The following is a 71,622-nucleotide window of genomic DNA, read 5'->3' as shown; positions in this document are numbered from 1 at the left end:
CTTTCAGGAGAACAATAGGAGCAGGGCTCAGCCAGGTGACAAGGCACAGGTTGTTTGTTATAACTGTGGTGAGGCAGGCCATACACGTCCAGTTTGCCCCATTAGAAAGCACAAAGCCACCAGTCTCAGTTATGTCCCTAGACCTGAGTTTATTCTTCCCCCTGAAGAACACTGCATTTCCCCGCTAGCCATTGTGCAACTAAATGGTAAGCCCCACACAGCCCTGTTAGACACTGGTTGTTCCCAGTCCCTTGTTCGGTCTCAGCTGGTTCCTAGGGAGTTGTGGGTAGAGGGAGAAACAATCCTAGTCATCTGTGTCCATGGACATGAAGAACCGGCCCCCACAGCTGAGGTTTACATTGAGGTTAAAGGACAGGTTTACCTCATGAAGGTTGGTATTGCCCCAGAACTGCCCTACCCTATCCTGCTAGGGACAGATCTTCCAGTTGTGTATGACCTCATCAACGAGGGCAGGGAAAGGTTTTGTGGTGCAGTTACACGTTCTAAAGCAAAGCAGGTTATAGTTACTCCAGTCCCTGAAGCGCAGCCACCAGTGGTTTCAGCTACACAGCAGTCAGAGCCACCCATCACATCTGAGGCAGTGCCAGTAACAGCACCTCTAACTAGCACATCAGACACGCTAACAGACACATTACAACAAATGCCATTTCATGGGGAAGAAGTTGTAGCAGGGCCCACAGTCACACAGGAGCATAGATTGGAGAGGCGCAGACAGCAAGTGAGGAAACTTATGCTACAGCCAACAGAGCAGACAGAGCAAGAACTTCCTGCTCCAGAGCTACAGGTAGATGTATTGCCCTTTGACCTCGTTAAGCAGCAGCACGAAGACTCCACTCTTATGCACTGTTTTAAGGAGGCAGAGAAGGACCCCTCAATCACTTCCCTCACTGAACATTTTCTGATAGAAAATAACCTTCTTTATAGACAAAGTGACTATGGTAGACAGCTAGTCCTCCCCAAGTCCTGTAGAGAGGAAGTTTTGAGGATAAGTCATACAATCCCTTGGGCAGGTCACCTAGGCTTTATGACAACTTTCATGCGCATTTCCAAAAGGTTTTACTGGCCAGGGATGTACTGCCAAGTCAAGGAATACTGTAAAACTTGTCCAGAATGCCAGTTGACAGCAGGGAAAGCTACTGCCCCAGTACCTCTTGTTCTACTCCCTGTCATAGGTACTCCATTTGAGCGCATAGGAGTAGATATAGTGGGCCCAGTGGAGAGGAGCCAAGCAGGGAACAAGTTTATCCTGGTCATTAGTGACTATGCCACCAGATACCCCAAGGCTTTCCCTTTGAGAGAGGTGACAGCTAAGCAAGTAGCCTCAGCCTTGCTAAAATTTTTCTCCCAGGTAGGGATCCCCAGGGAGGTGTTGACAGATCAGGGTCCCAACTTTATGAGTCGCACACTCTCACAGGCCTATCAGTTGTTAGGGATTAAGAGAGTGAGGACTACCCCCTACCACCCTCAGACAGATGGCTTGGTTGAGCGTTTCAATCAGACTCTGAAAGGAATGCTCAGGAAGTTTGTGTCAGAGACTGGAAAGGACTGGGACAAATGGCTGCCATTTCTGTTGTTTGCTTACCGTGAGGTCCCCCAGGCCTCGACGGGGTTTTCACCTTTTGAGCTGCTTTACTCCCACCAGGTCAGAGGTCCCTTGGATGTGCTACGTGAAACCTGGGAGGGGCCTGGGAAATCACAGGACATGAACATTGTCTCCTATGTCCTGAAAATGCGGGACCAGCTCATGAAGTCCACAGCAATCGCAAGAGAGAACCTTCTCCAGGCACAGGTAAAGCAGAAGGAATGGTACAACCGGTCAGCCAGACAGCGGAGTTTTGAACCTGGTGAGGAAGTCTTGTTGCTGTTGCCTACATCAGCGCACAAACTGTTGGCAAAGTGACAGGGCCCCTACCAGGTCAAACAGAAAATGGGTCCTGTGACAGATCCAGATCCACATGCCTGACCGAAAACAACCGTTGCAGACTTTTCACATCAACATGCTCGAGAAATGGCACCCTCGTCCCACCCTTCCACTACCACCAATTCACTCTCTGTTCATCAAGGCTGTGAGGGAGGAAGAGGAGCCAGTGGAGCAGTACCTACCAGGACCAGAGGGGGAGTCACAGATGGATCTGAAACCTGGAAGAGGAGAAGAGGAAGGAGCTCCTTCAAATCTTGCCCCTGCACCTGTTCGGGGAAACTCCTGGCTGTACGGATGTCACCCATCACCACATCACCTTAAAGGATCCCAAGCCCCTTCGCCAGCCTGTCTACAGGGTCCCAGAACGCCTATTGCCAGTGTTAAAGAGGGAGCTGGAGGTGATGAGGGAACTGGGGGTTATTGAGCCGTCCTCCAGTGAGTGGAGCAGCCCAGTCATCTTGGTCCCCAAGAAGGATGGAACCCTGAGGTTTTGTTTGGACTTCAGGAAAGTGAACGGTATCAGTAAACTGGACTTGTATCCCATGCCAAGAATCGACGATCTGGTGGAGAGGATTGGGGGTTCAAGCTACATCAGCACTCTTGACCTGTGCAAGGGCTACTGGCAGGTCCCCCTCACCCCAGAGAGTAGAGAAATCACAGCTTTCAGAACTCCTTTTGGACATTTCCAGTTCACGGTCCTCCCCTTTGGTCTTCATGGTGCCCCTGCTACTTTTCAGCGGTTGATGGATAAGGTCCTGGCAGGCACAGAGTCTTTTGCAGCAGCTTACCTTGATGATGTTGTGCTGTACAGCAGCTCATGGGAAGAACATCGGAGCCATCTACAGATGGTGTTGGGCAAAATCAAAGAGGCAGGCCTGATCATCCATCCTGACAAGTGCTCTCTGGCCAAGCAAGAGACCCGGTATTTGGGTTTTGTGCTGGGGAAGGGGGTAATCCGACCGCAAGTGGAGAAGGTGGAAGCCGTCAAGTTGGCTGAGAGGCCTAGTACCAAGTCTCAGGTAAAGTCTTTCATGGGCCTGGTTGGCTGGTACAGTCGGTTCATCCCCCGCTTCTCAACCATCTCAGCTCCCCTCACAAACCTCACCAGGAAGAATCTCCTCAAGCATGAAGGCAGATACTCTGTGGTGGAGAAAGAGTTTCTTGCCATCAAATGGGCACTCGACTCCCTGAAGTATTACTTGTTAGGGAGGAAGTTCACCCTGGAGACAGACCATGGTGCACTAGTCTGGCTGAAGTACATGAAGGACACCAACTCCAGAATCACCAGGTGGTTCCTTGCAATGCAGCCGTTTGACTTTGTGGTCCACTACAGGAAAGGAATGGAGAATTGCACGGCAGACTTCCTCTCCAGGACTCCACGAGGGTCGTCTTCAGAAGGGGGGGGAAATGTCACGGTGTAGCCGTGCCCTATGGTGTAAGATGCACACTCGCATACACACACAATGCATGGCCACTTCCATTAATGATTAGATCATGCCGGCTTGGAGGTGTCTGTGTTGTGGTGTTGGAGTAGTATGGCTGTTTCTGTTTGTTAATGTCGGGAGACCCGCCAACCAAGAGTTAATGTTTTAGTATTTTTCCATCGTGGGTCAGTGTTAGAAAGAAAGTGTTTTAAAGAAAAAGACACAGACTAGTTTTGTACTGAATGTCTTTTTATTTATTGTTAAGTGTTTGGTAAAGACAACCAATTATTTGTCACCTGTTCTCTGCTCTCACGCTCCTCTGTTTAGACCCGGAACTGCCGAACCTGTACTGGAGGGTACCAGGTGTTTATGAAGGGGGGGTTCCCGGGGAAGGCACCAAGTATGGTAGAGTTGGAGGGGTGTTGAGTGGTAGTTCGGTGAGCAATGTTATTTTAATTGTCATTGTTGATCACAACATTGTTTAGATGTATTATAATGTTTTATAATATAATTTGGAGTTGTGTGGATATGTTGTTGACCAGGTGTTAACCTCCCAGGGGATAATTGATTATTAATTACTAATCAACATTCTCTTAGTAGGACCCATGCGGATATAAGGGAGGAGGCTGGAGTTCCGGGGGGGGGGGTTTTCTGGTTCAGTTGCTGCCGTAGTGGAAAGAGACCAGCCAGTGTGGAGAGCTGCAAGGGCCCAGGAGTAAAAGGAACATTGCCTAGTGCAGGGCTGAGTTTTTCTTTGTTTGCCTGTTTTGCTTTTAGTTATTTTTTTCCTATTTAGTTTTCCTTTAGTTATTTTGTTTTATTTTGGCCGGGCCTGCACTGTACCTATTGCTGCACGGAATTGGTGTCCACTGTGTAAATAAAAGCACCTAGACTGCATATCTGGATTTGTCTCGGTTTTTGGGCCTCAACCACCCGGCCAACCTCACACCATCCATCCATCCATTATCATAACCCGCTTATCCTGAACAGGGTTGCAGGGAGGCTGGAGCCTATCCCAGCATACATTGGACGAAAGGCAGGGATACACCCTGGACAGGTCGCCAGTCCATCACAGGGCACATGCAACATTCACTCACACACTCATACCTATGGGCAATTTAGACTCTCCAATCAGCCTAACCTGCATGTCTTTGGACTGTGGGAGGAAACCGGAGTACCCGGAGGAAACCCACGCAAACACTGGGAGAACATGCAAACTCCGCACAGAGAGGCCCTAGCCGACGGGGATTCGAACCCAGGACCTCCTTGCTGTGAGGCGGCAGTGCTACCCACACAAAGAAAATCAAGTAAAAAATTTAATAAAATCAAGTACTGCCATCAGACAAACAGACTGACAAAAATCTTGTTGGGGAAGCAAGGATTAAGTATAATATGTTTATTTTTTTAATCCAGCGGTTCCAACAAATAATATCCTTGTTAAGATGTTCAAACTCAACACAAGTGGTATTGCGTGCGACAACCCCTCACTTAACCTATGGAGGACGCTTTGTGACATATTAATAAATAAATCCTTAATTAAATCCATTTTATTTATTTATTTATTTATTTACCATTTTATTTATTTATTTATTTATTTATTTAATGATTTATTGACACCTTTATTTATTTATGTATTTATTTAAAGATATATTTATTTAAGGATTTCATGCTCCAACATGCAAATAAGGGGGTGGGTTTCAGTTGGGCTAGCTGTTCTGATTGGACTGCAGTGGCCCTATGCTGGGATTGGATTGTCTACAAGTTCTTTACAAGTGTGACTATACTACCGGTTAGCTAGGTACCAAAATGGAGTTTTTATTGGAGCTAAGAAATGAAATGTTAAGACTGGCAGATACCATTGATAGTGGTTATGTACCACTCAATAATATTATAGAAACAGTGGAAGACTTTGTAGACAGCGTTGTAGAAATTGCAGCACTGACTGATTCTGATGTGGACGAGGTTGTGTGGAGCAACCTGCAGACGATTCTGCATCGTGCTGCATTAGAAAATCAGCAAGGGAGAAGTGTAGGACGACCCTCTTATGAGATTCCTCTTGAGGTGTTGGAAACGTACATCCTGAGTGGCATAGCTGCCAACTCTCACGCTTTCGGCGTGAGACACACGCATTTGCATGTGCGTGTGAAAACAGGCAAATGCGTGTCTCTCACTCCGAAAGCGTGAGAGTTGGCAGCTATGGAGTGGCATTAAACCAGCAGATGTTGCTTGCCTCTTTGGTGTGTCTACACAAGCTCGATTTTAGGATTAATGTAGCTAGCTACATTAAATAAATAAATAAATAAAATGGTAAATAAATAAATAAATAAATAAATAAATAAAATGGATTTAATTAAGGATTTATTTATTAATATGTCACAAAGCGTCCTCCATATTAACCTACCATACATATGTAAAAAACGTTTCCGTGTTTTCGTACCCTCTGTCCACACCATACTCATCCTGTCAGTTCGTTCATTCATTGTTATTTGTTTCACCTGCGTGTTCTTCCTGATCATTTCCCACGTCTGACTGACATTTCCTCTTGTTACCTGTCTTATGAAAACCCCTCTGTTTGTATGTTTAGTCGCCAGATTGTTACATGTCTCGACCATACCTTCCAGCGTTATTTTCTGATTGATTTCGGTTACGACCTGTTTCGTCCCCGACTTCCGCAGTTTGCTTTTCCCGTCTGTCTTATTTGGAACCGTAGTTTATCAACTGTTTTTGTCTGCTTTGCCTGTCTGTTATCGACCCTTCGCCTGTGACCGCAACCCCATTTTGGATTCTCCTTACTGTTCCTGTTTGCTGCTGTATTGACCCATTGCTTGGACACTTGACCACAAACTGCCTGATCCCTGCTGTTTGCTGGCTATTGTCCCACGCTTGTCTGACTCGCCTTTTTAATAATAAAGGCTTGGACTTCTCAATAAAGAACTTTCGCTTGCTGGATTTCTGTGACTGGGTTCGGTTGTTCTAGGAATCTGATACAGACAGAATGATTCATAAAAATCATACATTCTTTATTGAATACACTACATCTAATTTACAAAACGGAAGACATTCGATGAGACATTAAACTGCAAATGCCAGAAAAGAGAGAGGGTGAGAAACAGATAAGCCAGACCTTGCCAGAATATTACCCCAGGAAGCAGCCCCAAAATAAAAAGCAAAATCCTTCTCCTCCAAATATCTAAATTCTAACACAAGCCTGTTCCTGCCATCTTAAATACTTTAGCCATGCTACACAAGAATGCTTGCCCCTGAGTGGGTAATGCCGAGTTAAGGTGTAGAAGGAACTAGCTTATGGCCAGAACTAGCCCATCTAAGAGGACAATGTGCTTATTAATTCATTTTACCTTATATTGTTGAAAGCAGGGCTCAAAACGTGCTAGGATGTAATCCTGCTTAGCTATTGAATACCTCTAAAAAAGTTTTTTTTACTTCTGCTTCCAACAACAGAAGGCATATTTGTAGACACATAATTGTTAAAGCTGGGCAGTCAATCTCCATCTACACATTCCATATAATAAAACCAATTTGCACCATATTGCACCACAGTTATTGTTGGACGATTTTAAATGAACATTCCATTTCGTTTGCCAACAATGCATTGTCAATACATGTGGATGCGACGTAGATCTAACAATGCCAGCTTGCTGATTTGTATTTGATGCTGCAGCCATTTCTATTCGTGTCACACTACCTTTTCAAATTGTTAGCTAACTTTGGTGGCGAACAGAAAAAAGTTTGAATATGTTGAAAACGTTTGAGATCTTGTACGCACCCCTGATCACATTCTGACAAGATACTTGTCAAGTAGTAATATCCTTATTCTATGATCGGAACAAGTTCACATAACAATCTCTTGGCAGTAATTTTTACTACTCTAAGGGGGAGGAACCAGGGAGGAACTGGCCTACCACAAAACAGTGCTAACTTTAAGTTATGCATTCGTCACTGATGTACAGCTACTGCAGCCAATGTAGTTAGAGCTTCCTAAGATGTACCTAGAAAAGCCTGTAGAGTTCTGTAAAAAGGTCTTGAGACCAAGATTGACTTTAAGAGTCATGGCAAGAGCAAAGGTTAGAAGGAACTGCCCAAACAAGTGGTGTGGGCGTTATATCATTAATTCTGAAATCTACAGAAGTATCTTATCTGCTTCAATGAAATGCCTCCAAACTCACCAGACAGTGCTTCATCCCACAGCAAGGCTAATTAAAGGGGACAGTCAGCACTTAAGCTCACATTCATTGCTTCTCATCAAATCCAATGTGCTGGACTACAGGGCCAAAATAACAGAAATTGTACCAACTGTCCGAATACACATGTACAGTACTGTATCACTCAGACATGTGCTGCCTTATAGGTTAAACACCCACTTGTGTAGACTGGACTACCATTTGAATCAAAAGCCATCCCTGCTGCAAAATCCTGCTATGCCAACTCGAAGCTGAACTGGTCAAGCTAGTCATGAAGTTGGTCTACCTGGGTATGACCTGATCAGACAAGCTACAAGGTTCACCAACTGATACCCAGCTCGACCAGCTTCATGACTAGCTTGACCAACCATGATGTTTCTTTTACATCTCTGACTGTTTTTTTTGTTGTGTTTTTTATTTTATTTTTAGCCTCATAACAGCTTCCTTGACTGTCATGTTGGCAAATGCCAGTAACAGACTCCGAAGGCTATCATAAGCCTAGAGGAAGTGATTGAATACACCTGACTATTCAGAAGCAGCTGAGAAGTCATCCATCCAATTACTTTTGGTCCCCTAAAAAAAAAGGGGGGGGGGGGCTATGTATAAAAAGGGATGTGAGTCCTACAGGCATCACCCGACATGGGTGTAAGTACCCTCAAATTTAAGGGGACAGTCTGCACTTTAACCAGATAACAGTTGTTTCAAAGCATAGCTTGACCTTGTCAAACCATGTTTGCATTCACGTCAACTACAAAATACAAAGACACTAATTTCAATACTCATTTCAAAATGTAAAAATGAAAATAATTAATTACAGAATGCATGGATAGTGTGTGATATTCTCAGAGCATTTCTGCAATGTTGCAGCTTCACTGCATGCGCGTCCTGTTTGAAGAGAAATCTGTGAAGTGCATTGAATCAGCCCACACCAAGACACCTGCAAACGCACTCTGTGTGCAGAGACCCAGACTCTGTGCTGATATCCTGAGGCTCTCTGCTCACTCTGCAGTTTTCACTTTGCCTTGTATGAATAACGATTTTTGTATAGCCCTGTCTGATACCATCCGCAGTGACAGGAGGCCAAAAATAGCCACTGTTCTGCAGTGAAAGTATTTCTAGGTACTGTCCTGGGAACCCGAGATCTCTCGTTGAGGTCTCATTATACGCTGCTCAAGGTTGTCTGCTACAGTTTTCTTACATATTGTGCGCAACATTACTGGTTTAAGCTACGGTAAATGGTAACTAGCCCTATCGCGATAGACTAAGGCTGTCCTTCAGATGGGAGGAGTGTGCAATTTCACAACATCAGGTACAATGTTTTCATTTGCATGTTACGTAAAGCCATTAAAATGCATTTTGTAATGAATGCTTCTCATAGTCTTGACATCTAATTTGGCTGCCATACCCAGAAACATTTGCAGTCGGTGACTCTTGTCTTTTGACCGTTTCAATTCATGTACATTTTGCTATCCTCATCAAAGAGCCTATGTGTCCAAGCCTCATTGCAGTGCTATGTCTGGTTGGCTTACTGGTTCAGAATGTTGCTGCTGCAGCTTACCACACCAACAGTTTGCAGAGAAAGGTGCAAAAAATGAACAAAAATCCAGTGAGCAGCAGCTCTGCAGACAGAAACGCCTTGTTAATGAGACGTCAGAGGAGAATTGCCAGACTGGTCAAAGCTAACAGGAAGGTGACAGTAACTCAAATAACCACCAATTACAACAGTGGTATGCAGAAGAGCACACACATTATAATAAAGTGGATTGGCAAAGTGCTTGGTGACTGTATTACCAAATCCTTTACTAAGCTGTTTGTAAAGTTATAATTTTACCATCTTCAATTACGATAGGACTGATAAAAACTACCCCATTATCAAACATTTTCTTACAAAACAAATGTTTACCGCCATTTAAAACATTTGAATTTAACCATATCTGTTGTAAAATGCCTCCCCTTTCTTCTGGGGGATGAAGCTGATAGTATAGCCAACTTTCTATAGCCTCCCTCAGGAAATGGGACACATTCAAAAAAATATCTTCCACCCCTTGAAAGTGAGAGGGCTGAAGTTGGAATGAAAATCTATTCTAATCTCATCTATTCAAATATCGGATGCATATTTTTAAATAGTTCACTCAAAAAACCAGTCTGTGTTAAAATATAACTTTGGTAGAAGGGATGCTTTTAATGAAAGCTTTATGATTGAATAATTTCAGGCCACCAAACTCATAATCATTGTATACATACTGTATGTTCGCTTTATCTTGTCTGGTTTATTTTATACTTTTAAACTTTTTGTTCAGACAATTTGAAAAGGGATTCAGCAGGAGTTGGTTAGGACATTAATGAATGTGTAAACTGAGATATCACAAGATAATTTATCATTAATTTAATTTATTATCTTACGATATGAAGTCAAAGGCATTCTTTTCCATGGTTGCAGTACTCACACCTCCCACAAAAACTAAACCAGAGAGATAAATAATTGAAAAAGTAACAATAATAAAACAAACTGAAAACAAATAAACAGAAAGCCCTTTCCCACGCCCTAGTTAGTACTTAATTATTGTCTAATCCGACATTTTATTATTTTATTTAAATTCAGTATGATATGCCAAGTGACTTAATGTTGACTTATAGGGAATCATTAGCAACTTGGATACCCACATTTCTTTCTCCTTTTCTCACTTTTCCTCTTCTTTCCTTCCTTCTTCTCCACCCTTCTATCAAAGTCATGAATATAATGGAAGTGATGAAGCAAATCGCAAGTGCTGACCACAATTCTATAATACTATTACAATACTATACTATAGTAATGATGATATCAACAATACTAATTGTTATCATATAAACAATCAAAATAAAAGGGAAACATTTGAAAGTATAACAAAAAACTTGTCCAAAAGGTCTCCGCATATAGTCCAGTCCAATTATAGCAAAGTGCTTCAAGTGTTTCAGCACCAGTCGGTGTGTGTGTGTGTGTGTGTGTTACTTACTGCAGCAGAGAGTACTCACATCCACGTTGTCACTTTGGGGTCTTTATAGAGCTGGTAATTTATGTATCTGTCTGCTGTCAGATTGACCTTGTGGTTTAATGCTCCATTTTGTTTCATTATTGTATAGAGGACGTCTCCTAACCAAAACCTCAGGTGGACTTGACAACTGACATTTGTTATGCTAATAATGGGGGCGACATGGCTCAGGCAGTAAGAGCAGTTAGCTGGCAGTCGGAGGGTTGCCGGTTCGATCCCCCACCCGGGCTGTGTCGAAGTGTCCCTGAGCAAGACACCCAACCCCCAAATGCTCCTGACGAGCTGGTCGGCGCTTTGCATGGCAGGCAATTGCCGTCGGTGTGTGTGAGTGTGTGTATGAATGGGTGAATGAGAAGCATCAATTGTACAGCGCTTCGGATAGAGGCGCTATATAAATGCCAACCATTTAATAATGCTCTTTGACAAGAAAGACGAGATAGAGGCACAGAGAGAACTGGGGGGAGGAGGAAACATTGTTCGAGGGCCTTTTTTTTTAACAGCTTCTCTTGGAACCAATTACAATAAAATACAAATGGCAACCTGCCGACAATGGCTCAGGTGGTAAGGGCAGTCCTCTGGCAGTCAGAGGGTTGCTGGTTCAAATCCCACCCAAGGTGTATTGAAGTGTCCCTGAGCAAGACACCTAACCCCCAAATGCTCCTGACGAGCTGGTTGGTGCCTTGCATGGCAGCCAATCGCCGTTGGAGTACGAATGGGTGAATGAGAAGCATCAATTGTACAGCGCTTTGGATAAAGGTGCTATATAAACGCTGGCCATTTGCCATTTACATGGGTTAAAGGATCCTCAACCATAACCCGAATCTATAAAAATGAAATAAATTGGCTACCCAACTTGTCCCCAGCTGTTGACTCCTATACTGGTTGTTTAAGAATGACCCTCGTTAATCATTTGCTGTGTCAATCCTTGGTGGAAATTCAAGATGGGTTTCAGCCTGGATTTATGCTGGATTTTACCTGGTTCTAAAGCTGGCCCAGCTGGTTTTAGAGATGGTGACACTGCCAACAAGACAGTTGACCACACTGGCAGGACTATCTCTAGCTGGTGGGCCAGTTTGGTACAGACAACAGACCACATCACCAAGTTCAAGATGGTATCCAACTGGAGCAGATGCTGGTTTCAGCGGGATTCAATCTTGGGCTGGTAGCTGAAATTTCCAACAGGGATGACATCAGCAGGGAAAGAAAGATGGTGAGAGAAAAAAAGAAACCCAGATAGAATGAGAGAAGGGGTGAACAAAGGAGAAATGCCAGACTCCCAGAAGTAGCAGAACAGACAGGTGTCAGACATGTCAGGTGTGTAAGGTCTGATGATCATTTGAAGATAATGCTAGTTCCATTAGCTGCTTGAAAGGCTAGCACCAATACAGCTCAAAGTATACTTTAAGGCTGGCCTTTAAGTCATCTGCTATACGATTGATTTAATTGGTTTTTTTGCATTCATTCCTTTTTATACAGTGTAATTTTCCTTGGTAACAGGAAATACGATTTGAAAGTGTTACAACTCTCAGTTCTGTGTATTATCATTACTATAGTATCTGTGTATCATATTAAAATAACATTTCTTTTGCGACAACAGTACTTTGTAACACGTAGGTGGGGGGACCTTGCCTTCTCTGCACTTTGAAAATCCACATACAAATCCACATACTAACAAATATGGTACTTTTCACGGCAAGGGTCATATTTGGAACCAATGATTGAAGATTCTATGAGATTTTGACCAAATAGATCCGGAAACCTTGCCAATCCTGCATTCAGGAACAGACCCCAGGCAACACTGCTTGTGTGCCTTTTCTGGATCTGCTGTTAAATACCGCCATCTAGTGGCCTGGTGGGAGACTGAAAAGAGATAAAGAAACAAACTCACAGCTTTAACACGTGGTCAGTCTGTACCTCACCAGCTTCCTGATCAAGGTCTGTCCATACTGCATTTACTGTACAGCACCCTGTGAATCCCTCTACAGCAGTCAGTTCAGGCACATTATCATTTCTATATGAGAGAGGATAAACACAGTCAAGAATATCATACAGGCTGAAAACAACAAGGCTGATCAGCAGGTTTCTTCCGATTCTGAAGAACATACAATAGGGTGTGTCCTGTCCTGTTCAGCAAAAGTGAAAGTAAAAATATCAGACTGAGATACAGAGTCTGTGAAATGGTTGCTAAAAGTTTGATTCTTGAGGCTCTGTTGCTCTGTATGTTGTGATATTTTTAAAGAGCCTGTTATCCTGAAATGCATGCACAGCTTCTGTAGAGTGTGTGTGCAGCAGTACTGGAAAGAGAAGAGCTCTCGAGAGTGTCCCATCTGCAGGAGAAAGTCCTCTGTGGAAGTGCCTCCCGTAAACCTGGCCTTAAGAAGCATTGTGGAGTCGTTCTCAAAGCAGAAGAGTGAGAGTGAAATGGCCGACAAGAGTGACACTCACTGTAGTCTTCATGGGGAGAAACTTCTCTTATTCTGTGAACACGACAAAGAGCCTCTGTGTGTCATCTGTCAGACTTCAAAAAGACACAGAAATCACACGGTCTGTCCAGTGGAAGAAGCCGTAGTGGAGCTGAAGGTATTCTATTTTATATGTCCTCTATTTCATTTTCTCAAGGCACAATTAAATATGAGTAAATTATCTCTGTGTAAAACATTCAGGTCTGACAGTCAGCCCTGGTATGTGGTCTTGTAAATACATTCAATGGAAGAGGTAGCACTGTATCTGAAAGTCTTGTTTACAACCATCAAAACAATACATTAAGAGTAAAATGTAGGCATTTTTAAGTCTTGACTGACAGTTGTGCTTGGGGAACGGTCATAGTGAATATGACTCGAAACAGGAAACACTGAAATATATAATGCAATTGTAGCAATAATGTGTGAAATTAGATGTACTAACACATCTAATCTACCACAATTAGAGACCTTGTCGCAAGCATAATAAAAGGTCAAGACCAAGTAAAACTACGATACTGTATATATATATGTATACTGTTATATATTTAATATAGTGTCGTGTTGTTAATATACAGTACATACTGTTATAGAGAACTTAGAAACAACCAGTAAGTGCAGAAATCCACAATGGTAACCAGTGGAGACAAGCTCTCAAAAAGGATGTGTTAATATACAACCCACGTATTGTATTATAATTTTTTTAAACATGTTTGGTTTCAGTTCAAAGTTACTCTTTTTGTGTTACAAATATACAATTTAGATTTTTTACAGTCAAACCAATTTTATAAATGCTTCACCATTTCTTAGACTCCTATAAATATGAAGTACAACCCGGGAAAATAGTAGTTATGTAATCCTATATCCTGAAAATCTTGACTGGTTTAATTGTATTGAAATTGTATTGAAATTGTATTGAAATCCCCTTGTGGAGCTAGATCAGGCAGACAACTCGAGAAGTGCCGCCCACTCACATGATGCTTACGTCAGCAAGCTGTCACAAGATGGCATAACAGATGATGTCAGTTGATGTCAAATTAAATAAAACTGTCATACATTTATCTGTAAATGTTTAGACAAATATGAATGTTTACTGATAAAAGTACGACAGTTTCATGTCACAAATCCTGACATCTTCTGTTATGCAATCTTCTGACGGCTCTTATGTCATGTCTATGCCAGTGTTATGCCACATTTAAGGCGAGGGGTTCAAGTAAAGTGTTACCCTTACGTCTACTGGGAGGGGAAATAAACAACCAACCTTTCCTGTTCAGGCCCTTGCTCATTCTGCTGCTCCTCTGCCATGCTGTGCTGCTGCTAGCTGTTGCTGCCTTGCTGGAATTGACCTGCCCTGGAGATCATGTAAGAGCTGTCCTGCTGCCTGGCTCTTTCTGCTACATTGTTTGTTTTAGCATGCTGTCGCTCCTATGCTGCTGTAGATAATATGACCTGCCTCTGCTGAATTTGCTAGCTGCATTTGCTTTAATTATCCTGCTTAGCCCTGGATCATGCCTTCAGCATCCACCTGTGGGCTCTGCTTCTCAAGTTCCCCAGGAGGGGGGGTGGCAGTTGCTCGCTATTGTTATGGCTGTAACAGGGAGTGATGAGAGGCAGGGACTTGACGCCAAAGTTTGCGTTCACATTAAACCTCAATTAATATTCCTTAATTCATTGTGAGTTGTCTGCTTAATTAACATAACATGTGTTGATGTGCAAGAAGTATGTTTCACTTCGCATTTTACTTGTGTTTTAACAGGGCTATTTTCCATAGTACAATACATTACATTACATTACATTACAAGGCATTACAAGGCATCAAACACAAGCACAAGTGTGAAGAGGACCTGAGAGGACAGTACAGTTCCGAGTCTGAGTGTAACCATACAATAGGAACCCTTGAAGAATACATCAACTTCCAAACTAGCATACCACAGTTGGCAGCAAGAATACCCCGAGTACAACAATACAATAATACATTTCCCACATACTTAAAAAGTTACACTGAGCTTCACCTGTACTGCAGCAGGAGTATTACTGTGTCATTTGTGTCTTTCTGTAAGTGGAAATGGGTTTTCTTCACTCCAGGAGGAAATCAAGCCTGAATTTAATCTTATTAAAGAAAAACTGAAGAGCTTTACTGAGGCTGAACAAGAATGCATGAAAACAGCAGAACATATCAGGGTGAGTAAAATCACTTTTAGGATACTTTTAGGCTACGCAAAATGTTGCATGTGACAGGCATAACAAACACTGGCTGTCATACATAAATACAAAACATAGATAGATTCAGGATTAACATAGTGCGTTTGAATTGCAGAGTCAATCCCAGCACACGGAAAAACAGATAAAGGCAGAGTTTAAGAAGCTCCACCAGTTCCTGCGAGAGGAAGAGGAGGCCAGACTAGCTGCACTGAAGAAGGAGGAGGAGGAGAAGAGTCAGATTATTAAGGAGAAGATAGAAAACATCACAAGACACGTCTCCACCCTTACAGACAAAATTACAGTTATAGAGAAGGCCATGGACACAGAAGACACCTCCTTTTTAAAGGTAGGAGATTGATTTACTGTCATTAAAACTCAACAAACAGACATTGCAGTATTGTCATTAAAACTCAACAAACAGACATTGCAGTATGCTGGTTTGTGGTTTTTCTTCACTATTTGCCTGCATTCCAAAGTTACATTGTTCTGCACCAATGTAGCAGTAGCCTACTAAAGAGGTTGTCAGAAGCAAGATTGAAAATCTGTGACAGTGTTGGGCAGTGTGCAGGAGGTCATAGAGACACATCTGTTGGTTCATTTATTCATTCATTATCCTAACCCGCTTATCCTGAATAGGGTCGCAGGGGGGCTGGAACCTATCCCAGCATACATTGGGCGAAAGGCAGGAATACACCCTGGACAGGTCGCCAGTCCATCGCAGGGCACACACACCATTCACTTACACACTCATACCTACAGGCAATTTCGACTCGCCAATCAGCCTAACCTGCATGTCTTTGGACTGTGGGAGCAAACCCACGCAAACACGGGGAGAACATGCCCCGGCCCCGGCCGACAGGGATTCGAACCCAGGACCTCCTTGCTGCGAGGCGGCAGTGCTACCCACTGCACCATCCGTGCCGACACACCTGCTTGTTTTAAAATATAATTTCTGTCAAAAACATTTTTTATAGAATCCATGTAGTTTAAATTATTTAATGGATTTACACTCAGTTATCACTTTATTAGGTAGACCTGGACACCACCTTATGAATGTAAATATTTAATCAGCCTGTCATATGGCAGCAACTCCATGAATAAACACATGCAGACGTGGTCAAGAGGTCAAGAGGTTCAGTTTGTCAGACCAAATGTCAGAATGGGGAAGAAATGTGACTGTGGAATGATTGTTGTTGCCAGGGTGGTCTAAATATCTCAGAAACTGAATTTTCATGCACAACAGTCTTTGGAGTTTGCAGAGAATGGTGCAAAAAACAAAAAAACATTCACCAGTTCTGCGGTCAGAAGCTGCCCTCATCACTCACTGGGATAGGTGTCACAGGATCTGCACGTGCATGGTTTTCCTCCTACCTCTCTGGTCATTCCTACCAGGTGACCAGTCTCAGACCCCCACCCCCTACAAACTGAGTCCTACAGGGCTCAGTCCTTGGTCCTCTCCTCTTCTCTCTATACACCATTTCTCTTGGTTCTGTTATCTCTACCCATGGCTTTACTTACCATTCTTACGCCGATGACACTCAACTCTTCCTTTCCTTCCCCCCCAATACCCAGGTGACCACACAGATCTCTGCCTGCTTGGCTGATATCTCTGCATGGATGACTTCCCACCACCTGAAGCTTAACCTAGCCAAGACTGAGCTTCTCTACATCCCTGCTAAATCTTCTCCGACAATTGACCTCTCACTGATTGTTGAAGACTTTGTAGTGTCCTCCTCCATATAGCCAAGAATCTTGGGGTGACTCATCCTCTCTCCACATGTATCCTCCACTGCCAGAACCTGCAGGTTCTTTCTCTACAATATACATTGTATCTGTCATCTCCTGAGGGAGAAAGTCACCCAGCTCCTAGTCCAGGCACTTGTTATTTCCCGCCTGGATTACTGCAACTCCCTCCTAGCCGGTCTACCAGCTTGTGCCATCAAGCCCCTCCAGCTGGTCCAGAATGGTACAGCCTGCCTGATCACCAGTCAGCCCAGGTTGGCTCATGTCACCCCACTCCTCATTGGCCTCCACTGGCTTCCTATTGCCGCACGCATCTGATTCAAGGCCCTGGGGGTTGGCATTTCAGGCTGCAAAGGGGACTGCCCCACCTTACATCCAATCCTTAATCACTCCCTACTCCCCAGCTAGACCACTCCGGTCTGCCAGCTCTGGCCGCCTAATGGCTCCCTCACTACGAGCACCTGGCGGTCGAGCTGCACGTATATGCCTGTTTTCTGTTCTGGTTCCTCAGTGGTGGAATGATTTGCCTACCACTGTCAGGACAGCAGAATCCCTCCCCCTATTTCGACACAGACTAAAAACACACCTTTTCAAACTGTACCTTAGTCCTCTCCCTCCTGATCCCCCCCCTTTCCAATGTTCCTCTTGTCTAACCCAAAAAAAAAAAAAACAACTTGCACTTACGATGACTGTATTTTTTGTTTAGAACAGCACTTCATGTGTATTTCACTAGTTATGGATGTGATGCTTTCACTTGTGGAAGAACCTATGCACTTGTAAGTCACTTTGGATTAAAAACATCTGCCAAATGGCTAAAATGTAAAATGTAAAGGTCAGGGGAGAAGGGCCAGACTGGTCAAAGCTGACAGGAAGCTGACAGGAATGCAAGTAACCACATATTACAACAGTGGTATGGAGAAGAGTATTTCTGAACAGACAAACCTCTGTGTCAAACCTCTAAAGTGGATAGGCTACAGCAGCAGCAGGAAAATAAGTCGGGAAATAAGTAGGAAATACCTAATATAGTGCTCACTGAGTGTACATGCATTACACTTTTGTGTGTGACTCAATAGAATTTCAATTGAAAAACAACTGCAGAGTATGAAATTTACTGAATTATTTATTTATTTCACCACAGATCTGTCTTTGACAATTCTTTCCTCAATAACGGAACAGACACTGAACACAGACGACATACAGACCTGACACAAAGTTTAAGACAGACTGCCTGTTCACACTACCAATTTGCAGTCAATTGATTCAGAGTTGCTTCCCTGTTTTGCCTGCCATCTGAAACCAATGCACAGAAATCACATCACAATTACACCAGGAGCAGGCACTCCACAGTCCTGTCTTTGGCCACTCTTTCCTCTATTATAGTTATTTCTCTGTACCTTAACTACAGATTTTGACGTTACTTCCTGCCATGGTAGCCAAAATAATGGACATTATAATGGCATTTTAGTACACTAACGTGAGCATGCTGGGAAGTTCATTGTGTAACTCAGAAACCGCACCTGTGTGGAAGCTCCTGCTTTCAATACATTTTGTGTCCCTCATTTACTCAAGTGTTTATTACTCAACTTAATTTTGGCAATCATCTGAACAATACAGTACCTTCATTCATGTGTGCTTACAGTTAACATCTACATCAGTTTCATTAGCATTTTTCTGTGTGTTTCTAGCTTATTGTTACCTGTCTCTCATAATTAACAAACATTTATACATGCCTACATCTTATCAATGATGCTGTTATGTTTTTTTGTTTTTTCAGAACTACAATAACATCAAGGAAAGGTATGTAGACTCTCACCTCATTTCATGTTGTCTGTTGAAGACACTTCAATCTCCAAAGCTTGACTGAGTCCTGCTTGTCATTACAGAGCCCAGTGCACACTGCAGGGCCCAGAGCTGCTCTCAGGGGCACTGATAGATGTGGCCAAACACCTGGGCAACCTGAAGTTCAGAGTCTGGGAGAAGATGCTGGGGATGGTGCAGTACAGTGAGTATCTGGGGCAGATGGTGAAATCATGTTTTTGCAATTATTTAATGAACAAATACAACTGAAGAAACAAGCAGTATAGTGAAATGGTGCAAAAGATAAACAGTACAGTACCCAGTCTTAGATCCCTCCAAGTTTAGGAAGATCACATTGGCTGCACTGCACTGCTCTCAATTGAACATCAGAACACAAGGATTTGGCATAATGTACAATTCTTAATTGTAGTGTGAATTGTGTACATTGAATTTGCAATGATGTGTTCATTTATTAATTCATTTTCATAAAGCAAATATGTTTTCTATTAAAAATGTAAATCAGTATAACTGCAATATATTTGAATAAAGAACTATTTTTTACAATGTCCTGTGTATGTGACCTAATTTGAATAGAGTATTTGAAATGCAGCTCTTGTTTCAGCATTTTAAATGTCTGTCTTCATGATATTTCAGCTCCTGTGATGCTGGACCCCAACACTGCAGTCCCCTGGCTCTTTCTCTCTGATGATCTGACCACTGTGAGAAACACAGGTACATACCAGAAATATCCTGACAACCCAGAGAGGTTTAACCCCTGTGTGTCTGTGCTGGGATCTGAGGGATTTACCTCAGGGAAACACAGCTGGGAGGTGGAGGTTGGGAACAAACATGCCTGGGATATAGGAGTGGTGAACGAATCCATCAACAGGAAGGGAGGCATAACATGCAGCCCAAAGAGAGGATTCTGGGTCTTAATGCTGAGGAATGGTGATGATTATCATGCAGCTGGAGTTACTGCCCTCACACTGAAGAGGAAACCCCAGAGCATCAGAGTGGAGCTGGACTATGACAGGGGGGAGGTGTCCTTCTTCGACTCCAGTGACCTGTCACTCATCTACACTTTCACAGACACATTTACTGAGAGAGTGTTCCCATTCTTCTCTCCCTATTTGAGAGAAGAAGGTAAGAATGAGGGACCCCTGCAAATATGCCCAGTGAAAGTTTCCATAACAGTGACATCATCCCAGTAAAGGTGTATGTTGAAAAAGAACAAACAAGAGATGTTGTATTTCGAAGTAATTTGGCTGTTTGGCTGTTTGTAATGGGCCTCAGCATGCCTGGTTGTTAATCTGAACTGGGGTAGACTTGCTGGAGATGTGAATTGAGGGGGGCAGCTGATGATCTACCAAATGCGAGGCAGACACACACACACACACACACACACACACACACACACACACAAACGTAACAATGACCATTTGCTCAATATAATCTGCCTCAGTGTGTATGAATGTTGATTTGGGATTGATCTGCTGAAGATGTGGAAGGACAAAGGGGGATGTTTTAATTGTCTGTCAGAAGGGAGCAGACACGCATACAATGACCATTTGGTTACCTGCCACCATCTTGGTTAATTTTGTTCTGTGAAAGGGGTATAAAGCTGGTGTTGAACAATGCTGTATTATAAACACAAATTCAGAACTCCGCTTCTAACCCCCGGAAACTTTTCTCTATTTTCTCCTCTCTCCTCAACGCACCGCCTCCTCCTCCTCAGTCCTCCTTCGCTGCTGATGACTTTGCTGATTTCTTCGATGAGAAGGTCACAGTCATCCGCTGATCCTTTACGACCACCGCCCCCCTTACTGTGCCCTTCCCCCCCTCTAGGCCCATCCCTTCCTTTTCCACTTTCTCCCCCCTTACAGACTCTGATGTTTCTCAACTCCTGCTCTGCCACCGCCCTACAACCTGTGCCCTTGACCCTATCCCCTCTTCTCTTCTCCAGACTATCACACCAGACATTCTCCCATTTGTCACCTCCCTTGTCAACTCCTCCCTGTCTTCCGGCTGTTTTCCGGCATCCTTCAAGAGGGCCCACATCACTCCGCTGCTAAAAAAGCCTGCTCTGGATCCCTCCATCATCCAGAACTACCGCCCGGTATCTCTTCTTCCTTTCCTTTCTAAAACTATAGAACGAGCCGCTTCTACTCAACTTTCTTCTTTCTTTTCTAACAACAACCTGCTAGACCCCCGTCAGTCTGGCTTCAGATCGGGCCACTCGACAGAGACTGCGCTCCTCTCCGTCAATGAGTCACTCCATGCCGCACGAGCAGCCTCCCTCTCCTCTGTCCTCATTCTTCTAGATCTCTCTGCTGCCTTCGACACTGTGGATCACTCCATCCTCCTGTCTGCCCTGTCAGCAACGGGCACCTGTGGCACAGCCCTGGACTGGATTGAGTCCTACCTCTCTGGTCGCTCCTTCCAGGTTGCCTGGGCTGGTTCGGTATCGACACCTCGGCCCCTCGCCACAGGAGTTCCCCAGGGCTCAGTCCTTGGCCCGCTTCTTTTTTCTCTTTACACTCGCTCCCTTGGCCCTGTGATCACTGCACATGGGCTATCCTACCACTGCTACGCGGACGACACCCAACTCTTCGTCTCGTTCCCGCCGTCTGGGACATCCAGAGCTGGATGGACAACCACCATCTAAAGCTCAACCCAGGCAAGACTGAAATGATATTCATCCCTGCTAATACCTCTCCCCATCTGGATCTCTCCATTTCCCTCGGGGATACCACACTCACGCCATCACCCAGTGCACGGAACCTCGGCGTGGTGATGGACAGCAGACTGTCCCTTTCCGAGAACATTGCGGCGGTGACCCGGTCTTGCAGGTTCTTCCTATACAACATACGGAGAATCCGCCCCTTTCTCACCCCCTACTCGACCCAGCTCCTGGTCCAAGTGATGGTTCTGTCCCGCCTGGACTACTGCAATTCCCTCTTGGCTGGCCTCCCAGCGTCCGCCATCAGACCCCTCCAACTCATCCAGAATGCAGCAGCTCGTCTGGTCTTCAACCTTCCCAAATACTCACACGTCACCCCCCTGCTTACTTCCCTCCACTGGCTGCCTGTCATGGCTCGCATCAAATTCAAAACATTGGTGCTAGCCTTCCAAGCAGTTAAAGGGTCTTCCCCAGCTTATCTACAAAAAGTCATCAGACCCTACACCCCTGCCAGACCTCTTCGTTCAGCCTCCACAGGCCGCTTGGCACCTCCCCCTCTCCGATCCTCCACCTCACGCTCACGACTACTGTCTGTTCTGGCTCCACGGTGGTGGAACAAACTCCCCGTTGAGGTCAGAACTGTAGAATCTCTCCCCACCTTCAAGCGCAAGCTGAAGACACACCTCTTCAAGCAGCACCTCTCCCCACCCCTCCCTACCTCCCTGTGAACCTTAATTGTTGTCTCTGTGACTTGCTTTGTGTATCGGTATTTTTAGTTGGCTAGGTAAGCAGTGTTTGGATAATTAACTTTGGTCACTTTTGCTCTGTTTGTTTGTTTCTTTGTTCCAAAAAAAAATAAATAAATAAAAATAATATTGGCCCTCGTCCTTATCTTTGTTGTACAGGTAGCAGTTGAAATTGTACTTCCCTCTAGGGTCTTTCAGCGCACTTATCCCTGGTTATGGGTATGCACTTTGTTGTACGTCGCTCTGGATAAGAGCGTCTGCCAAATGCCAATAATGTAATGTAATGTAAATGATCTGCCTGCTTTTACCCAGTTTCATGCTGCAAAGGAGACTATATTTCCTTATTAATATAAATTGTGAGTGATCTAAACTTAGGAAATACTCATTTTAGTAGGACCAAATGTATTCACACTGAAATAGTACTATAGATGATATCCAATTAATAATTACTATTCATTCATTTTCTTTTTATTATGAATTATTTTGTTGAGAAGGCGGCACGGATGGTGCAGTGGGAAGCACTGCCGCCTCTGTAAAACCCCACGCTAACCCAACGACGGAATTTAGCGAGGGCTGAAGGTATCAGCGTGCTCGTCCTTCTGGTGTTGCTGAAAGAATACTAATAGGGTTAAAAATTAGTGGCCCCTATGCAGAGATTCTAGATCAGCCAATAAATGAACCACGATACAAAAGCAGTTGTACCACTCTGCCTTCCGCTCTTTACTGGTCCGGGCTGACCGAGAATCTCCACAATAGGGCCAATAGATTCACCTTCGTTTATCTGACTCCATTTTAGAATAATAATTTAGATTAGTTATCCATATTAGGTGGATTTCTTATTGATAATTTTGACTTGATCGCTACAGGAATCCTGTACTGAGATTTACCCCCCGAACAGTCCTCTGCTGGTACTGCCGCATGTCACATCGCACGTTATGTGCACGTCTCACGAACTGACTAGATATCTATAGTCATCACAGAGGTCGCAGGAATAGCTACTCTTGGGTATATCTGTTTACAGCCTAGGGACCCAAGCAGACCAACCTAGCTACGGCTGTGCTCGACATGAATGAACTACCACGCGGAGGCGAGGGATTTACCATCATAGGTCTATGGGTGCTATACGCCGTGATACATTAAGCGTAAATATTCATCCTCCCTAGACCAGTTCGAGGGGGCAAACCAAGCATTCCCTGTATAACTTTGAGTGTCAGTAAGCGAAACCACACAGATCAAGTTTTAACAATTTATTTTACCAGGCAGGTTACATACGTAATTACACACTAGTTCCAAATCAAAAAACATTACAATGGAAACCAAATTACAGAGTCTTAAAAGTCATACCTGGTAATAAAAGCTACATACGGGAGTCTGGCTACAGACACCCTGTACGTAGAAACTGGGAGGCTGATTGCATTCTCCCAGATTGCTTAGTTTACTGTCCTTAAATCCAAAATCTGGCCTTTGAAGTTAACCCTAAAAATGGGTCACCCATCTGTAATTTGGAGCCACGCCTCCCCAGGAAACGCAGGGGGGTTGAGGCACATGGCTTTCACTGGGGCAGAGCTGCACACAGTTTCTCTCTGGCTCCTGGTTGGTTATGATGTCCAGGGTTTGCTGTTGCAGAAATAAAACCATTGCCCCAGTCGCACTGAAACAATCAGAATAATACCAAACATGAATATTATCTAAACTGACTTTGTCATGAAACATCCAATGCTGTACACATCATTTAGTGACTGAGTAAAGAGGGAGAGAGCAATAAAGGGGGGTTCAGGAGAAGGTCAGGGCCTAGCAGGAAGTATTTCCTCCCAACCTCTCTGTGCCGTGAAGAATGTTGCCCCGTCGTAACGAGTTTCACGGCTGGAGGCCTGAGTCTTCCCCCACAGGCTCCTGCCCGTATGGGTTCGGAGATAGTGGGGGTTAATGGTGCATGCTCCTGGGTTAAATTACTTTACAGCCACATATTCCACAATACCAGAGGAAGCCAGCAAGCTGACCAGCCCTGAGTGATAATGCCAGATTTCCGCCTTACACCTCACAACAAGGAGGTCCTGGGTTCGAATCCTCATCGGCCGGGGCCTCTCTATGCAGAGTTTGCATGTTCTCCCCGTGTCTGCGTGGGTTTCCTCCGGGTACTCCGGTTTCCTCCCACAGTCCAAAGACATGCAGGTTAGGCTGATTGGAGAGTCGAAATTGCCCGTAGGTATGAGTGTGTGAGTGAATGGTGTGTGTGCCCTGCGATGGACTGGCGACCTGTCCAGGGTGTATTCCTGCCTTTCGCCCAATGTATGCTGGGATAGGCTCCAGCCCCGCCGCGACCCTGGTCAGGATAAGCGGGTTAAGGTAATGGATGGATGGATGGATTATTTTGTTGAGAGTTAATGAAGGGTACATGCATTTTTCTTTATGTACATACAGGCACTATCTCCCTTCATTAATCATTAATTTCATGCTTGTACATCAAACTGTTGCGCTCTTGTGATTACATCAAATTTCTTTTTTTGCTTTCATATCTGATCAGTGTCATTCCTGCCTTCCTGGTTTCATAAGGCAGTCCAGGAGTGTGAGATGTGTGAGTATCATGAGCACATGTTAGCAGGGGCTTCAGGTGCCCACCCTGGAGAGACCTGCTAGTGGGCAGAAGTCTCCTGAGGAGTGAAGTTTAGAAATACACATTACCCTGTCGCAAATTGTCAGACAGCCACAAATTACGTAAACAAATAATGCTTTCTCTGATTGTGTCTCTAATGGCATCTCTATCGGTCCAACCCAGGGAGTTTTTCCTTGCCTCCATTGCTTGCTCTTGTGTGGGTTCAGGCCAGGGTTTTCTGTGAAGTGCATTGTTTGTAAAATTCACAAAACAAATACATTTGAGTTGATTTCATAATGTTCTTTTTCATAAAGTCATGTTTGAGATTTAAATAACAAAAAAGGATTTGAGCCCGTAAAAAAATAATTATTTCATAGAATAAGGTATAAGTTCTATTACTGTATATGTCACTTTTGGCAACATACAATAAGTCTAGAACGTAGAAGTAGCAGTTTGGCTACTTCACTGGTTTGGTGAAAACTTCTGTACATTTTCATGAACATGAAATTTCCTGATGTTCACAGATCAGATAAATGGATATTTACTGATTGAATATTTCCTAAATTCTGGAATAATTAATAATTTCAGAGCATAAGTTACCATGTCAACAAGGGCCATCTCTGATCCTCATATTTGAACTGATAATTCAAGAGTTTCCTAAACTTCACCCTCATAGATCTGGAAATCTTGCCAATCCTGCTTTCAGGAACAGACCCCAGGCAACACTGCTTGTCTGCCTTGTCTGCTACTGGATATGCTGTTAAATATTGCCATCTTGTGGCCACTTGGGAGACTGAAAAGACATCTTGAAACAAACTTACAGCTTTACCACGTCATTGGTCTGTACTTCATCTGCTTCCTGATCAATGCCTGTCCATACTGCAAAACAGCATATCCATTGGGACTGTATGTAATGACTGTATGTCATTACTGGCTGTGTGTCCACAGCAAGCAGCCTTTGTTTTGTGACGGTGTTCTCTTTAGTGGAACTGGCTTCTCGGACAAAATTCAGTGGGTTGCTCAGCCAAATCTAACAACCCTGCTGTCCCTAGAGTGTGTACAGTCCTTCAGCATTAAAACAGCTGCACTCCAGCCTCTTCTCAAAGATGCTGGACTTTTATTAAAAATGCTTCAATTAATATGGAGATGTTTCCTAATTAGAATACATATATATTTTTGTACATTTAAATATTTTTCTTGGTTGCACAACTACCATGTCTAAAATGACCATAAAATATGAACTAATTCAAGCCAGTTCACTGTAGAATTACCCAAAAGGGTCAACACAGGACCAGCCACACCATCAACAACAGCTACTCTTGTAGTGAGAGTGAGAGTGAGAGTGAGAAATGACAACCACACTTTTTCCAGCAGGTGGCGCTAATCTACCAAATTTGCACCATACATTTTCCTACATCATCTTGCCATTTGCCCACTAATTCACTTAGTCAGCATGTCATGAATTTCAGTCAGCATTACAAAATAATTGAGACACTTAACTTTTGATGACTGCTCTTATATGTTTTCAAATGTCCATCCATCCATCCATTATCTTAACCCGCTTATCCTGAACAGGGTTGCAGGGGGGCTGGAGCCTATCCCAGCATACATTGGGCGAAAGGCAGGAATACACCCTGGACAGGTCGCCAGTCCATCGCAGGGCACACACACCAGTCACTCACACACTCATACCTACGGGCAATTTAGACTCTCCAATCAGCCTAACCTGCATGTCTTTGGACTGTGGGAGGAAACCGGAGTACCCGGAGGAAACCCACGCAGACACGGGGAGAACATGCAAACTCCACACAGAGAGGCCCCGGCCGACAGGGATTCGAATCCTTGCTGTGAGGCGGCAGTGCTACCCACTGCACCATCCATGCTGCCTGTTTTCAAATGTAATTATTGCAATTATTTCAGCCTGAATTGAATGCATTTTTAAAAGATTCACACTTATCATTTTGCCATTAAAGATAAGGCAATGTGAATGTAGTTGATGATATTACTTGATCTGGTTCCTGACAGCATAAGGAAGTTTTCCTCACAAAAGTACAATGATTCATGGGCGGGTAGCAGCTATTTGGAGCCTGGGGTGTGTCCTGATCGAGATGGTGACAGAGAAGGTAAGAACAGACATGCTGATCCAACACTGATCTTTCTCCCTCTTTCTTTCTCCACTCTTCCGTCCCACTTGCACACACACACACACACACATAGGTACCAGAATTCATACATGCATGCACGTGAATATGGACTCAGAGATACACATGTCCTCTGCTGTAGACACTCATGAAAACACAGGCATCTGAACACACGCTTAACATTTTCAGTTAAAGTAAACAAATGCTGTATGACGCTATGGAATGTTGGGACACTTCATGTTTTAATTGCATCATTCTGGATTTCCTCTGCCTTGTGAAAGTTTGGTTTGTTTCTTCAGCCTGGTTCTGGTTTGTATGAATGCATATTCTCCCGTCCCACCCAACTGCCCGCTGTACTCCTGTTTGCTACGCACCAATCCGTTTTTGCTGTTCAGTAAACTCCTGGTTTCAGGAGAAATGCGTATGTGACTGATAAAGTATGAGACTCATAGGGCAGCCTGCAGCGTAGTGGTTAAGGTAAATGACTGGGACAAACAAGGTTGTAGGCTCTAATCCTGGTGTGGCCACAATAAGATCCGCGCAGCCGTTGGGCCCTTGAGCAAGGCCCTGAACCCAGCATTGCTCCTGGGGAGGATTGTCTCCTGCTTAGTCTAATCAACTGTACATCGCTCTGGATAAGTGCGTCTGCCAAATGCCGATGAAGTAATGTAATGTAATGTAAAGTGTAGACATCATAAATAAGCTCTGGGCATAACCCTACATTTAAAAAGTGGCGTTGAGTTGTCATCTCTGTGGTCCTTGTACGGTAGTGAGCCACAGCACAGACGAGGAAATTCTGCTCTTGTAGCAGTCTCTGTGCCTCCCCTAGTTTGAGCTCCTGCCTTTGTTTCATTGAATCAATTCTGTTTGACTGTTCTCTGATCAGAGTCAACTGGATGGAAATGTTCTGGTCACAATCTGCACAACTAAGCTTGGCACACTGATCAATCCATAACTGCACAAAATGATTTGTACGAAAAGTCTCATTAAGAAAAATAACCCGATTTAAAAATAAGATATGAAATCAAATCCACATTCCACAATTTATTCCTATTTATTCTTATTTTAATGGACTCTCACAATAGCAGACCTGTTTCTGTTTCCTGTCTTTTCAGTCTTGCTAAATCCTTCCCAAATACTCACCCGTCACCCCCCTGCTTACTTCCCTCCACTGGCTTCCTGTCATGGCTCGCATCAAATTCAAAAGATTGGTGCTAGCCTTCCAAGCAGTTAAGGGGTCTTCCCCAGCTTACCTACAAAAAATCATCAGACCCTACACCTGCCAGCCTCCACAGGCCACTTGGCACCTCCACCTTTCCGAACCTCCACCTCACGCTCACGACTACTGTCTGTTCTGGCTCCACGGTGGTGGAATGAACTCCCCGTTGAGGTCAGAACTGTAGAATCGCTCCCCACCTTCAAGCTCAATCTTTGTTGTACAGGTAGCAGTTGGAATTGTATTTCCCTCTAGGGTCTTTCAGCGCACTTATCCCTGGTTCTGGGTATGCACTTTGTTGTATGTCGCTCTGGATAGGAGCGTCTGCCAAGTGCCATGAATGTAATATTATCAATCCACCGTGATGCAAATCCATCCTTTTAAAGAGAATAGGAGATCACACTCCGATTGGTTAATTGCATGTTATGCCCAAGCCAGACCTGTTATTAATTGGTTCATTCAGCATTTGCACCATGCCTTGTGCAAAAATCATCTGATGTTTAACAATCAAATGTGAACTTGGACATGCCCTAAATGCACTATGTGCTAATATTGTTAAAATGGAGCCCTTCATTCCTAAACCTGACTTGAAAGCTGAAAAGCTGATGCAGTACTGTACATGCCTTTATTACTGTTGCACTCCCCAAGAAATCACAAAGAGGGCCACAGCTTATGCAGAATGCTGCTGCCAGAGGTCTGACTACATTATTACATTACATTACAGTACTTTACATTATTACATTACATTTGGCAAATGCTCTTATCCAGAGCGACGTACAGTTGATTAGACTAAGCAGGAGACAATCCAATTCAGAAAAGGGGAAAGTAAAAATATCAGACTGAGAGCTGTGAAATGGTAGCTAAAGCTTTCATTTTTACATGACATTACATTATTGGCATTTAGCAGACACTCTTATCCAGAGCAACATACAGTTGATTAGACTAAGCAGGAGACAATCCTCCCCTTGAGAAATGCAGGGCTAAGGGCCTTGCTCAACGGTCCAACAGCTGTGCGGATCTTATTAAGGGTACACTAGGATTACAACCACTGACCTTGCGTTTCCCAGTCATTTACCTTAACCACTATGCTACAGGCTGCACTGACTAAGACTGACTAAGACTAGGAAGTGATTTACAGTTTCGCGGGATCTGCTGGGCTGCGTGAGATTTTCTGTTATGTAAAATCTTACAAGAAGAAGTAATTACTTGTTGTTCGCATAACCACCACCAGGTGGCATATGTTAGCTCACTAATCCACAGCAGACTGATGTACCTGCAGGTTCCAACAGTAGGGGGGCAGCAGTGCCCTTTTTCATCACAAGAAGCATTCATTATCATGCAAGATCTGAAATGTGTGTTTCCGGAAGTAACCAAAAGTACCAAAATAATATCATTGTTATTGTTACTGTTAGGGAAACAGACATTTGAATCATGGTTATGTTCTGCTTCTATTTATACACAACTCAGATAAATAGGTTTTAAGCATGGATTTCTTTGTAAGGGGTGCAATTTCTGTCTCATTTTCTCAGAATTTGGACAACCCTGGTGGAAAATAGACAATAGTGTCTTCAGCACACACCTTCAAAAACTTTAAGGTTAATTTAGGAGGATAATTATTCTAGCCTCTCAGGTCATCTGGTACTGTCCTGCTAATTGTCTCCAAGGTGTAACAAGAGCAGGGGACGCTACTTTTAGGTATGATGCCCAACACTGCCAGAATAAACAACTAGATGACCTGAGACGTGCTCCAACTCTCACCTCTTTTAAAGGCAGCCTCAACACAGTACTGTTCTCCATCACCTTGCACTGCATTATTTGTGTTTTTAAACCACTGGAATGTACTGATTATTATTGCAAATGTATTTGAGAGTTTTACTATTATCTTATTTAATAATAGTCATTTTGCCTCATTCTTTCCCTCTATATGCTATTGTTGGGAATTATTTGTCAATTTGTTCAATAAGGGCTTTTAGAGGGAGATTTTTCTTTTTTAACGTTTTCGTGCCTTTCTTGTGACATCAGCTTGAAATGTTATGCATGCCATGTGCTATATTAATATAATTCCCCTTGTTGTGCGCTGCTGTACCTTCTGAATCCCTCCAGAGCAGACAGTTCAGGTACATTATCATCTCTGGAAGTGAGGACAAACAAATCACTATATTTCCATGTCTGGGAACAACAAGCCAAAGCAGGTTTGATCTGGTTTTGAACCACATGTGATCTGTCCTACAGTAAATTCAGCAAAAGTGGAAATGAAACAGACTGAGAGAGAGTGAGTGAGTGGCAGCTAAAGTTTTGATTCCTGAGGATGATCTCTGTTGTTCTGTATGTTGTGATATTTTTAAAGAGCCTGTTGTCCTGAAATGCATGCACAGCTTCTGTAGAGTGTGTGTGCGGCAGTACTGGGAACAGAAGAGCTCTCGAGAGTGTCCCATCTGCAGGAGAAAGTCCTCTGTGGAAGTGCCTCCCGTAAACCTGGCCTTAAGAAGCATTGTGGAGTCGTTCTCAAAGCAGAAGAGTGAGAGTGAAATGGCCGACAAGAGTGACACTCACTGTAGTCTTCATGGGGAGAAACTTCTCTTCTTCTGTGAACACGACAAAGAGCCTCTGTGTGTCGTCTGTCAGACTTCAAAAAGACACAGAAATCACACAGTCTGTCCAGTGGAAGAAGCCGTACTGGATCTGAAGGTATTCTATTTTATGTCATCTATTTCATTTTTTCAAGGCACAATTAAATATGAGTAAATTATCTCTGTGTAAAACATTCAGGTCTGACAGTCAGCCCTGGTATGTGGTCTTGTAAATACATTCAATGGAAGAGGTAGCTCTGTATCTGAAAGTCTTGTTTACAACCATCAAAACAATACACTATGAGTAAAATGTAGGCATAGTTAAGTCTTGACTGACAGTTGTGCTTGGGGAACGGTTACAGTGAATATGACTCGAAACAGGAAACACTGAAATATATAATGCAATTGTAGCAATAATGTGTGAAATTAGATGTACTAACACATCAAATCTACCACAATTAGAGACCTTGTCGCAAACATTTTGTAATCCTATATCCTGAAAATCTTGACCGGTTTAATTGTATTGAAGACCCATGAAGCCTGTGGAGCTAGATCAGGCAGACAACTCGAGAAGCGCTGCCCACTCACATGATGCTTATGTCAGCAACACTTTACTGGAACCCCTCACCAGAACTGACACTGTCATACATACGACATAACAGCTGTCACAAGATGGCAAAACAGATGATGTCAGTTGATGTCAAATTATATATAACTGTCATACTTTTATCGGGAAATGTTTAGACAAATAAGAATGTTTTCCAATGAAAGTCACTTGACATATCCTGACATCTTCTGTTATGCGATCTTCTGACAGCTCTTATGTCATGTCTATGCCAGTGTTATGCCAGACTTAAGGCAAGGGGTTCAATTCAAGTGTTACCGCAGGGACAAGATAAACAACCAACCTTTCCTCTTCCGGCCCTTTCTAATTCTGTTGCTGCTCTGTCATGCTGTGCTGCTGCTAGCTGTTGCTGCCTTGCTGGAATTGACCTGCTCTGGAGATCATGTAAGAGCTGTCCTGCTGCCTGGCTCATTCTGCATGCTACAGCCATCGCTCTGCCTGGCTCTTTCTGCTACATTATTTGTTTTAGCATGCTGTCGCTCTTATGCTGCTGTAGATAATATGACATGCCTCTGCCGAATTTGCTAGCTGCATTTGCTTTAATTATCCTGCTTAGTGCTGAATCATGCCTTCAGCATCCACCTGTGGCCTCTGCTTCTCAAGTTCCCCAGGAGGGGGGTTAGCAGTTGTTCGCTGTTGTTACGGCTGGCTTACAACAAGGAGTAATGAGAGGCAGGGACTTGATGCCAAAGTTTGCGTTTACATTAAACCTCAATTAATATTCCTAATATGAGTTGTCCGCTTGAATTAACATAACATGTTATGATGTGCAAGAAGTATGTTTCACTTTGCATTTTACTTGTGTTTTAACAGGGCTATTTTCCATAGTACAATACATTACATTACATTACAAGGCATTTAGCAGACGCTCTTCTCCAGAGTGACGTACACCAAAGTGCAGATCAAACACAAGCACAAGTGCGAAGAGGACCTGAGAGGACAGTAATGTTCCGAGTCCTAGCGTAACCATACAGATACAATCGGAACCCTTGAAGAATACATTCCAAACTAGCATACCACAGTTGGCAGCAAGAATACCCCAAGTTCAACAATACAATAATACATTTCCCACACTCTTAAAAAGTTACACTGAGCTTCACCTGTACTGCAGCAGGAGTATTACTGTGTCATTTGTGTCTTTCTGTAAGTGGAAACTGATTTTCTTCACTCCAGGAGGAAATCAAGCCTGAGCTTAATTTTATTAAAGAAAAACTGAAGAGCTTTACTGAGGCTGAACAAGAATGCATGAAAACAGCAGAACATATCCGGGTGAGTAAAGTCACTTTTAGGATACTTTTAGGCTACACAAAATGTTGCGTGTGACAGGCATAACAAACACTGGCTGTCATACATAAATACAAAACATAGATAGATTCAGGATTAACATTTAACATTAACATTAGCGTTTGAATTGCAGAGTCAATCCCAGCACACGGAAAAACAGATAAAGGCAGAGTTTAAGAAGCTCCGCCAGTTCCTACGAGAGGAAGAGGAGGCCAGACTAGCTGCACTGAAGAAGGAGGAGGAGGAGAAGAGTCAGATTATTAAGGAGAAGATAGAAAACATCACAAGACACGTCTCCAACCTTACAGACAAAATGACAGTTATAGAGAAGGCCATGGACACAGAAGACACCTCCTTTTTAAAGGTAGGAGCTTGATTTAATGTCATTAAAACTCAACAAACAGACATTGCAGTATGCTGGTTTGTGGTTTTTATTCAGTATTTGCCTGCGTTCCAAAGTTACATTGTTCTGCACCAATGTAGCAGTAACCAACTAAAGAGGTTGTCAGAAGCAAGATTGCAAGAAATGTGACTGTGGAATGATTGTTGGTGCCAGACAGGGTGGTTGAGTATCTCAGGAATTGCTCATCTCCTGGGATTTTCATACACAACAGTCTCTAGAGTTTGTAGAGAATGGTGGGAAAAACAAAAAACATTCACCAGTTCTGTGGGCAGAAGCGCGATGTTAATGAGAGATGTCAGAGGAGAATGGTCAGACTGCTCAAAGCTGACAGGAAGCTGACAGAAATGCAAATAACCACACATTACAACAGTGGTATGCAGAAGAAAATTTCTGAACAGACAATGTGACAAACCTCTAAAGTGGATCGGCTGCAGCAGCAGCAGAAAGTTAATAAATAAGTAGGAAATACCTAATATAGTGCTCACTGAGTGTATATGCATTACACTTTTGCCTGAGTGTGACCCAATAGAATTTCAGTTGAAAAACAACTGCAGAGTATGAAATTTACTGTATAATATACAGAAGGCTTCTTCTTCACCACAGATCTGTCTTTGACAATTCTTTCCTCAATAACGGAAAAGACACTGAACACAGACGACATACAGACCTGACACAAAGTTTAAGACAGACTGATCAAACTGCCTGTTCACACTCTTCACTGTTCACACAGTTGCTTGTCTGTTTTGCCTGGCATCTGGAACCAATGCACAGAAATCACATCACAATTACACCAGGAGCAGGCACTCCACAGCCCTGTCTTTGACCACTCTTTCGTCTAGAATAGTTATTTCTCTGTACCTTAACTACAGATTTTGACGTTACTTCCCGCCATGGTAGCCAAAATAATGGACAACTGGGCCTGCTCAATATTTTAGCGTGAGCATGCTGGGATGTTCATCGCGTATCTCAGGATCCGCACTTGTGTGGAAGCTCCTGCTTTCAATACACTTTGTGGCCCTCATTTACTCAAGTGTTTCCTATATTGTGGCAATGATCTGTACAATACAGTACCTTCATTCATGTGTGCTTACAGTTAAAATCAATATCAGTTTCATTAGCATTGTTGTGTGTGTTTCTAAAGAATTGTTACCTGTCTCTCATAATCATCATACATTTATACATGCCTACATCTTATTTATGATGCTGTTATGTTTTTTTTGTTTTTTTAGAATTACAACAAAATCAAGGAAAGGTATGTTTTCCCTCACCTCATTTCATCTTGTCTGTTAAAGACACTTCAATCTCCAAAGCTTGACTGAGTCCTGCTTGTCATTACAGAGCCCAGTGCACACTGCAGGACCCAGAGCTGCTCTCAGGGGCACTGATAGATGTGGCCAAACACCTGGGCAACCTGAAGTTCAGAGTCTGGGAGAAGATGCTGGGGATGGTGCAGTACAGTGAGTATCTGGGGCAGATGGTGAAATCATGTTCTTGCAAGTATTTAATGAACAAATAAAACTGAAGAAACAAGCAGTATAGTGAAATGGTGCAAAAGATAAACAGTACAGTACCCAGTCTTATCTCCCTCCAAGTTTAGGAAGATCACATTGGCTGTACTATACTGCTCTCAATTGAACATCAGAACACAAGCAGACACAGAACTGGCATAATGTGTAAAATATCATTCTTAATAGTTTATTGGCTGTGTGAATTTTGTGCATTGAAATTGCAATGATGTGTTAACCTGTTTATTCATTTTCATGAAGCAAATATGTTTTACATGAAAAATGTAAATCAATATAACTGCAATGTATTTGAATAAATAACTATTATATACAATGTCCTGTGTATGTAACCTAATTTGAATAGAGTATTTGAAATGCAGCTCTTGTTTCAGCATTTTAAATGTCTGTCTACATGATATTTCAGCTCCTGTGATGCTGGACCCAAACACTGCATGTGCCTGGCTCTCTCTCTCTGATGATCTGACCACTGTGAGAGACACAGATACATACCAGAAATGTCCTGACAACCCAGAGAGGTTTAACCCCAGTGTGTTTGTGCGGGGATCTGAGGGACTTACCTCAGGGAAACACAGCTGGGAGGTGGCGGTTGGGAACAAACATGCCTGGGATATAGGAGTGGTGAAAGAGTCCAACAGGAAGGGAGATATAGCATACAGCCCAGAGAGTGGATTCTGGGTGTTAATGCTGAGGAATGGTGATTATTACAGAGCAGCTGGAGTTACTGCCCTCACACTGAAGAGGAAACCCCAGAGCATCAGAGTGGAGCTGGACTATGACAGGGGGGAGGTGTCCTTCTTTGACTCCAGTGACATGTCACTCATCTACACTTTCACAGACACATTTACTGAGAGAGTGTTCCCATTCTTCTCTCCCTATTTGAGAGAAGATGGTGAGAATGAGGGACCCCTGCAAATATGCCCAGTGAAAGTTTCCATAACAGTGACATCATCCCGATGAACATGTTTGTTAAAAAAGAACAAACGAGAGATGTTGTATTTCTATGTAATTATGGTTTGTAATGGGCCTCAGCATGCCTGGTTGTTGACCTGAACTGGGTTAGACTTGCCGGAGATGTGAATTGAGGGGGGCAGCTGATGATCTACCAAATGGGAGGCAGACACACACACGCACACACACACACACACACACACACACAAACGTAACATTGACCATTTGCTCAATGTTGTCTGCCTCAGTATGTATGAATGTTGATTTGGGATGGACCTGCTGAAGATGTGGAAGGACAAAGGGGGATGTTTTAATTGTCTGTCAGAAGGGAGCAGACATGCAGACAGTGACCATTTGGTTACCTGCCACCATCTTGGTTCATTTTGTTCTTTGAAAGGGGTATAAAGCTGGTGCTTGAACAATGTTATATTATACTTGATCTGCCTGCTTTTACCCAGTTCCATGCTGTAATGGACACTATATTTCCTTGTTAACATAACATTTTTGTGATCTAAACTTTGGAAATGCTCATTTTAATAGGACTAAATGTATTCACACTGAAATAGTACTATAGAGGAAATCCAATTTATAATTACAATTCATTCATTTTCATTTCATGATTAATTATTTTGTTGAGAGTTAATGAAGGGTACATGCATTTTTCATTATGTACATACAGCCACTATCTCCCTTCATTAATAATTAATTTCATGTTTGTACATCAAACTGTTGTGCTCTTGTGATTACATCAAATTTCTTTTTTTTGCTTTCATATCTGATCAGTGTCATTCGTGCATTGCTAGTTTTATAAGGCAGTGAACAAGTTTGAAATGTGTGAGTATCATCAGCACATGTTAGCAGGGGCTTCGGGTGCCCACCCTGGAGAGATCTGTTAGTGGTCAGAAGTCTCATGAGAATCAGTTATCTGCACCACAGACAGAAGTGAAGTTTCAAAATGCTCATCACCCTGTCGCGAATTGTCAAACAACCGCAAATTACGTAAACAAAAAGTGCTTTCTCAGATTGTGTCTCTCATAGCATCTCTTTCTGTCCAATCCAGGGAGTTTTTCCTTGCCTCCATTGCTTGCTCTTGTGTGGGTTCAGGCCAGGGTTTTCTGCGAAGTGTATACATTTGGGTTGATTTCTTGATGTTCTTTTTCATCAAGTCTTGTTCGAGATTTTAAATAACAAAAAATAATTTGATTGAGTAAAAAAAACATTGATTGTTTTAAAGAAGAAGGTAAATGTTTTTTAGTTAAGTCTCTTATAATTGTATATGTCACTTTTGACAACATGCAATAATATCTAGCAAGTAGAAGTAGCAGTTTGGCTACTTCTCCGGTTTGGTGAAAACTCCTGTGCATTTTCATGAACATGAAATTTCCTGATCTTCACAGATGAATTAATATTTCCTAAATTCTGTAATAATTCCTAATTTCAGAGCATAAGTTACCATGTCAACAAGGGCCTTCTCTGATCCTCATATTTGGAACAGATAATTCAAGAGTTTCCTAAAGTTCACCTTAATAGATCTGGAAATTTAGTCAATCCTGCTTTCAGGAACAGACCCCAGGCAACACTGCTTGTCTGCCTTTTCTGGATCTGCTGTTAAATATCGCCATCTAGTGGCCTGGTGGGAGACTGAAAAGAGATAAAGAAACCAACTCACAGCTTCTCAGACAAAATTCAGTAGGTTGCTCAGCCACATCTAACAACCCTGTTGTCCCTAAAGTGTGTACAGTCCTCCAGCATTAAAACAGCTGCACTCCAGCCTCTTCTGAAAGACACTTGACTTTTATTAAAAATGCTTCAATTAATAAGTAGATGTTTCCTACTTAGAATAAATATATATTTTTGTACATTTAAATATTTGTATTGGTTGCAGAACTACCATGTCTAAAATGTCCATAAAATATAAAATAGTACAAGCCAGTTCAGTGTAGAATTACCAACAAAGGGTCAAATTCAGAGCCAGCAACACCACCAACAACAGCTCCTCTTGCTTGGAGCAGTGAGAAATGACAACCACACTTTTTCCAGCAGGTGGCGCCAATGTACCATATTTGCACCATACATTTTCCTGCATTATCATTTTGTCATTTGCTGTTAATTCGCTCAGTCAGCATGTCCTCTGCTGTACACACTCATGAAAACACAGGCATCTGAACACACGCTTAACATTTTCAGTTTATGTAAACAAATGCTGTATGACGCTATGAAATGTTGGGACACTTCATGTTTTAATTGCATCATTCTGGATTTCCTCTGCCTTGTGAAAGTTTGGTTTGTTTCATCAGCCTGGTTCTGGTTTGTATGAATGCGTATTCCCTCCTCCCACCCAACTGCCTGCTGTACTCCTATGTGCTACACACCCATCCGTTTTTGCTGTTCAGTAAACTCCTGGTTTCAGGAGAAATGCGTATGTGACTGATAAAGTATGCGACTGATAGGGTGGCCTGTAGCGTAGTGGTTAAGGTAAATGACTGGGACACACAAGGTTGTAAGTTCTAATCCCGGTGTAGCCACAATAAGATCCGCACAGCCGTTGGGCCCTTGAGCAAGGCCCTCAACCCAGCATTGCTCCTGGGGAGGATTGTCTCCTGCTTAGCGTAATAAACTGGACGTTGCTCTAGATAAGAGCGTCTTCCAAATCACACATATGCTCTGGGCATAACAATACATTTAAAAAGTGGCGTTGAGTTGTCATCTCTGTGGTCCTTGTACGATGGTGAGCCACAGCACAGATGAGGAATTCTGCTCTTGTAGCAGTCTCTGTGCCTCCCCTAGTTTGAGCTCCTGCCTTTGTTTCATTGAATCAATTCTGTTTGACTGTTCTCTGATCAGAGTCAACTGGATGGAAATGTTCTGGTCACAATCTGCACAACTAAGCTTGGCACACTGATCAATCCATAACTGCACAAAATGATTTGTACGAAAAGTCTCATTAAGAAAAATAACCCGATTTAAAAATAAGATATGAAATCAAATCCACATTCCACAATTTATTCCTATTTATTCTTATTTTAATGGACTCTCACAATAGCAGACCTGTTTCTGTTTCCTGTCTTTTCAGTCTTGCTAAATCCTTCCCAAATACTCACCCGTCACCCCCCTGCTTACTTCCCTCCACTGGCTGCCTGTCATGGCTCGCATCAAATTCAAAACATTGGTGCTAGCCTTCCAAGCAGTTAAGGGGTCTTCCCCAGCGTACCTACAAAAAAATCATCAGACCCTACACCTGCCAGCCTCCACAGGCCACTTGGCACCTCCACCTTTCCGAACCTCCACCTCACGCTCACGACTACTGTCTGTTCTGGCTCCACGGTGGTGGAATGAACTCCCCGTTGAGGTCAGAACTGTAGAATCTCTCCCCACCTTCAAGCTCAATCTTTGTTGTACAGGTAGCAGTTGAAATTGTACTTCCCTCTAGGGTCTATCAGCGCACTTATCCCTGGTTCTGGGTATGCACTTTGTTGTATGTCGCTCTGGATAAGAGCGTCTGCCAAATGCCATGAATGTAATATTATCAATCCACCGTGATGCAAATCCATCCTTTTAAAGAGAATAGGAGATCACACTCCAATTGGTTAATTGCATGTTATACCCAAGCCAGACCTGTTATTAATTGGTTCATTCAGCATTTGCACCATGCCTTGTGCAAAAATCATCTGATGTTTAACAATCAAATGTGAACTTGGACATGCCCTAAATGCACTTGCGCTATGTGCTAATATTGTTCAAATGGAGCCCTTCATTTCTAAACCTGACTTGAAAGCTGAAAAGCTGATGCAGTACTGTACATTACTGTTGCACTCCCCAAGAAATCACAAAGAGGGCCACAGCTTATGCAGAATGCTGCTGCCAGAGGTCTGACTATATTATTACATTACATTACAGTACTTTACATTATTACATTACATTTGGCAGACGCTCTTATCCAGAGCGACGTACAGTTGATTAGACTAAGCAGGAGACAATCCCATTCAGAAAAGGTGAAAGTAAAAATATCAGACTGAGATGTCGTTCAGGCGGTGGAAGTTATTACAGAACTGCCAGGTCCCATCCGGCTTGGGGACTAGCACCACGGGACTGGACCAGGCACTGCGGCTTTCCTCAATAACCCCGAGGTTGAGCATTCTCTTCACCTCCTCCTGTATGGCGTGTCGGCGAGCTTCTGGGATTTGGTAGGGTCGTAATTCTACTGTCTTCCCAGGTTCAGTGCTGATGTCATGGGCGATTAAGTGGGTGCGGCCGGGCATAGTCGAGAAGATGTCCCGGCTCCGATTCACCAGCTCACGTAGCACTTGCTGCTGGCGGGAGCTCAGCTGCTCTCCAATACTCACGTCAGGGGTGGGTGGGGGCACCCACTGGGCAGAGAGGACTGGGGTTGGAGCTGGGGGTGGCTCATGCCACCTCTTCATCAGGTTGACGTGGTAGATTTGGAGGTGGTGTCGTCGTCCTGGCTGTCTCACCCGGTAGTTCATAGGTCCCATGCGTTCCATGACCTCATACGGCCCATGCCATCGGCCAGAAATTTACATTCACTGGTGGGGACTAGAATCATCACCTTGTCTCCCGGGGCGAATTCTCTCACCTGTGCTCCCCGGTTATACAGCCTGGCTTGCTCCCGTTGTGCCCGTTCCATGTGGGCCCTCATCATGGGCCAGATCTGGGCCATCCGCCGGTCCATTTGCTCCACATGCTCGATCAGGCTGCGGGTTCGGGACGGTTGCTGTTCCCAAGCCTCCTTCGCCAGGTCTAGTAATCCAGGGGGTCGTCTACCGTATAGCAGTTCAAAAGGGGCAAAGCCGGTTGTGCCCTGGGGCACCTCTCGGACTGAAAAGAGAAGATAGGGTAAGAGCTGGTCCCAGTCCTTACCGTCCATTTCAATCATCTTCCTCAGCATGGCTTTGAGGGTCTGATTGAATCTCTCCACTAGTCCGTCGGTTTGGGGGTGGTAGACGGAGGTTCGCAGTTGGGTTACTTGTAGCAGCCGGCACATCTCCTTTAGGACCCCTGACATGAAGCACGATCCTTGGTCTGTCAGGAGTTCCTCCGCTATTCCGACCCTGCTAAAAAGCAGGAACAACTCCCTGGCAACCGCCTTTCTGGTCGCGGTCCTGAGCGGGACGGCTTCTGGGTAGCGGGTTGCATAATCCAGGATCACGAGGATGTACAGATGTCCCCGGCTGGACTTCGGTAAGGGCCCCACGATGTCCATCGCAATCCTCCTGAAGGGAACATCAATGACCGGCAGGGGTATTAGTGGGTTCCGAAGGGTTACCTTAGAGCTGTGGAGTTGGCACACGGCACAGTGTCGGCAGTAGTCCTCCACAGCCTTTTTCATCCAGGGCTATAAGAACCTTGCCAGGATCCTCTCGTAGGTCTTCTCCATCCCCAGATGGGTTCCCAGCAGGTGAGTATGACCTAAGTAGAGGACTCGGGGCACAAACGAGGGACGAGCAGCTGTTCAACTTCCTCCCCCTGTGGGTTACAGACTCGATAGAGCAGGTCTTGTTTTACCCTGAAGAAGGGATAAGATGGTGTACTCACCGGCCCTTGGGGTACCCCGTTAATGTCTCGGGCATCTCTCCAGGCTTGAGCGAAATTGGGCTCATGTCCCCCTACTCGTATCGGGAACCTGGGGGCCTCCGTACTCTGGTGTGCCCAGCAGGTGGTCAGGTACAGACAGGGGTGCGCTGGGCTGCTCGAACCCCTGGCGGTGGGCATGGACACCTCCCTCCCAGGGCAGTTCCTGGCTAGATGCCCCTCCTCTCCACAGTTATAGCATCTCCACTCAGGCCGTGGTCTCCCTGCGTCAGGTCTGCCCCGCCGCTTTGGGTCAGGGCGGGCTGGTGGGTGCTTCACATGTGCTGGGCACCTAACTGGGCGGCTCAGGGTTTCGGTGCGTTCTGGTTGGAGCATCTTCTGAGTGACCTGATGGTTTTCGAGGAGGGCCACTAGTAGTTCTACAGAGGCGGGTCCCACCTGGGCTACATACCGTTTGGCTTCCTTGGGTAGAGAGCAGGTGCATCTGTCCAACACCACCCTCTCCAACAGGGGTGGCCCCTCTCCCTCGGCCAGCCAGCTCTTGGTCAGGCGGGTCAGGGCGGCGATTTGGGATCGGGCTGGCTGGGAGGCGTCATAGGACCATTTGTGGTATCTCTGGGCTCGTGTGGGTAGGCTGAACCAATATCGGGCTAGGATGGCTCTCCTCAACTTGAGGTAGTCGGTGGCGTCAGCCATGGCCATATCTCGATAGGCCGATCCCGTCAAGAAGGGGGCTAGTATGGCCGCCCAGTCTGCCTGTGGCCATTCTTCGCGTTGAGCGGAGCGCTCAAACACTTGGAGGTACGCCTCAACGTCATCATCGGCTGTCATCTTTGTCAACGCTTCTCAGGGGGTTCGTCTCGATCCGTCACGGGGAGATAGGTGACAGAGTTCGACCACCGCTTCCTGCAGGGCCCGCTGGGACCTCGCCAGCTTGGTGATGACCGCTTCCATCATCCCTCGGGAGCCCTCCTCTGCTTCCGCGTCTTGCATCTCAGCGAGGGTAGGGGCAGCCAGTCGTCTCCTTCTTCGCTCTTCCCCAGGGGGTGTGGCTTCCATTCCCTCTCAGTTCTCAGCCGTGTTGGTTCTTCGGCCCAGATCAGCTTCCACAGCGTGGCATCAGTCATGCATTCTCCACCATATGTGGTGCCTCGGGGTGGATCCTGAGGTGCAGGGGGTGGGCACAGCTAGAAACCAACACAGGAGATAGCAAATATCAGAAAAAATACTTCTTTTTATTTTTTCTGTGTTTTTTTTTTTTCGGAGTATCGGTGATAGCGCGAATAGGAAAGGATTTTATCTGGCTCACGTGACCGGCGTCCGTTTCCAGGTCTTCGGTGTTGCCATCCGTAAAGGTGGGGTCTCCTTCAGGGTCAGTATGGCAGGGCGTTGTAGGTCCTTCCTCTCTCTGCCTTCCACACTCTCACACGCTCAGAAATGGTACCGACTGAACCTGGCTGCAGCCTCGACCGCGCCTTAAATCCCATTCCCTGCTCATTAGGAAAAGAGGCTGCAGCTGAGTCAGTGATTTTCCACTCTGCTCACTCATGTGCGTTGTCCGGGGTCCTCTCCAAGGTGCTGATCTCCCCATCACCTCTCTAGGCAGATATACTCCTTCGCACACCCCTCCCAATGCGTGAAGTCTGCGTGGTTGACCTGCACGGGCCCCTCCAGGGTTCTCCACCCACGTGGCACAACATGCAGGAGCAGGGGTGCCACAGCTTTTAGAGGGAGATTTTTCTCTTTTAACGTTTTCATGTCTTTCTTGTGACATCAGCTTGAAATGTTATGCATGCCATGTGCTATATTAATATAATTCCCCTTGTTGTGCACTGCTGTACCTTCTGAATCCCTCCAGAGCAGACAGTTCAGGTACATTATCATCTCTGGAAGTGAGGACAAACAAATCACTATATTTCCATGTCTGGGAACAACAAGCCAAAGCAGGTTTGATCTGGTTTTGAACCACATGTGATCTGTCCTACAGTAAATTCAGCAAAAGTGGAAATGAAACAGACTGAGAGAGACAGAGTGTCTAAGTGAGTGAAATGGCAGCTAAAGTTTTGATTCCTGAGGATGATCTCTGTTGTTCTGTATGTTGTGATATTTTTAAAGAGCCTGTTGTCCTGAAATGCATGCACAGCTTCTGTAGAGTGTGTGTGCGGCAGTACTGGGAACAGAAGAGCTCTCGAGAGTGTCCCATCTCCAGGAGAAAGTCCTCTGTGGAAGTGCCTCCCGTAAACCTGGCCTTAAGAAGCATTGTGGAGTCGTTCTCAAAGCAGAAGAGTGAGAGTGAAATGGCCGACAAGAGTGACACTCACTGTAGTCTTCATGGGGAGAAACCTCTCTTCTTCTGTGAACACGACAAAGAGCCTCTGTGTGTCGTCTGTCAGACTTCAAAAAGACACAGAAATCACACAGTCAGTCCAGTGGAAGAAGCCGTACTGGATCTGAAGGTATTCTATTTTATGTCATCTATTTCATTTTCTCAAGGCACAATTAAATATGAGTAAATTATCTCTGTGTAAAACATTCAGGTCTGACAGTCAGCCCTGGTATGTGGTCTTGTAAATACATTCAATGGAAGAGGTAGCTCTGTATCTGAACGTCTTACACTATGAGTAAAATGTAGGCATAGTTAAGTGTGACACAGGAACGGTCACAGTGAATATGACTCGAAACAGGAAACACTGAAATATATAATGCAATTGTAGCAATAATGTGTGAAATTAGATGTACTAACACATCAAATCTACCACAATTAGAGACATTGTCGCAAGCATTTTGGAATGCTTATGTCATGTCTATGCCAGCGTTATGCCAGACATAAGGCGAGGGGTTCAATTCAAGTGTTACCCTTCCGTCTACTGGCAGGGGCAAGATAAACAACCAACCTTTCCTGCTCAGGCCCTTTCTAATTCTGCTGCTGCTCTGTCATGCTGTGCTGCAGCTAGCTGTTGCTGCCTTGCTGGTATTGACCTGCTCTGGAGATCATGTAAGAGCTGTCCTGCTGCCTGGCTCATTCTGCATGCTACAGCCATCGTTCTGCCTGGCTCTTTCTGCTTCATTGTTTGTTTCAGCATGCTGTCGCTCTTATGCTGCTGAAGATAATATGACATGCCTCTGCTGAATTTGCTGGCTGCATTTGCTTTAATTATCCTGCTTAGTGCTGAATCATGCCTTCAGCCTCCACCTGTGGGCTCTGCTTCTCAAGTTCCCCTGGAGGGGGGTTGGCAGTTGTTCGCTGTTGTTACGGCTGGCTTACAACAGGAGTGATGAGAGGCAGGGACTTGACGCCAAAGTTTGCGTTTACATTAAACCTCAATTAATATTCCTAATATGAGTTGTCCGCTTGAATTAACATAACATGTTATGATGTGCAAGAAGTATGTTTCACTTCGCATTTTACTTGTGTTTTAACAGGGCTACTTTCCATAGTACAATACATTACATTACATTACAAGGCATTTAGCAGACGCTCTTCTCCAGAGTGACGTACACCGAAGTGCAGATCAAACACAAGCACAAGTGCGAAGAGGACCTGAGAGGACAGTAATGTTCCGAGTCCTAGCGTAACCATACAGATACAATCGGAACCCTTGAAGAATACATTCCAACTAGCATACCACAGTTGGCAGCAAGAATACCCCAAGTACAACAATACAATAATACATTTCCCACACTCTGAAAAAGTTACACTGAGCTTCACCTGTACTGCAGCAGGAGTATTACTGTGTCATTTGTGTCTTTCTGTAAGTGGAAACGGGTTTTCTTCACTCCAGGAGGAAATCAAGCCTGAACTTAATCTTATTAAAGAAAAACTGAAGAGCTTTACTGAGGCTGAACAAGAATGCATGAAAACAGCAGAACATATCCGGGTGAGTAAAGTCACTTTTAGGATACTTTTAGGCTACACAAAATGTTGCGTGTGACAGAGGCCAGACTATCTGCACTGAAGAAGGAGGAGGAGGAGAAGAGTCAGATTATTAAGGAGAAGATAGAAAACATCACAAGACACGTCTCCACCCTTACAGACAAAATGACAGTTATAGAGAAGGCCATGGACACAGAAGACACCTCCTTTTTAAAGGTAGGAGTTTGATTTACTGTCATTAAAACTCAACAAACAGACATTGCAGTATGCTGTTGTCAGAAGCAAGATTGCAAGAAATGTGACCGTGGAATGACTGTTGGTGCCAGACAGGGTGGTTGAGTATCTCAGGAACTGCTCATCTCCTGGGATTTTCACGCACAACAGTCTGCAGAGAATGGTGCGAAAAACAAAAAACATTCACCAGTTCTGCTGTGAGGGAGCAGGGGCGGGAGACCAAGAGCGACCGGGAAGGGATCATAAAGTTACCAACGATAAGTTGGATAATCACTGAAATAAGTAAGGAATATAATAATCGAAAAAGGGAACCAAACTCCCCAGCATTTCGCCAACTGAAAATCTGACAAACTAGATTTTCAGGAAATAAAAAACAAGATTTCCAAATGGCAGTCTTGAACGGCTTAACTTCAGCAGCAAACTATGCCACTCGCTCCTCTCAATGGAGGCAAACCTTAACACCAAAAAATATGGAAGGTTCACGGGAACCAACCAAACCAGGAGCAACAATATAGGTCTCTAGATTTCTAACTAATTTCTCATTTCTAAGACAATTCAGTCTTTCAAAATCTATCTATCTATCTACCTACCTACCTACCTACCTAACCTACCTACCTACCTACCTACCTACCTACCTACCTACCTACCTACCTACCTACCTACCTACCTACCTACCTACCTCCCTCTAGCCTTCCATACCGGCTCTGTGCACGTGTCAAAATGCAACACTAAAGCTCAGAGCAGTGCCAGGAAAATACTTAAATCGCCCTCCATGCAGCTGACTGCAATCGGCCATGATTACAACCGCATTCCACATGCCGGAGGTAATTTTCCTGCTGAACCTGGCCGGCACCCCCTCTAGTGGTCTAGAGAGGTAAATACTGGAATTTCCAGAAGTAGACAGGGAAAACCATGACATCTGCAGGCAGAAGCGCTTTGTTAATGAGAGAGGTCAGGGGAGAAGGGCCAGATTGGTCAAAGCTGACAGTAACGCAAATAACCACACATTACAACAGTGGAATGCAGAAGAGAATTTCTGAACAGACAATGTGACAAACCTCTTAAGTGGATAGGCTGCAGCAGCAGCAGAAAGTTAAGAAATAAGTAGGAAATACATAATATAGTGCTCACTGAGTGTACATGCATTACACCTTTGCCTGAGTGTGACTCAATAGAATTTCAATTGAAAAACATCTGCAGAGTATGACATTTCACTAATTTACAGAAGGCTTCTTCTTCACCACAGATCTGTCTTTGACAATTCTTTCCTCAATAACGGAAAAGACACTGAACACAGACGACATACAGACCTTACATGAAGTTTAAGACAGACTGATCAAACTGCCTGTTCACACACTCGATTTGCAGTCAATTGGTTCAGAGTTGCTTGTCTGTTTTGCCTGGCATCTGGAACCACTGCACAGAAATCACATCACAATTTCACCAGGAGCAGGCACTCCACAGCCCTGTCTTGGACTACTCTTTCCTCTATAATAGTTATTTCTCTGTACCTTAACTACAGATTTTGAGGTTACTTCCTGCCATGGTAGCCAAAATAATGGACAACTGGGCCTGCTCAGCATTTTAGTACACTAGCGTGAGCATGCTGGGATGTTCATTGTGTAACTCAGGAACCGCACCTGTGTGGAAGCTCCTGCTATACACTTTGTGTCCCTCATTTACTCAAGTGTTTCCTTTATTTTGGCAATGATCTGTACATTACAGTACCTTCATTCATGTGTGCTTACAGTTAACATCTACATCAGTTTCATTCGCATTGTTGTGTGTGTTTGTAACGAATTGTTACCTGTCTCTCATAATTATTATTTTTATTTTTTTCAGAACTACAAGAACATCAAGGAAAGGTATGTAGACTCTCACCTCATTTCGTCTTGTCTGTTGAAGACACTTCAATCTCCAAAGCTTGACTGAGTCCTGCTTGTCATTACAGAGCCCAGTGCACACTGCAGGACCCAGAGCTGCTCTCAGGGGCACTGATAGATGAGGCCAAACACCTGGGCAACCTGAAGTTCAGAGTCTGGGAGAAGATGCTGGGGATGGTGCAGTACAGTGAGTATCTGGGGCAGATGGTGAAATCATGTTTTTGCAAGTATTTAATGAACAAATAAAACTGAAGAAACAAGCAGTATAGTGAACTGGTGCAAAAGACAAACAGTACAGTACCCAGTCTTAGCTCCCTCCAAGTTTAGGAAGTTCACATTGGCTGTACTGCACTGCTCTCAAATGAACATCAGAACACAAGCAGACACAGAACTGGCATAATGTATCAAATTTCATTCTTAATAGTTTATTGGCTGTGTGAATCGATTGCATTGAATTTGCTATGATGTTTTAACTTATTTATTCATTTTAATAAAGCAAATATGTTTTACATTAAAAATGTAAATCAATATAACTGCAATATATTTGAATAAATAACTGTTATATACAATGTCCTGTGTATGTAACCTAATTTGTATTTGAAATGCAGCTCTTGTTTCAGCATTTTAAATGTCTGTTGTCATGATATTTCAGCTCCTGTGATGCTGGACCCCAACACTGCAGCCCCCTGGCTCTCTCTCTCTCTGATGATCTGACCACTGTGAGAAACATCTACCAGAAATGTCCTGACAACCCAGAGAGGTTTAGCAATCATGTGATGGTGCTGGGATCTGAGGGGTTTACCTCAGGGAAACACAGCTGGGAGGTTGATGTTGGGAACAAACATGCCTGGGATATAGGAGTGGTGAAAGAGTCCATCAACAGAAAGGGAGATATAGAATACAGCCCAGAGAGTGGATTCTGGGTCTTATCGCTGAGGAATGGTGATGATTACACTGCATCTGGAGCTTCTCACCACACACTGAAGAGGAAACCCCAGAGCATCAGAGTGGAGCTGGACTATGACAGGGGGGAGGTGTTCTTCTTCGACTCCAGTGACATGTCACTCATCTACACTTTCACAGACACATTTACTGAGAGAGTGTTCCCATACTTCGGTCCCTGTTTGAGAGAAGATAGTACGGAGGGACCCCTGCAAATATGCCCAGTGAAAGTTTCCATAACAGTTACATCATCCCGATGAACATGTTTGTTAAAAAAGAACAAACAAGAGATGTTGTATTTCTATGTAATTTTGGTTGTTTGTAATGGTCCTCAGCATGCCTGGTTGTTAACCTGAACTGGGGTAGACTTGCTGGAGATGTGAATTGAGGGGGGCAGCTGATGATCTACCAGAACCAAATGGGAGGCAGACACACACACATACGCACACACACACACACACACACACACACACACACACACACAAACACACACACACACACACACACAAACGTAACATTGACCATTTTCTCAGTATAATCTGCCTCAGTGTGTATGAATGTTGATTTGGGATTGATCTGCTGAAGATGTGGAAGGACAAAGGGGGATGTTTTAATTGTCTGTCAGAAGGGAGCAGACATGCATACAGTGACCATTTGGTTACCTGCCGCCATCTTGGTTCATTTTGTTCTGTGAAAGCAGTATAAAGCTGGTGCTTGAACAATGTTGTATTATAAATTATCTGCCTACTTTTATCCAGTTTCATGCTGTAATGGAGACTATATTTCCTTTCTAATACAAAATGTTAGTGATGTAAACTTGAGAAATACAAATTTCAGTAGGACCAAATGTATTTATTTCCACTGAAATAGTACTTATTATTCATTAATCCAATTAATAATTACAATTCATTCATTTTCTTTTTTTCTTGTTCATTATTTTGTTGTGAGTTAATGAAGGGTACATGCATTTTTCATTATGTACATACAGGCAGTATCTACTGTGTCATTTTCCATTAATTTCATGTTTTTACATAATCCTGTTGCACTCTTGTGATTATATCAAATGCGTTTTTACCTGATCAGTGTCATTTGCGCCTTGCTGGTTTCATAAGGCAGTGCACAAGTGTGAAATGTGTGAGTATCATGAGCACATGTTAGCAGGGGCTTCGGGTGCCCACCCTGGAGAGATCTGCTAGTGGGCAGAAGTCTCCTGAGAATCAGTTATCTGCACCACAGGCAGAAGTCTCCTGAGAATCAGTTATCCGCACCACAGGCAGAAGAGAAGTTTAGAAATGCGCATTACCCTGTCACGAATTGTCAGACAACCACAAATTACGTAAACAAATAGTGCTTTCTCTGATTGTGTCTCTCCTAGCATCTCTATCTGTCCAATCCAGGGAGTTTTTCCTTGCCTCCATTGCTTGCTCTTGTGTGGGTTCAGGCCTGGGTTTTCTGTGAAGTGTACTGTTTGTAAAATTTACTAAACAAATATATTTGATTTGATTTCATAATGTTCTTTTTCATTAAGTCATGCTTGAGATTTAAATAACAAAAAAGGATTTGAGTCAGAAAAAAACTAATTATTTCATAGAATAAGGTATATGTTTCATAACTGTATATGTCACTTTTGGCAACATACAATACATTCTAGAATGTAGAAGTAGCAGTTTGGCTACTTCACTGGTTTGATCAAACTTCTGTGCATTTTCATGAACATGAAATTTTCCTGATCTTCACAGATCAGATAAATGGATATTTACTGAATGAATATTTCCTCAATTCTGGAATAATTCATAATTTCAGAGCATAAGTTACCATGTCAACAAGGGCCATCTCTGATCCTCATATTTGGAACCGATAATTCAAGAGTTTCCTAAAGTTCTCCTTAATAGATCTGGAAATCTTGCCAATCCTGCTTTCAGGAACAGACCCCAGGCAACACTACTTTTTGTTGTCTGTCTGCTTTTCTGGCTCAGCTTTTAAATATCACCATCTAGTGGTCTTGTGGGAGACTGAAAAGAGATAAAGAAACAAACTCACAGCTTTAGCACATGGTCAGTCTGTACCTCACATGCGTCCTGAACAAGGCCTGTCCATACTGCAAAACAGCATAACCATTGGGACTGTAATTATGTCATTACTGGCTGTGTGATGATTCAAGTGTGTCCACAGAAGCTCTGTGTCCACAGCAAGCAGCCTTTGTTTTGTGACGGTGTTCTCTTTCGTGGAACTGGCTTCTCAGACAAAATTCAGTGGGTTGCTCAGCCAAATCTAACAACCCTAGAGTGTGTACAGTCCTCCAGCATTAAAACTGCTGCACTCCAGCCTGTTCTGAAAGACGCTTGACTTTTATTAAAAATCCTTCAATTAATAAATAGATGTTTCCTACTTAGAATAAATATATATTTTTGTACATTTAAATATATTTATTGGTTGCACAACTACCATGTCTGAAATGTCCATAAAATATAAAATAGTACAAATATAAAATAGTACAAGCCAGTTCACTGTAGAATTACCCACAAAGGGTCAACCACAGGACCAGCAACACCACCAACAACAGCTACTCTTGCTTGGAGCAGAGTGAGAAATGACGATCATACTTTTTGCCAGCAGGTGGCGCCAATCTACCACATTTGCGCCATACATTTTCCTTCCTAAGTGCATTGTCACCTAGCCATTTGCAGTTCACCAGGTCAGTATGTCATTCATTTCAGTCTGATTTCCCTGCATTTCAATTTATTTCAGTCAGATTTACCTGCATTTCTAAAAGATCCATGCTCATAATTTAAAGCTACGTACCTAAAAAATTGTAACTCCTTGTATGAATGTTGTTGATGAACTTGATTCGGTTCCGGAATGCATGAGGAAGGATTGGGTTGCCCTGCTATAATTTGTTTTCTAAAATATTCCAAAACCTTGCAGCCATGCTTAAAGCATTCACGTAAACCATATTTTAGCCCTAAATGATGCCCAAATGATGCTGGGCTGGTAGAGGGCAAAATTAAAAAGCATGGGTGCCTGTGTAAGTCTAAATACATGTCCTTGCAGTTGCAGTTGATTTTAGTAAATTCAGAAACCAATGGGGCCTCATGCCTAAAAAGGTTGTATGATCAGATTCACGCTGGATTCCGATCCGACAAAATCCACGGCAACATTGAGATGACCAAAGGCAAAATTCACAACAAAGTCTTTAAAGCCAATTTTCTCAAAACTGTTTTGCACAAATTAAATGCATTTTGTAGCTCTCATTTTGTACATATATATGCAATGATAAACTGAAAAAAACCAATGTTGAAACATATCTGAAACATGGAGCTGGTCACAAATAACTCCTCTTTCAGCCTATTTAATATATTTCTCCTTTATTATAGGTCCTGTAATAATGGTCCCCAAAACTGCATATGCCTCTCTCTCTCTCTCTCTCCCCCCCCCCCCCCCCCCCCCCCCCGTCTCCACACACACACACACACACACACAGGTACCTGTATGCTTACATGAATGTGTGAACATGCACACACAGATATACATACACCTGCTTCTGTAGACACACTCACATGCAAACATGCATACGCATACGATCACACACAGACACATGCGTGAAAATGTTGCCGTACATGAAGACATAATACAAACACGCTCAGGAACATGCAGATTTGCATGAATGTTGCTGCAAATGCCACAATAAGACTGAGCAAGGCCCTTAACCCTGCATTGCTCCAGGGGAGGGTCGTCTCCTGCTTAGTCTAATCAACTGTACGTCGCTCTGGATAAGAGCGTCTACCAAATGCCAGTAATGTAATGTAATGTTAGTTGCCTTGTTTTACACGAGTGATCCCTTTTATTTTCAATTTTCAAAAATGAGTAGGGGAGACCATGTATAGCTGAAACAATTGGTTAGTTGCAACACCATCGATTTGAACAACAAGGGATGAGTTGTGGTAATATGATCACTTTTTATTTATTTCTCAGCCTGCCTAGGTAATGGAAGAGAAAAACAGACAGAGGTGTCCCAGTAGACACAATAAAGCACTCTTGTATGAACATGGGTAGTTAGCTCTGACCTATACAGTGGGGTGCAAAAATGTGGGCACCCTTGGTTTAAATGTCTGTTACAATGAATCTGTACATAATCGAAAACATGACTACTAAGGCTCAGACCCAGCTGATTTACTCGTTAGGGCTTCAATGAGTCAGGTGAGTACAATTCCAAGGCTGAACTTTTAATTCATAAGTAACTCCTTGCATTCTAAAGTGTTCAACTGCGGTGGCTGTTCTGTCTGGTGTTACCAACCATGGGTTCCTATAAACAGTTGTCCAAGGATTTCAGAAGGAAGGTGGTTCATTTTCACCGAGAAGGTGCAGAATCTGTCTGTCTGTCTGTATTGTGTTGTGCCTATTGTTGTGTGGTATGTGTGTGGTCCTGCTGCAAACAAATTGCCCATTTGGGACAAAGAATAAACTGAACTGAACTGAACTGAACTGAACTGAACTGAACTGAGGCGACAAAAAACTTTAAATGTTTCAAACTACCTATTTCCACTGTCAGAAACATTATTAGAAAATAAAAGATAAATGGAACAGTTGACGTCAAAGCAAGTCAAGAAACGTTTCAGATAGAATGGCCTGATGAGAAATACTCAGAAGAACCCACACATCACTGCAAAAGAGCTGCAAAAAAGAGTAGCAGACACAGGTATAGCTGTTCATGGGACAACAATACAACATACTTTAAACAACAAAGACTTACATGAAAGAAGGATATTAACACAAAATTAAGCTTCTGTATGCAAGTATGCAAAATAAAACATTGTGAAGCCCGAAGCCTTTTGGAACAATGCACTTCGGACAGACAAAACCAAAATGGAACCTTTTGGCCACTACCAAAGAAGGTATGTTTGGAGAAAAAAGGGTGAAGCCTTTGTAGTGAAGAACACCTTGATTAAAAAGCATCACTTATTTTATTTGAAAAATAAAGTGACGTTATATAGATGTATGTATATTCGTAAATTGGATTTTGTTTTCACATGTTAGATGTTAGAAATTGGCCTTTCATTCTTAAATATTAACTACTTTACTTTTACTTCACATTTGTTTCATTGAAAGCAATGTACTTTAGCCCTATAAACAAGCTTTAGTGTAAATGTAATAGCGTGGGTCAGATTTAAGCAATTTTCTGTTCCTGTTATATCCATTCCCAGCTAGTGTTACTACTCACCCCAGCAGTGGGGTAGGTTATAACAGTGAAACGCCTTGTATTTGACATTAACTCATGCATTCTGTGATATTGTAGATTATGTCTAAATGACAAGTATGTGTAGTAGACAAATGTGGGTTGGTTAGGTCAAAGTTTGAGATGTTTCTAGCAGATATTTGGATAAAAGCCATGTGGGAGGCTAGTAGTTTGCCCTATTCACTTACCAACTGCAACATTTTACTGCTGCGATCCCCTGATAAATAGCAGGAGGGTAGTTTGGGAGCAAACAAAATAGTCACCTTTTCGCCAAGCTTTCATATGCAAGGTATTGTGGGATAGCTACATGGCAAGAAGTAATTACCTGTTGATGAAGGCTATCTGAATTTATGGACACTCTTTGTAGTATCATTGTTATATCTCAATAGGGAGAGCAGTTATCAGTGTTTTGAAGTTACATGAGAATGGTGGAGATGATGTTACATGATGAAGTGGAAAAATCAAAAAGGTATAAATTAGAGGTTAAACCCAAAATGCAGCACCCCAAGGACCCCAACACTACATGTGCCTATTGCTCTCTCTGCCCAGCGCTAATAAAGCTAATAAACAACTAGATGACCTGAGACGTGCTCCAACTCTCACCTCTTTTAAAAGCAGCCTCAACACAGTACTGTTCTCCATCACCTTGCACTAAATTATTTGTGTTTCATAATGTTGGTGTTTCTAAAATCATGTTTGTATGAATTAATTATTATTGAAAATGTATTTTAACATTTTACTTTTATATCATTTAATTTATATTTATTATAATTTCATTTTTCTTCCTTCTTTGCAATTTTGTTGGAATGAGTTGTCTAATTGTCCTGTAAGGGCTCTCTTAGCGAAGATAAGCTTATTCTTTCTTTGAATGCTTTAATGTATTTTTTGTGAAGCACATTCAGTTTCTCTGTATGAAATGTACTAAATAAATAAAATTGTCCTTTTCCTTTTGCCCTTAGATGCAGTTGTACACTGCTGTACCCTGTAAATCCCTCCAGAGAAGTCAGTTCAGGCACATTATCATCTCTGTAAGTGCGAGAGGACAAACACTACCAAACATTTTTCATTGACTGAGAAAAACAAGCCTGATAAGCAGCATAGGGTGTGTTCTGTCTTACATTCACAAAAAGTGAAAGTAAAAATATCAGACAGAGACAGAGTCTGTGAAATGGCAGCTGAAGCTTTGATTCCTGAGGATGAGCTCTGTTGCTCTGTATGTATGCATGCACAGCTTCTCGAGAGTGTCCCATCTGCAGGAGAAAGTCCTCTGTGGAAGTGCCTCCTGTAAACATGGCCTTAAGAAGCATTGTGGAGTTGTTCAAGAGTGACACTCACTGTAGTCTTCATGGGGAGAAACTTCTCTTCTTCTGTGAACACGACAAAGAGCCTCTGTGTGTCGTCTGTCAGACTTCAAAAAAACACAGAAATCACACGGTCTGTCCAGTGGAAGAAGCCATACTGGGTCTGAAGGTATTCTATTTTATATGTCATCAATTTCATTTTCTCAAGGCACAATTAAATATGAGTAAATTATCTCTGTGTAAAACATTCAGGTCTGACAGTCAGCCCTGGTATGTGGTCTTGCAAATACATTCAATGGACGAGGTAGCACTGTATCTGAAAGTCTTGTTTACAACCATCAAAACAATACACTATGAGTAAAATGTAGGCATAGTTAAGTCTTCACTGACAGTTGTGCTTGGGGAACGGTCACAGTTAATATGACTTGAAACAGGAAACAATGAAATATATAATGCAATTGTAGCAATAATGTGTGAAATTAGTTGTACTAACACAATTAGAGACCTTGTCGCAAGCATAATAAAAGGTCAAGACCAAGTAAAACTACTATACTGTATGTACTGTTATATATTTCATAAACTGTTGTGTTGTTAATATACAGTACATACTGTTACAGAGAACTTAGAAACAAACAGTAAGTGCAGAAATCCACAATGGTAACCAGTGGAGACAAGCTCTCAAAAAGGATGTGATACAACCCACATATCGTATTATTATTATTTTTTTCTGTTACTTTAAACATATTTGGTTTCAGTTCAAAGTTACTCCTTTTGTGTTACAAATATACAATTTAGATTTTTTAGAGTCAAACCAATTTTATAAATGCTTCACCATTTCTTAGACTCCTATAAATATGAACAACCGGGGAAAATAGTAGTTTTGTAATCCTATATCCAGAAAATCTTGACTGGTTTAATTGTATTGAAAACCCATGAGGTGAAGCCTGTGGAGCTAGATCAGGCAGACAACTCCAGAAGCACCGCCCACTCACATGATGCTTACGTCAGCAACACGTTACTGGAGCCCCTCACCAGAAGGCAGACATGACACTGTCATACATACGACATAACAGCTGTCACAAGATGGCAAAACAGATGATGTCAGTTGATGTCAAATTATATAAAACTGTCAAACATTTATCGGTAAATGTTTAGACAAATATGAATGTTTACCGATAAAAGTATGACAGTTTTATGTCACATATCCTGACATCTTCTGTTATGCGATCTTCTGACAGCTCTTATGTCATGTCTTTGCCAGTGTTATGCTAGACTTAAGGCGAGGGGTTCAAATAAAATGTTACCCTTTCGTACCCTACTGGCACAGGCAAAATAAACAACTAACCTTTCCTGTTCAGGCCCTTGCTCATTCTGCTGCTGCTCTGCCTTGCTGTGCTGCTGCTAGCTGTTGCTGCCTTGCTGGAATTGACCTGCTCTGGAGATCATGTAAGAGCTGTCCTGCTGCCTGGCTCATTCTGCATGCTACAGCCATCGCTCTGCCTGGCTCTTTCTGCTACATTGTTTATTTTGGCATTCTGTCGCTCCTATGCTGCTGTAGATAATATGACCTGCCTCTGCCGAATTTGCTGGCTGCATTTGCTTTAATTATCCTGCTTAGCCCTGAATCAAGCCTTCAGCATCCACCTGTGGGCTCTGCTTCTCAAGATCCCCAGGAGGGCGGTTGGCAGTTGCTCGCTGTTGTTACGGCTGGCTTACAACAGGGAGTGATGAGAGGCAGAGACTCGATGCCAAAGTTTGCATTTACATTAAACCTCAATTAATATTGCTTAATTCATTGTGAGTTGTCCGCTTGAATTAACATAACATGTTATGATGTGCAAGAAGTATGTTTCACTTTGCATTTTACTCGAGTTTTAACAGGGCTATTTTCCATAGTACAATACATTTCTACAATACATACTTAAAAAGTTACACCTGTACTGCAGCAGGAGTATTACTGTGTCATTTGTGTCTTTCTGTAAGTGGAAACTGGTTTTCTTCACTCCAGGAGGAAATCAAGCCTGAACTTAATCTTATTAAAGAAAAACTGAAGAGGTTTACTGAGGCTGAACAAGAATGCATGAAAACAGCAAAACATATCCGCGTGAGTAAAGTCACTTTTAGGATACTTTTAGGCAACACAAAATGTTGCATGTGACAGGCATAACAAACACTGGCTGTCATACATAAATACAAAACATAGATAGACTATTCAGGATTAACATACTATGTTTGAGTTGCAGAGTCAATCCCAGCACACAGATAAACAGATAAAGGCAGAGTTTAAAAAGCTCCACCTGTTCCTGAGAGAGGAAGAGGAGGCCAGACTAGCTGCACTGAAGAAGGAGGAGGAGGAGAAGAGTCAGATTATTAAGGAGAAGATAGACAATGTCACAAGACACGTCTCCACCCTTACAGACAAAATGACAGTTATAGAGAAGGCCATGGACACAGAAGACACCTCCTTTTTAAAGGTAGGAGCTTGATTTACTGTCATTAAAACTCAACAAACAGACATTGCAGTATGCTGGTTTGTGGTTTTTCTTCACTATTTGCCTGCATTCCAAAGTTACATTGTTCTGCACCAATGTAGCAGTAGCCTAGTAAAGAGGTTGTCAGAAGCAAGATTGAAAATCTGTGACAGTGTTGGGCAGTGTGCAGGAGGTCATAGAGACACATCTGTTTGTTCATTCATTCATTCATTATCCTGACCCGCATATGGAGTAGTATCCTCCTCCATACGGCCAAGAATCTTGGGGTGACTCACCCTCGCTCCACATGTATCCTCCACTGCCAGAACCTGCAGGTTCTTCCTCTACAATATATGCTGTATCCGTCATCTCCTGCCGGAGAAAGCCACCCAGCTCCTAGTCCAGGCACTTGTTATTTCCCGCCTGGATTACTGCAACTCCCTCCTAGCCGGTCTCCTAGCTTGTGCCATCAAGCCCCTCCAGCTGGTCCAGAATGCTGCAGCCCGCCTGATCACCAGTCAGCCCAGGTCGGCTCATGTCACCCCACCCCACTCCTGCACGTTCACGCCTGTTTTCCATTCTGGTTCCTCAGTGGTGGAATGACTTGCCTACCACTGTCAGGACAGCAGAATCCCTCCCCCTATTTTGACACAGCCTAAAAATACACCTTTTAAAACTGTACCTTACCTCCCTCCTGATCCCCCCCCCCCCCCTTTCCGATGTCCCTCTCGTCTAACTCCCCAAAAATAACTTGCACTTACGATGACTGTATTTTTTGTTTAGAACAGCACTTCATGTGTATTTCACTAGTTATGGATGTGATGCTTTAACTTGTGGAAGAACCAATGCACTTGTAAGTCACTTTGGATTAAAAACGTCTGCCAAATGACTAAAATGTAAAATGTAAATGTAAAGGTCAGGGGGGAGGGGCCAGACTGGTCAACACTGACAGGAACGCTCACGCAAATAACCACATATTACAACAGTGGTATGCAGAAGAGAATTTCTGAACAGACAATGTGTCAAACCTCTAAAGTGGATAGGATACAGCAGCAGCAGAAAAATAAGTCGTGAAATAAGTAGGAAATACCTAATATAGTGCTCACTGAGTGTATATGCATTACACTTTTGCCTGAGTGTGACTCAATAGAATTTCAATTGAAAAACAACTGCAGAGTATGACATTTACTGTATAATATACAGAAGGCTTCTTCTTCACCACAGATCTGTCTTTGACAATTCTTTCCTCAATAACGGAAAAGACACTGAACACAGATGACATACAGACCTGACACAAAGTTTAAGACAGACTGATCAAACTGCCTGTTCGCACTCCCAATTTGCAGCCAATTGATTCAGAGTTGCTTGCCTGTTTTGCCTGGCATCTGGAACCAATGCACAGAAATCACATCACAATTACACCAGGAGCAGGCACTCCACAGCCCTGTCTTTGACCACTCTTTCCTCTAGAATAGTTATTTCTCTGTGCCTTAACTACAGATTTTGACATTACTTTCTGCCATGGTAGCCAAAATAATGGACATTATAATGGCATTTTAGTACACTAGCGTGAGCATGCTGGGATGTTCATTGCGTAACTCAGGAACCGCACCTGTGTGGAAGCTCCTGCTTTCAATACACTTTGTGTCCCTCATTTACTCAAGTGTTTCCTTTATTTTGACAATCATCTGTACAATACAGTACCTTCATTCATGTGTGCATACTGTTCACTTTCTGAGACGGGTGCATGGGGGTTGGACCCAAAATGCACAACTCAGAAACAATAATGGAATAAAGTCCCGTCAGGGCTTTATTTGGGACGAATCCCAGGAGCGTAGTCACAACAAGCAAAGTCCATACACGTAGATCCAGCCAAACAAACGATAAACAAACAAAAAGCACGGTGCCGAGGGAAGAGGCAAACTCGTAGTCGGTAAACGTGCAGGGAGGTCCGGTAGCAGGAGAGCTGTCAGCGGGGCAGATGTACAGGCGGACGGCAGGCAGAGTCGTAGTCGAGGGCGATGCGGAAGTCGAAACCATAAAACAATCAGCGAGGCAAAAGTACAAAGACGGTAGGCGAGGACGTGGTCAAAAACAAAACGATGGTAAACGAAACCGAAATCAATAAACAATAGTCGGTAAACAGGCTTGGATCTTAACGTGAATCAATCAGAAAAAATGCTCAAGAGTTGCGTAGTAAGACTAGAGGCAGACAATTTCGCGAAGAACAGTTGCGCGACTGGGCTATAAATGCGGGTGTAGACAGGTGTAGACAATTAGTTAGAGCGTAGCAAGGAAATGGAAAACAGGTGCGATGGATGACAAGTTTAACAAGGAGATTAGTAATCGTTAGTAATAAACCTATCCTGCCCTAGCATTAGTAAATTAGTAAATGACATGCACGAGAAACCTAAGGTAACATGAACACATGATTAGTCTTGTTAGTTTCTACCCAATCCTGATCTAGCGTTAGTCGTTTTAGTAAATAGACAAATGGAAATAATTAGGGAGTGAATGACAGAAGGAGCCAGAGAGAAAAGGCGGAACGCAAGGTTTGCGGAAAGACATGTAAAAGTGTATGCATAAACAACGACCAGTTAACGTAACAATAAACATAAATCAAAACATAATACAAAACGAAACTAAGACGATAACCATTCAACATAACAAGGTAATATAATCGTAACGAAACATAACTAGACATGACGAGAAAATAAATCGTAACGAAACATAACTAAACAACATGACGAACCTAGACTAACATAATACATGATAAGACACTACGTGACTAAGACAACATGAATAAACATAAAACATGGCGAGACAGACCTGAAACGTGACACTTTCATTTGCATTGTCGTGTGTGTTTCTAACGTATTGTTACCTGTCTCTCATAATCATCATACATTTATACATACCTACATCTTATCAATGATGCTGTTATGTTTTTTGTTTTTTTTCAGGACTACAAGAACATCAAGGAAAGGTATGTAGACTCTCACCTCATTACATCTTGTCTGTTGAAAACACTTCAATCTCCAAAGCTTGACTGAGTCCTGCTTGTCATTACAGAGCCCAGTGCACACTGCAGGACCCAGAGCTGCTCTCAGGGGCACTGATAGATGTGGCCAAACACCTGGGCAACCTGAAGTTCAGAGTCTGGGAGAAGATGCTGGGGATGGTGCAGTACAGTGAGTATCTGGGGCAGATGGTGAAATCATGTTTTTGCAATTATTTAATGAGCAAATTAAACAGAAGAAACAAGCAGTATAGTGAAATGGTGCAAAAGACAAACAGTACAGAACCCAAGTTTAGGAAGATCACATTGGCTGCACTGCACTGCTCTCAACAAACAGACACAGAATTAGCATAATGTATAAAATATCATTCTTAATAGTTTATTGGCTGTGTGAATTTTGTGCATTGAAATTGCAATGATGTGTTAACTTATTTATTCATTTTCATAAAGAAAATATGTTTTACATTCAAAATATAACTGCAATATATTCAAATAAATAACTATTATATACAATGTCCTGTTTATGTAATCTAATTTGAATAGAGTATTTGAAATGCGGCTCTTGTTTCAGCATTTTAATGCTAATGTCTTCATGTTATTTCAGCACCTGTGATGCTGGACCCCAACAATGCAGCCCCCTGGATCTCTCTCTCTGATGATCTGACCACTGTGAGATACACAGGTACATACCAGAAATGTCCTGACAACCCAGAGAGGTTTGGCAAATATGGGCTGGTGCTGGGATCTGAGGGGTTTACCTCAGGGAAACACAGCTGGGAGGTGGAGGTTGGGAACAAACATGCCTGGACTACAGGAGTGGTGAAAGAGTCCATCAACAGGAAGGAAAGCCTAACATGCAGCCCAGAGAGTGGATTCTGGGTCTTATCGCTGATGAATGGTGATGATTACAGAGCAGGTGGAGTTACTGCCCTCACACTGAAGAGGAAACCCCAGAGCATCAGAGTGGAGCTGGACTATGACAGGGGGGAGGTGTCCTTCTTCGACTCCAGTGACATGTCACTCATCTACACATTCACAGACACATTTACTGAGAGAGTCTTCCCATACTTCGGTCCCGATTCGAACAAAGATGGTAAGAATGAGGGACCCCTGCAAATATGCCCAGTAAAAGTTTCCATAACAGTGACATCATCCCAGTAAACGCGTTTGTTAAAAAATAACAAACGAGAGATGTTGTATTTCCATGTAATTTTGGTTGTTTGTAATGGGTCTCAGCATGCTTGGTTGTTGACCTGAACTGGGGTAGACTTGCTGGAGAACTGAAGGGGGCAGCTGATGATCTACCAGAACCAAATATGAGGCAGACACACACACACACACACACACACAGAAACGTAACAATGACCATTTGCTCAATGCAATCTGCCTCAGTGTGTATGAATGTTGATTTGGGATGGACCTGCTGAAGATGTGGAAGGACAAAAGGGGATGTTTTAATTGTCTGTCAGAAGGGAGCAGACATGCATACAGTGACCATTTGGTTAGCTGCCACCATCTTGGTTAATTTTGTTCTGTGAAAGGGGTATAAAGCTGGTGCTTGAACAATGCTGTATTATACTTGATCTGCCTGCTTTTATCCAGTTTCGTGCTGTAATGGAGACTATATTTCCTTTTTGTGATCTAAACTTTGGAAATACAATTTTTAATAGGAGTAAATGTATTCACACTGAAATAGTACTATTGAGGAAATCCAATTAATAATTACAATTCATTCATTTTCTTTTTATTATTAATTATTTTGTTGAGAGTTAATGAAGGGTACATGCATTTTTCTTTATGTACATCTCCCTTCAATAATCATTAATTTCATGTTTGTACATCAAACTGTTGCACTCTTGTGATTACATAAAATTTATTTTTTTTGCTTTCGTATCAGTGTCATTCCTGCCTTGCTGGTTTTATAAGGCAGTGCACAAGTGTGAAATGTGTGAGTATCATGAGCGCCTGTTAGCAGGGGCTACGGGTGCCCACCCTGGAGAGACCTGCTAGTGGGCAGAAGTCTCCTGAGAGTTATCTTCACCACAGGCAGATGTGAAATTTAGAAATGCACATTGCCCTGTCGCGAATTGTCAGACAACCGCAAATTACGTAAACAAATTATCTGATTGTATCTCTCATAGCATCTCTATCTGTCCAACCCAGGGAGTTTTTGCTTGCCTCCATTGCTTGCTCTTGTGTGGGTTCAGGCCAGGTTTTCTGTGAAGTATATTGTTTGTAAAATTCACAAAACAAATACATTTGAGTTGAGTTTTCATTAAGTCATGTTTGAGATTTAAATAACAAAAAAGGATTTGAGTCAGTAAAAAAAAAATTCTTTCATAGAATAAGGTATGTGTTTTATTATTGTATATGGTAAATTGTAAATGGCTGGCATTTATATAGTGCCTTTATCCAAAGTGCTGTACAATTGATGCTTCTCCATTCACCCATCCATACACACACTCACACACCAACGGCGATTGGCTGCCATGCAAGGCCCGGACCAGCTCGTCAGGACCATTTGGGGGTTAGGTGTCTTGCTCCGGGACACTTCGACACTTCGACACTTCGACACTTCGACACAGCCCGGCCAGAGGATCGAACCGGCAACCTTCCAACTGCCAGACGACTGCTCTTACTGCCTGAGCCATGTCGCCCCATATAGCCATATGTCACTTTTGACAACATACAATAAAGTCTAGCACGTAGAAGTAGCAGTTTGGCTACTTCACTGCTTTGGTGAAAACGTCTGTGCATTTTCACGAACATGAATTTTCCTGATCTTCACGGATCATCCATCCATCCATCCATCCATTATCTTAACCCGCTTATCCTGAACAGGGTCGCAGGGGGGCTGGAGCCTATCCCAGCATACATTGGGCGAAAGGCAGGAATACACCCTGGACAGGTCGCCAGTCCATCACAGGGCACACACACCATTCACTCACACACTCATACCTATGGGCAATTTAGACTCTCCAATCAGCCTAACCTGCATGTCTTTGGACTGTGGGAGGAAACCGGAGTACCCGGAGGAAACCCACGCAGACATGGGGAGAACATGCAAACTCCGCACAGAATCCCCGGCCGACGGGCATTCGAACCCAGGACCTCCTTGCTGTGAGGCGGCAGTGCTACCCACTGCACCATCCTCTTCACGGATCAGATAAATGGATATTTACTGAATGAATATTTCCTAAATTCTTGAATAATTCCTAATTTCAGAGCATAAGATATCATGTCAACAAGGGCCATCTCTGATCTCATATTTGGAACTGATAATTAAAGAGTTTCCTAAACTTCAACATAATAGATCTGGAAAGCTTGCCAATTCCACTTTCAGGAACAGACCCAAGGCAACGCTGCTTGTCTGCCTTTACTGGTTCTGCTGCTAAATACCACCATCTAGTGGCGTTGTGGGAGACTAAAACAAATTCACAGTTTTAGCATGTGGTGGCTCACCTGCTGAAAAACTGAACAAACCCATTCCATACCAAGGAAACTGCCAATCTAGTGACCCAAACTCCAAGGAAAGCTAACAGAAAGCTAACAAAAAGTCACAAAAGTAGCACCAAAAAAAGCACCAAAAGCTCAGTGCACCACTGTTTAAAAACAGTCCTTCACTAGGCCTGAATCCCAGGCCTTTCATAAGGCCTAATGAAAGACTAAGCAGAGCAGAGAATGTTTATTTATAACACAGTGTCTGGGGCAGCCTGTAGCATAGTGGTTAAGGTACGTGACTGGGACACGCACGGTCGGTGGTTCTAATCCTAGTGTAGCCAAAATAAGATCTGCACAGTCGTTGGGCCCTTGAGCAAGGCCCTTAACCCTGCATTGCTCCAGGGGAGGATTGTCTCCTGCTTAGTCTAATCTGGATTAGAGCAAGTAATAATAATGGAATATAAAATATGAGTCATCTGTTTGTCCATTTCAAATGTTTAACAGATGAAGACAGTGTTTATTCAGTCAGTGTGTTTAGCCATTGTCCAGTTGTCAGCATCAATTGTTCAAGTTGTAATGAACATTAATGAATCACAATTATGGTGAATTTTTGGCATAAAGAACCGACCAAAATAGTATTCTGGTGTCAGTAAATCTGGACTCCCCCATACTGTAAACTGCTTGCTAACTGCAGCCGGAAGGCAAAAGTGACCCCTTTCTTTACATTTCAGTGGCTTATCTTTGAATTTCCCCTGTCATGTTTGCCATACACAACTGAAATGTCTCCTGATGTGAAGGTAAGGGAGCTGAACTGGGCCCAGTCTGTAAGATATCATTCTGTGATCGGTGCAAGTTGAGCGACAGCATTCCTTGACACCTTTTTTGGAATGTTCTGGTCACGGTTGCATCCCATAATCTTCAGCAGTTACTGTCATACCACACCTTGGATACTTGCTACAGGAAATAAAAGACATTAAAACAATAACATTACAACATTAGTCCCCCAGCATGCTTTTTGTTCATGAGTGACAAAATAGGTCCCGGATTGACAAAATAAGTGAGCTAGTTAGCTTGGTTAACTTTATATTTAATTGTATATTTAGCACCCTGGTTAGTCAATCTGGATGTGGCAAAATATCCTTCAGCTAAAAAAATAGAACTGATGAATTTTTCTTTGACCCCGAAAAAACTAAATAAAACTATACATGTTGATTCCCTATATATGAATAGAAAAGATAGAGCTAGGAACCTTGGTGTTATTATAGATTTTAATATTTTAAATTAACGGTTACAACCCCGGTCAGCTGGGCCGAACAAAAGTGGAGACCAATATAATATATTTTATATATTATAGGGTACTAAATAGGACACATACATAGAACAAACAGTCAGGTCCATGAATATTGGGACATCGACACAATTCTCCTCTTTTTGCCTCTATACACCACCACAATGGATTTGGAATGAAACGAACAAGATATGCTTCAACTGCAGACTTTCAGCTTTAATTTGAGGGTATTTACATCCAACTCAGGTGAACAGTGTAGGAATTTTCAACAGTTTCTATATGTGCCTCCCACTTTTTAAGGGACCAAAAGTAATGGGACAATTGGCTGCTCAGCTGTTCCATGGCCAGGTGTGTGTTATTCCCTCATTATCTCATTTACAAAGAGCAGATAAAAGGTCTAGAGTTACATTTACATTTACATTTACATTTTAGTCATTTGGCAAAGCGATTTACAAGTGCATAGGTTCTACCATAAGTCAAAGCATCACATCCAGAACTAGCAAAATACATATGATATGCTGTTCTAAACATAGTTGTCATCATAAGTGCCTTTTTTTTTTTTTTTGTGGGGGGGGGGTTAGACAAGGATAGGGATATCAGAAAGGAGGGGCAGGGGAAATCAGGAGGGAGGACTAAGGTAGAGTTTGAAAAGGTGGGTTTTGAGTCTGCGTCGAAATAGGGGGAGGGATTCTGCTGTTCTGCCAGTGGTAGGCAAGTCATTCCACCACTGAGGAACCAGAACGGAAAACAGGCGTGAAAGTGCAGCTCGACCGCCAGGTGCACGTAGAGAGGGAACCATAAGGCGACCAGAGCTGGCAGACCGGAGTGGTCTAGCTGGGGAGTAGGGAGTGATCAGGGATTGTATGTAAGGTGGGGCAGTCCCCTTAGCAGCCTGAAATGCCAGCACTAGGGCCTTGAAATGGATGCGTGCGGCAATAGGAAGCCAGTGGAGGCCAATGAGAAGCGGGGTGACATGAGCCGACCTGGGCTGACTGGTGATCAGGCGGGCTTCAGCATTCTGGATCAGCTGGAGGGGCTTGATGGCACAAGCTGGGAGGCCGGCTAGGAGGGAGTTGCAGTAATCCAGGCGGGAAATGACGAGCGCCTGGACTAGGAGCTGGGTGGCTTTCTCAGTCAGGAGATGACGGATACGGCGTATATTATACAGAAAGAACCTGTAGGTTCTGGCAGTGGAGGATACTTGTGGAGCCAGGGTGAGGCAGTTATCAAGAGTTACCCCAAGATTCTTTGCCGTACGGGAGGAGGAAACTACAAAGTCCTCAACAGTCAATGAGAGGTCGATTGACGGAGAGGACTTAGCAGGGATGTAGAGAAGCTCAGTTTTGGCAAGGTTGAGCTTCAGGTGGTGGGAAGTCATCCACGCAGAGATATCAGCCAAGCAGGCAGAGATCCGTGTGGTGACTTGGGTGTCGGGGGGGAAGGAAATAAAGAGTTGGGTGTCATCAGCGTAAGAATGATAAGAAAAGCCATGGGAAGAGATAACAGAACCAAGAGACATGGTGTATAGCGAGAAGAGGAGAGGCCCAAGAACTGAGCCCTGCGGGACTCCAGTTCGTAGGGGGTGAGGGTCGGAGACTGAGCCCCTCCAAGTCACCTGGTAGGAGCGACCAGAGAGGTAGGAGGAAAACCAAGCGAGTGCAGACCCTGTGACACCCATCCCAGACAGCGATGAGAGCAGAATCTCATGGTTGACTGTATCGAAGGCGGCCGACAGGTCGAGGAAGATGAGGACAGAGGAGAGGGATTTTGCTTTAGCAGAGTGGAGTGCCTCAGTGACCGCGAGCAGGGCGGTCTCAGTGGAGTGACCACTCTTGAAGCCAGACTGGTTGGGGTCATGGAGATTGTTCTGGAGAAGATAAGTGGACAGTTGGGAGCAGACCGCCCGTTCCAGAGTTTTAGCGAGAAAGGGAAGAAGAGAGACAGGCCGGTAGTTGTTCAGGGCAGAGGGGTCAAGAGTACGTTTTTTGAGCATTTATAGAGTTCATTTCAAGTGTGCTATTTGCATTTGGAATCTGTTGCTGTCCAGTCTCAATATGAAATCCAAAGAGCTGTCACTATCAGTGAAGCAAGCCATCATTAGGCTGAAAAATCAAAACAAACCCATCAGAGAGATAGCAAAAACATTAGGTGTGGCTAAATCAACTGTTTGTAACATTCTTAAAAAGAAAGAACGCACCGGTGAGCTCAGCAACACCAAAAGACCCGGAAGACCACGGAAAACAACTTTGGTGGATGACAGAAGAATTCTTTCCCTGGTGAGGAAAAACCCCTTCACAACAGTTGGCCAGATCAAGAACACTCTCCAGGAGGTAGGTGTATGTGTGTCAAAGTCAACAATCAAGAGAAGACTTCACCAGAGTGAATACAGAGGGTTCACCACAAGATGTAAACCATTAGTGAGCTTCAAAAACAGGAAGACCGGATTAGAGTTTGCCAAACAACATCTAAAAAAGCCTTTACAGTTCTGGAACAACATCCTATGGACAGACGAGACAAAGATCAACTTGTACCAGTATGATGGGAAGAGAAGAGTATGGAGAAGGAAAGGAACTGCTCACGATCCAAAACATACCACCTCATCAGTGAAGCATGGTGGTGGTAGTGTCATGGCGTGGGCATGTATGGCTGCCAATGGAACTGGTTTCCTTGTATTTATTGATGATGTGACTGCTGATAAAAGCAGCAGGATGAATTCTGAAGTGTTTCGGGCAATATTATCTGCTCATATTCAACCAAATGCTTCAGAACTCATTGGACGGCGCTTCACAGTGCAGATGGACAATGACCCGAAGCATACTGCGAAAGCAACCAAAGAGTTTTTTAAGGCAAAGAAGTGGAATGTTATGCAATGGCCAAGTCAATCACCTGACCTGAATCCGATTGAACATGCATTTCACTTGCTGAAGACAAAACTGAAGGGAAAATTCCCCAAGAACAAGCAGGAACTGAAGACAGTTGCAGTAGAGGCCTGGCAGAGCATCACCAGGGATGAAACCCAGCGTCTGCGTTCCAGACTTCAGGCTCTAAGTGACTGCAAAGGATTTGCAACCAAGTATTAAAAAGTGAAAGTTTGATTTATGATTGTTAGTTTGTCCCATTACTTTTGGTCCCTTAAAAAGTGGGAGGCACATATACAAACTGTTGTAATTCCTACACCGTTCACCTGATTTGGATGTAATTAAATTAAAGCTGAAAGTCTGCAGTTAAAGCACATCTTGTTAGTTTCATTTCAAATCCATTGTGGTGGTGTATAGAGCCAAAAAGATGAGAATTGTGTTGATGTCCCAATATTTATGGACCTGACTGTATATCTATGTGAATGGACAGAAAAGCTCCTTGGCCCTCCTTCAAGTGGCCGTCCGGAGGTAGCAGACTCCCCGGCACAGCCTCGGTCGATCTTTTATATTAAAACACAGGTGTGTCCAGTCTGCCACCTGATCATCTCCACTGCTCCCCCTGCTGGCTATATTAGCCATTGTCCAGTTTTGTCAGCATTATTTGTTCCAGTTCAATTTTTAATGAACCTTAATTAATCACAATTATGGTGAATTGTTGGCACAAAGAACAGACCAAAATAATCATTCTGGTGTTAGTAATTCTGGACTCCCCCATACTGTAAACTGCTTGCTAACTGCAGCCAGAAGGCAAAAGTAACCCCTTTCTTTACATTTCAGTGGCTTATCTTTGAATTTCCCCTGTCATGTTTGCCATACACAACTGAAATGTCTCCCGGTGTGAAGGTTAGGGAGCTGAACTGGGCCCAGTCTGTAAGATATCATTCTGTGATCGGTGGGAGTTGAGCAACAGCATTCCTTGACACACCTTCTTTTTTGGAATGCTCTGATCATGGATGCACCCCTTTTTGTCTTCAGCAGCGTTACTGTCATACCACACCTTGGATATTTGCTACAGGAAATAAAAGAAAGAAGAAGATATATGAAAGCAATACTGACATTACTAAATTAGACCTATGCTGTTTGTTTAAGAGTAACAAAACTGGGCTACTAAAAACTTATGAGCTACTTAGCTTGGTAAACTTTTTATTTAATTCAATATTTTGTACCGTGCTTTTTTTGGGGGGGATTAGCCCCTGCTTATTCTAATAAACTGTAAGTCGCTTTTGAAAAAAGCATCAGCTAAATAACTATAATGTCATTCAATGTACAGCACCCTATGAATCCATCTAGAGCAGTCAGTTCAGGCACATTATCATTTATTGTAAGTAACCCTGTACTTACAGTATATGGCTGTAAGTAACCCTGTTCTGCAACAATGTAGCAGTAGTTGCAGTAGTAGTTAGCCTTAGCCTGTCATATGCAAGGATGCATAACCTGTGAACTGTGTATGAGATTTCCTGGCTGGGCTCAGTGTGTTCAGTATAGGTGAAGTCAGTAATAATGTTGATTTGCAAGTGTGGCGGCTGTTTTTTTTGATTGAGTGTGGTTTTAATTATTTCATTGATGAAAATGCATCACAGTTTTACATTGATAGATCGCCCCAACAAAATTTGGGTTACAATGCATCACCACTCCAGAGTATGACATGTCCTGTATAATTTACAGAAGGCTTAATTTTCACCATGAGCCATTCTGTCCTCTTTAACAGTAATGACACTGTATACTACATACAGGTTACTGCCACAAAGTTCAACACAGATAGATGAGACTGTCTGTTCATACTGAAACTAATGCACATAAATAACATTTGAGGAGTACATGTTCCACAGCCCTGTCTTTGACCATTCTTTCATCTATAATAGTTATTTCTCTATACCCTAACTACAGATTTTGACGTTACTTCCTGCCATTGGTAGCCAAAATAATAGTCAACTGGGCCTGCTCAGCATTTTAGTACACTAGCTTGAGCATGCTGGGATGTTCATTGCCTAACTCAGAAACCGCACCTGTGTGGAAGCTCCTGCTTTCAATTCACTTTGTGTCCCTCATTTACTCAAGTGTTTCCTTTATTTTGGCAATCATCTGTACATTACAGTACCTTCATTCATGTGTGCTTACAGTTAACATCTACATCAGTTTCATTAGCATTGTTGTGTGTGTTTGTAACTAATTGTTACCTGTCTCTCATAATTATCATACATTTATACATGCCTACATCTTATCAATGATGCTGTTATGTTTTGTTTTGTTTTTTCTGGACTACAAGAACATCAAGGAAAGGTATGTAGACTTCAATCTCCAAAGCTTGACTGAGTCCTGCTTGTCATTACAGAGCCCAGTGCACACTGCAGGACCCAGAGCTGCTCTCAGGGGCACTGGTAGATGAGGCCAAACACCTGGGCAACCTGAAGTTCAGAGTCTGGGAGAAGATGCTGGGGATGGTGCAGTACAGTGAGTATCTGGGGCAGATGGTGAAATCATGTTTTTGCAATTATTTAATGAGCAAATGAAACTTAAGAAACAAGCAGTATAGTGAACTGGTGCAAAAGACAAACAGTACAGTACCCAGTCTTAGCTCCCTCCAAGTTGAGGAAGATCACATTGGCTGCACTATACTGCTCTCAATTGAACATCAGAACACAAACAGACACAGAATTGGCATAATGCATAAAATATCATTCTTAATAGTTTATTGGCTGTGTGAATTTTGTGCATCGAATTTGCAATGATGTGTTAACTTATTTATTCATTTTCATAAAGCAAATATGTTTTACATTAAAAATGTGAAACAATATACCTGCAATATATTTGAATAAATAACTATTATATACAATGTCCTGTGTATGTAACCTAATTTGAATAGAGTATTTGAAACACACCTCTTGTTTCAGCATTTCAAATGTCCGTCTTCATGATATTTCAGCTCCTGTGATGCTGGACCCCAGCACTGCACGTGCCTGGCTCTCTCTCTGTGATGATCTGACCACTGTGAGATACACAGGTACATACCAGAAATGTCCTGACAACCCAGAGAGGTTTAACCCCTGTGTGTGTGTGCTGGGATCTGAGGGGTTAACCTCAGGGAAACACAGCTGGGAGGTGGAGGTTGGGAACAAACATGCCTGGGATATAGGAGTGGTGAAAGAGTCCATCAACAGGAAGGGAGATATAACATGCAGCCCAGAGAGAGGATTCTGGGTGTTAATGCTGAGGAATGGTGATGATTACAGAGCAGGTGGAGTTACTGACCTCACACTGAAGAGGAAACCCCAGAGCATCAGAGTGGAGCTTGACTATGACAGGGGGAAGGTGTCCTTCTTCGACTCCAGTGACATGTCACTCATCTATACTTTCACAGACACATTTACTGAGAGAGTGTTCCCATACTTCTTTCCCAGTTTAAAAGAAAATGGTAAGAATGAGGGACCCCTGCAAATATGCCCAGTGAAAGTTTCCATAACGGTGACATCATCCCGGTGAACATGTTTGTTAAAAAAGAACAAACGAGAGGTGTTGTATTTCTATGTAATTATGGTTGTTTGTAATGGGCCTCAGCATGCCTGGTTGTTGACCTGAACTGGGGTAGACTTGCCGGAGATGTGAATTGAGGGGGGCAGCTGACGATCTACCAAATGGGAGGCAGACACACACACGCACACACACTCACACACACACACACACACACACACAAACGTAACAATGACCATTTGCTCAATGTTGTCTGCCTCAGTATGTATGAATGTTGATTTGGGATTGACCTGCTGAAGGTGTGGAAGGACAAAGTGGGATGTTTTAATTGTCTGTCAGAAGGGAGCAGACATGCATACAATGCCCACTTGGTTACCTGCCACCATCTTGGTTCATTTTGTTCTGTGAAAGGAGTATAAAGCTGGTGCTTGAACAATGTTATATTATACTTGATCTGCCTGCTTTTACCCAGT

At 43.1% G+C, this 71,622-nt stretch overlaps 5 protein-coding genes across 7 annotated transcripts; all 5 read left to right on the top strand.

Moving 5' to 3' along the window:
- The first annotated feature begins 12,529 nt into the window (after positions 1 to 12,529).
- LOC133114497 (zinc-binding protein A33-like) lies at positions 12,530 to 22,348 on the top strand. 3 transcript variants are annotated; one of them, XM_061223969.1, is made up of 7 exons: positions 12,530 to 13,174; positions 15,139 to 15,234; positions 15,371 to 15,601; positions 18,773 to 18,795; positions 18,882 to 19,000; positions 19,450 to 19,527; positions 20,759 to 22,348. In XM_061223969.1, exons 1-7 carry the CDS (start codon positions 12,854 to 12,856, stop codon positions 20,935 to 20,937), a joined length of 1,047 nt encoding a protein of 348 aa, XP_061079953.1. In that variant the 5' UTR covers positions 12,530 to 12,853; the 3' UTR covers positions 20,938 to 22,348. The 3 variants fall into 3 exon arrangements, with proteins under 3 accessions (XP_061079953.1, XP_061079945.1, XP_061079962.1); XM_061223978.1 differs by adding an exon at positions 14,328 to 14,415 and having other exon boundaries at positions 13,054 to 13,174; positions 19,450 to 20,896; XM_061223961.1 differs by having other exon boundaries at positions 19,450 to 20,896.
- An 8,101-nt stretch (positions 22,349 to 30,449) lies between these two features.
- LOC133114520 (E3 ubiquitin-protein ligase TRIM35-like) lies at positions 30,450 to 36,526 on the top strand. The gene is made up of 6 exons (XM_061224006.1): positions 30,450 to 30,859; positions 32,540 to 32,635; positions 32,784 to 33,014; positions 34,283 to 34,305; positions 34,392 to 34,510; positions 34,983 to 36,526. Exons 1-6 carry the CDS (start codon positions 30,539 to 30,541, stop codon positions 35,534 to 35,536), a joined length of 1,344 nt encoding a protein of 447 aa, XP_061079990.1. The 5' UTR covers positions 30,450 to 30,538; the 3' UTR covers positions 35,537 to 36,526.
- Positions 36,527 to 43,126: 6,600 nt separating this feature from the next.
- LOC133114526 (E3 ubiquitin-protein ligase TRIM35-like) lies at positions 43,127 to 49,513 on the top strand. The gene is given in 6 exon segments (XM_061224018.1): positions 43,127 to 43,533; positions 44,860 to 44,955; positions 47,028 to 47,050; positions 47,137 to 47,255; positions 47,721 to 47,758; positions 47,761 to 49,513. Coding segments are annotated over 6 exon segments (1,107 nt in total). The 5' UTR covers positions 43,127 to 43,212; the 3' UTR covers positions 48,271 to 49,513.
- Positions 49,514 to 54,431: 4,918 nt separating this feature from the next.
- On the top strand, positions 54,432 to 61,734 carry LOC133114516 (zinc-binding protein A33-like). The gene is made up of 6 exons (XM_061223990.1): positions 54,432 to 54,713; positions 56,553 to 56,648; positions 56,788 to 57,018; positions 59,979 to 60,001; positions 60,088 to 60,206; positions 60,639 to 61,734. Exons 1-6 carry the CDS (start codon positions 54,459 to 54,461, stop codon positions 61,193 to 61,195), a joined length of 1,281 nt encoding a protein of 426 aa, XP_061079974.1. The 5' UTR covers positions 54,432 to 54,458; the 3' UTR covers positions 61,196 to 61,734.
- An 8,385-nt stretch (positions 61,735 to 70,119) lies between these two features.
- Positions 70,120 to 71,161, top strand: LOC133121201 (zinc-binding protein A33-like). Its single transcript, XM_061230407.1, has 2 exons — positions 70,120 to 70,132; positions 70,605 to 71,161. The coding sequence occupies exons 1-2, from the start codon at positions 70,120 to 70,122 to the stop codon at positions 71,159 to 71,161; spliced, it is 570 nt and encodes a 189-aa protein (XP_061086391.1).
- Positions 71,162 to 71,622: the final 461 nt, after the last annotated feature.

This window comes from Conger conger, chromosome 2 (genome assembly GCF_963514075.1).
Source record: "Conger conger chromosome 2, fConCon1.1, whole genome shotgun sequence".
Taxonomy (NCBI): domain Eukaryota; kingdom Metazoa; phylum Chordata; class Actinopteri; order Anguilliformes; family Congridae; genus Conger; species Conger conger.
Note: the sequence above shows the minus strand (reverse complement) of the source record. Positions and strands in the feature narration are given on the sequence as shown.

What these genes read in the sequence shown, in the direction of transcription:
- LOC133114516 (XM_061223990.1), top strand. Translation starts at nt 54,459, where the DNA reads ATGTATGCATGCACAGCTTCTCGAGAGTGTCCCATCTGCAGGAGAAAG. An exon ending in AAGACACCTCCTTTTTAAAG is followed by an intron (nt 57,019 to 59,978) that starts GTAGGAGCTTGA and finishes GTTTTTTTTCAG; the next exon opens with GACTACAAGAACATCAAGGA. An exon ending in GCTGGGGATGGTGCAGTACA is followed by an intron (nt 60,207 to 60,638) that starts GTGAGTATCTGG and finishes ATGTTATTTCAG; the next exon opens with CACCTGTGATGCTGGACCCC.
- LOC133114497 (XM_061223961.1), top strand. Translation starts at nt 12,854, where the DNA reads ATGCACAGCTTCTGTAGAGTGTGTGTGCAGCAGTACTGGAAAGAGAAG. An exon ending in AAGCCGTAGTGGAGCTGAAG is followed by an intron (nt 13,175 to 15,138) that starts GTATTCTATTTT and finishes TCTTCACTCCAG; the next exon opens with GAGGAAATCAAGCCTGAATT. An exon ending in AAACAGCAGAACATATCAGG is followed by an intron (nt 15,235 to 15,370) that starts GTGAGTAAAATC and finishes TTTGAATTGCAG; the next exon opens with AGTCAATCCCAGCACACGGA.
- LOC133114520 (XM_061224006.1), top strand. Translation starts at nt 30,539, where the DNA reads ATGCACAGCTTCTGTAGAGTGTGTGTGCGGCAGTACTGGGAACAGAAG. An exon ending in AAACAGCAGAACATATCCGG is followed by an intron (nt 32,636 to 32,783) that starts GTGAGTAAAGTC and finishes TTTGAATTGCAG; the next exon opens with AGTCAATCCCAGCACACGGA. An exon ending in GCTGGGGATGGTGCAGTACA is followed by an intron (nt 34,511 to 34,982) that starts GTGAGTATCTGG and finishes ATGATATTTCAG; the next exon opens with CTCCTGTGATGCTGGACCCA.